Source organism: Gallinula chloropus (assembly GCF_964237585.1).
Source record: "Gallinula chloropus genome assembly, chromosome: 29".
Classification (NCBI taxonomy): Eukaryota; Metazoa; Chordata; class Aves; order Gruiformes; family Rallidae; genus Gallinula; species Gallinula chloropus.
In genome coordinates this window covers 4,273,929-4,344,702 of record NC_140114.1, presented here as the reverse complement: position 1 = coordinate 4,344,702, position 70,774 = coordinate 4,273,929, and the positions used below count along the sequence as shown (strand labels likewise).

At 51.7% G+C, this 70,774-nt stretch overlaps 2 protein-coding genes and 1 pseudogene across 3 annotated transcripts in view; 1 reads left to right on the top strand and 2 right to left on the bottom strand.

The window, feature by feature from the left end:
* LOC311202169 (ATPase family AAA domain-containing protein 2-like) overlaps window positions 1–3,819 on the bottom strand; it is a gene marked incomplete at both ends in the record, with an annotated part of 12,687 nt that extends 8,868 nt beyond the window's left edge. The window contains 5 exons of the mRNA XM_084276709.1: window positions 68–242; window positions 1,473–1,588; window positions 1,827–1,959; window positions 3,382–3,520; window positions 3,816–3,819. Of these exons, the coding sequence (XP_084132835.1) occupies window positions 68–242; window positions 1,473–1,588; window positions 1,827–1,959; window positions 3,382–3,520; window positions 3,816–3,819 (567 nt within the window). The remainder of the gene's footprint in view (window positions 1–67; window positions 243–1,472; window positions 1,589–1,826; window positions 1,960–3,381; window positions 3,521–3,815) is intronic.
* A 4,525-nt stretch (window positions 3,820–8,344) lies between these two features.
* On the top strand, window positions 8,345–9,022 carry LOC311202068 (dnaJ homolog subfamily C member 9-like; the record flags this gene model as incomplete). The annotated part of the gene is made up of 1 exon (XM_084276595.1): window positions 8,345–9,022. One exon carries the CDS (start codon window positions 8,345–8,347, stop codon window positions 9,020–9,022), a length of 678 nt encoding a protein of 225 aa, XP_084132721.1.
* A 47,249-nt stretch (window positions 9,023–56,271) lies between these two features.
* On the bottom strand, window positions 56,272–57,197 carry LOC311202066 (olfactory receptor 14A16-like; annotated as a pseudogene). Its single transcript has one exon. The product of its transcript is annotated as an olfactory receptor 14A16-like (transcript).
* Window positions 57,198–70,774: the final 13,577 nt, after the last annotated feature.

The following is a 70,774-nucleotide window of genomic DNA, read 5'->3' as shown; positions in this document are numbered from 1 at the left end:
AAAAATACTGACCACAGAAGTTTACAGTTACCACTCGGACAGAACACAGGGCACATTTCAGCCTTACCTGATCAAACAATTCACGAAGCTGTCGTTCAGTTTCCCCTGCCCATTTACTCAGGCAGTCGGCACCTTTTCTCATAAAAAAGGCTATTCTCCTGCCACCTCGGCTATATTCGTTAGCCAGCGCACGAGCAACCAGTGTCTTCCCAGTTCCTGGTGGACCGTAGAACAGACAGCCTCTGCAATGAAAACAAAACACAACCCCACAAAACCCCCATTAAATTCACATATGATAACCCCCCTAATGGAAAAATACCTATTACAACCCCCATCCCGAAACTACACGCCTCTTCTCTCCTAACCAGAACTAGCGGCAACAGCTGAAGAGGGAGAAGGCAAAAAGAGATGGAAGTTCTGGGTTCCAACGCAATTTAACAAGGCAGGAAGTGCAATTGATAGAGAGGAGAGTGGAGATGTACAAACCTTGAGAGCACATCATTGCATCCCAGAAGGACACTTCCAAAACTGCCCACAAATTAGCAGGGCAGGTTACAGCACAGCACAGCCAAGCAAGAATAAACCTTAGCACAAAATCCCAGACTGGCATAACTTGGGAATCACCAGTTCATTCTTCAGTGATACGCTGCATTGAAATGCTTGTCCTCGCAGAAGGCAAGATTTGACAGTGAAGCATTGCACTCTCCCCTCAAAAGCTCTAAGTTACTGGATTTGCTCTCCCAGACCATGCATTGCTGATGCTAAAAAAGGTGCAGGTCTAAGGCTGGGAGAGAAAACTGCATTTCCAGATAAATACAGTCATCAGTGAGAACAGCTGAAACGTTGCTGTTTCAAAAAGAATTTCAGTGCATAAAGAAGCCAAACCCTGCAAGACTTTCCTTCCGTTATTTGTAATACTTTCAAAGCGACTGAAATCAAAGAATTTCACTGTAGCACGACTGAACTTTGCTGATCAAACACATACAAAGCTAACAATTACATTTCTACTTGTTTCCTGACACAGAACTAATTTAGCAGCATAAAAAGTGGACAGACTCTTATATTACCCCAACCACAAACACCACTGCAACGCTGTGGCTGTAATTCTCAGTCTTACTTGATCACTTGCGACAAAAGACTCTTGAGAGAGAACACTGGACTTGCAAGCAATGAATTACAGTTGACTATAGCTATAGTATTCCTTCCTGCTTGTAAACTAATCAAGTTGGCTTGTACCTAGAACGCAAAACAAGAACACCCCAAGCCCTCCTTTTAAAGGCAAGGCAGTGACAAAGGACGCCCTTGCTGCACCTGGATTCTAGATTCTACCCATTTTAAATAAATTCTTTTTTACTACTGCTAAGAAAACCCACCAACACGGCTGAAGAGTTTGAAGCATGGAAACATATTGATAGCTCAGTTGAATACTCTCAGGAAAATGGGTTAATTAGAATGTACACAGTATCTGTTACCTTGGAGGCTGAATTTGGAATCTCTCAAAGACTTCAGGGTAAAGCAGCGGTAAAATGACCATCTCTTTTAAAGCTGAAATGTGGTCAGAAAGACCACCCACACCATCAAATCGTACCTAAAGAGAAAGTCAACAGAGCACATCTCATACATCACAGAAAGCTATGACCTTGACAAGGTTCCATCAGAAAGTCTGTGTCAGCACAAAGAAGAGCTCTGGGCAGTATTCAAATTGCTTGAGAGCAGAACTGTAAACCCCCTTTCCATTAGGGGGGGTATCCATAGGCAGCACGTGACTGGAAGCTTTCAGAAACACTGCAAACACTTCGCTGGCACGCTGATCTAGCTTTACTTACTGAATGGCCTGTTTGCATTGGATCAACATCAGCCTGACTTGCTCCCCTTTTCCTTCGATCCTTCTTGAGGTTTAGTGGAAGGCACCTGATTTGAACGAAGGAGAGGAAGAGGAAAGCATTTGTTAGCATGCAGCTAGAAGATTTTTACATTTATAATGACAGCAGGTGAACCCAGAAGACCACCTAAGTGAGATCAACCTCAAAAAGAGGTAAATATTTGTTCAAATTGGTTTACATTTAATGTCCAAGAGTAAACAAAGGAAAATGGTCACTCCAGACATGAAGCCAGGCTAACTGACAACTCTTAGCGCTTATGAATATCCATGGCAGACCACACAACAGACAGATGAATGCAAGCTGTGAACAAGGAGTTCCACAGATGCAGACTGTGAACTGACCATGACTTGGGTGATAGAAGAACCCCCCAAAGCACACTTCCAAGTACACACTAAGTAATATCAACATTTAAATGAATTCCATCTCAGAATTTCCTTTGAGATCTATTAGTTTCAGACGATTGTTCTCCTGATGAATCTCATTTCAAAGCCGTTACACGATTTCCCTTGTGACAGGGAAATTTCATGTTTCTTAGGAAGGTAAAATGTTTAACTGTTTTGCAAAGAAATGGCATAAACAAATGATTCATGGTGTCCTCTCTCTCTCACACACATAGAAATGGAGTTTCACCTCATGTCATATATCCACTCTGTGGAAAGTCAAACCTTCTACACCGGTTTAAAAAGACAGTTTCCTGAACCCGTCCTTCTCTGTCTGCTCTTGAGGATGCTGAGCAAAGTGCTCCTCATATCTAGCAAGAGACAGCGTGCTCCATGCTCTCGCTGCTTACAGGATCCAAACCCCCTCTGTCATGACTGTGGTCATTTAGAATTTCTAATTTCATTTAGCCTTTTTCTTGGTGAAGGACAGTTTCCTACTCAAACAGGAACTGATTCCAAAGAGAAGCCAAAATCAGTACTTGAGTGATTAAGTAAATCCACACAGGGTCTCCCTCTTCCTAAATTAGTTTTAAGAAAGTAACTGGTATCCTCCAAGCTTAAAAAGTCTGAGAGCAAAATGTTTTTTCAGAGGGACATTCTGGCTTCAAGTCAAGAAGGAGAGAATTTCAGTTACATCATCTCAGCCCCACCCTCCATAATCACCTCATTGAGGACAACAAATGCTGCATTTCAAATAATTAATGGCTAATAAAAAGTATGGCCTCCCCCCTCAATACTTGCTTTCCTTCTACCCTTGGACTACCACAGCAGTAATCCTAACGTTCATCTGTAATTCCCACCAATCCAAAACCTCTGGAAGCATTAGTCAGCAGTATCACTGACAGCACTACTGAGAAATAAGGACCATCACCAAACATTCACGAACCTGTCAGTTCTTTGGCTGCAGGAGTCTTCTAGTCTTTGAGGACTTCCAAATGGGGACCTCTGTCTGGCATCTGAAGAGCAGTCTGAAACTTTGCTCTTACTTTGCCTTGGTTCTGTTGAAAGCAAAGAGAAGTTGAGTGCCCATATGCATTTTCATTCCAAAACCATCTCACTGAAAGAAATCAGCTCTGAAGAAAAACCCTGCAGAGAGCCTACTTTTCAGTGGTGGTTGATAGTCCTCAACAGGTTTCCTCCTCTCTCGAAGGTGATAAAGCTTCTGAGTATCTTCTTCATCCTTCTCAACACTTTCTTCTGGCAGAACAACTGTACATTGAGATAAGACTGAACTTCTTAAGTACTCTTGTAAATTAAATTCAGAATGCACTACACAGAGGTTCTGTCCTTGCTGAGATGACTGGGTGGCTTCTCATCGGTCTTAGTAACAACAGTTCTGTCATCTTCTTTAGCTGAGGCTTGAGGCACAAAGGCTTCAGTTTCTCTGCTGTTCTGCTCCCTATGTCCTTCCCCTTGCTCTGCTGGGAGAGCCCTGGAGGGGCCCAGGTGGCTGTTCCTCCTCCATTTGATTTGGGTGCCTGCCATTGCGTACCCATGCGCTCGTCTGGGCCTGTGCAGGTAGGGCTTGGATGGGCTGACGGCCCTGGGAGCAGCCCGCTGGGGTCTTCTTTGGGCTCCCCCTCCTGCCACTGTGTCTCTGAGCTCCGCTGTGGGGGTGCAGGGTTGGTCCATCACAAAACCTAACACTGGTTGGCTCAACTACCACCACATCCTTTCCTGTCCTTAAGCATCCTCTTGCCTCATTCTGTCCCATCCAGAAATCTCCTACAAGGATCGCTGGGCCGACTGCCCTCATCACAACCATCATTCCCACTAAACCTTCACATTTCCCCCCTCGCTCCAAGCATAAAGTCAATATGGCCTTTTACATTTTTACCAAATAACCTCATTGCTCATTTAGTTGCCCACTGAGCTCTGGGGTGACAGCTCCTAATTACAGGCCTGGACAGCAGCTTCCTCCAATCACCAGCTAAACACAGAAAGGAACACCACTCTCTTCTCCCCTGCTGATCTTCACACTCTGCAGGAGCTTTCCATACACACCTGGCAACCTGCCTTACTTCCTGAGAAGTCTCTCCCTGCTGCTCACAAGCAGGAAAACTGGCACGTTCCTGTTGTAGTGGGATTGCTCTTCCTCCTTCTGAGGAATAACTTCTCTTTGTATTCCCACCTGTGCACAGCCATCTGCTGCCTTTTATCTTGTAAGCTTTCTGGAGAAGCCTGATGATTATTTTCCTCTCTGAATACCTGTTCTGAGCTCACTACAGTACAGCCCTGAAGTACAGCCCTGACTATAGCTTGTAATGCCAATAGCAAGACGGATCATTGTTTTAAAGAGACTAAAAATGCCCCACAGTTCAGCTTGTGTCAAGTGTTTAGGACAAGGCTTTTGGCTCGAGCATAGGAAAGAAAAACCAGAACTAAGTCACAATCCCACCTTGCTCATCAGTTATTTCTTTGCCAGCTCTTGGCACTTCTTTCTTTCCCTTGGAGGTCCCATTGAGGTTCTCCTAAATAAGAAAAAAAACAACCCCCAAACCAGAAAGATCAGTCACAGGCATGTAGAAAACCTGACATGCGTATTTTATCGGGTGCCCCTGTAGTAACATCATCACCGTGCTCCATATAGACAAACGAGTGAAGTAAGGTACAGGAGGAGAGAACAGGTACAGCACTGGCACCCAGGAGCAGTGACAAGAATTCCTGCTCTAAAATGGGACTTTGTACATGTGACACTTAAATACAAAGCCCAGTCTATCAATTAATCACAGATCAATAATCCAAGAACCCAGGCAAAACCTAGGAAAAACAATGTCTAGCAGATAAAACATGCATCTGGGCACTTGAGGGACCATGTACTCGCTGATCCTTAGGGGTCTCTCCCACCTCAGGATCTTGTATCATTCTATGAAACTACCTGCAATTCTGCTTTCATTAAAAACAAAAAGGTAACTCAGATCTAAAGAAAAACCTATGAAAGCACCCTATGAGGATGTTTCTAAAACAAAGTGCCCCTCATTCAAAAGGACAGGAGAACCTAAATTCATAGAGCAAAACTAAGATGTGAAGTGAAAACCCAAGCCCTGAAACAGCTGTATGCAAAGAGCATGCATTCAAAACTCACAAGGCAGTTCAGAAAGCGTAGTAGAAGACATGGATTTCAGCATAACACTGCTATTTCATATCTCTTGAAGAAGAGTCTTCCACCACCCACCCTTACGACTCTCTCTGTAGCCCAGCCGTAAGAGGAAGATGTTACATTCCAATTAGGGGGCAAAACCTCACATTCTTTTAGAGTAGAGTGGGTTTTGGAACCGCTAAATTAAAATCACAACTAATTCATTTCCCTATCTGGACTACACCAGTTATACAAAAAGAACAGAACAGATTAGCAGCGCCCACGCTGTGGAATACCCCAGGGTCTTCTCCCATTTGTCCTCTGCGCCTCTTCCCCATGTCGTCCACTTTCTGCTGAACTGCTTCTGCAGTACTAAGACAAAAAGTTGATGTAAGAGCAAGGACAGGCAAATACAAACCAAAACATTGAAAACAGTACACAAAATCAACATCTGAACATAGCATGCACAAGCCAAGAGTCACTGGCAGAATGAAAGACAGGCAGAAACACTAAGACCACTCTGGCTGCATCCAACTTTCCTCAGTATCTCAACTCAACTGAGCATTATAAAAATACTCTTAAGTATGGAAGAAAAGTTGAAATGAAGGCACTTCCAATGCTAAGAACACTGATTTGGAGGGCAACTTAAATCTACCAAAAGTCACAAGGTGAAGCGGTCCTTTTGATTCACAAGGCAACACAGAAACCCACCCAGCACATACACAGAAGACCCTCTCAGATGAGGATCTTTCCGCAACTGGCAATCCAAAAGGAAGATGCCAGGGGCCAGTGTGAAGACTGTCTGTACCCAAATTCTCTACACATGAAGCATCTTTCCAAATACGTCCTCCTTAAACAGCCACCAGAACCTATTCCCAAAAAACTCCTTTTAAACACAGAATCACAGAATTGTAGGGTTTGGAAAGGACCTCCAGAGATCATCGTGTCCAACCCCCCCCGCTAAAGCAGCCTACCTAGGACAGGTCGCACAGGTCGGTGTCCAGACAGGTCTGGAGTATCTCCAGAGAAGGAGAGATCCCCCTCACAGGGGATATGCTCCAGGCCCTTAGTCAGTGTAGCTGTGAAGAATAAAAGGCCAGCCCGCAACCAACTCAGGGTATATTAAGACTGAGTGATTACAGGACCTACTGGAGGACACCCTACCTGCTCAGCAGTTACAGAATGCTAATGAGACCTCCAGGTCCAATCCCAATCAGGCTCTATTATGACACGTACCTACATGTCACGCTGACCATTGTGACTTACCACAGAAGCAGAGAATGATGGGAGTTGGAAGGGCCCTCTTCACAGCATCTAGTCCAACCCCCCTGCCAGAGCCACATCTCCTACAGCAGGCTGCCCAGGACAGCATCCAGTGGGCTTTGAGTAGCGCCAGAGATGGAGACTCTGCAACTTCTGGGCAGCCTGTCCCAGTGCTCTACCACCCTCACAGGAAAGATGTTCCTCCTGATGTTTAGGTGGAACTTCCTATATACAAGTTTATGCTCATTGGCAAGATTATTCCAGCCCCTTCTGCTCCAGCTAAACTCCCAAATGCCAAAAAGCTCCATCGCTTGCTGCTTCAACAAAAGATCAGCCCAGTATTTACCACACAGCATCCTCTCTCACTGCTTCCCTCCTTGCACTGTGTATGGGATTTGCACGGCAAAGTTTTGGTAGGGGGGCAGGGGGGAGCTACACGGGGACTCACTCTTGAGCAGCCTGCTCCTCAAGGTCTGCACCCTTCAGAGACACATTACAGGATTTCCTTCAGGGGACAGCATTTCTCTACAAAACCAAAGGCAATTCCAGCTAAAACTTTTATATGACTGTTGAACTTTTGGCATTTCTGCAAGGAGAACCTATCACCCTGACTACACGAGGAAAGCTGTGATGACAACGAGGGGGCTCTTGTTCAGTTCACAAGCTAAAGTTTCTTTGGGAGTGCACCAAGCTAAGCTACGTTCTGAAAAGGGCAGAAAACTTGGTGACATATCTTCATGAGACAGGCCTTTTGACGAGGACGACTTCAACCACCTGTCTCTTTACTGGGACACCCCAGGAGCGCAGTGCCAGGGGAGCAGCCCGGCCCTGCTCCAAGCGAGCCCATTGCTCAGCCCAAGGCCTGGCTCCAGGGTGAGGGAACCCACAGGGCCACAAGTATCACCTAACAGTCCAAGCAAGTGCCTCTGCCTGGAATAGGACTCACTGGAGGAAGCTGATCACTAGTCTGTCCTGGCTTATTTATGTAACGGTGGTTCTGAGTCCTGCTCCAAGTGGCAGCAACAGGAGAAGGGGCTGCAGTTCCTCACAGCCAGCGCCATCGCTAAGACACCAGGCCAGCATAGATGACAAGTAGCTTCACTTGTGGGAACCAGGAAAGGCCCCGAGTCTGGGCCACGTACAGGAGAGTCTGGGGAGGTCTGAGCCAAGGGCTGGGCTGGTGGGCAGAAGGCACAGCTACTGGAGAGGCCATAGGCCTGGGGCCCATCTGTGTCTGCACATGATGTAACTGAGAGGACAGGTCATTCAGGGCCAGTTAGTGGCTTGACTGAGCATCTAAGGAGAGGGAGAGGGCTATACAGAACACACGCACGCACACGTGCACACACATGGGATCAAAATGCCAACAAGCAGAGCAGGGCTGTTGTGGACCTCTGGGGAAAGCAGAGCAAACTACAGGCAAACCGGTGCCCAAGAACAAAAAATACAGACATGCATGTTGCACATACGCACCTCTGTGTGCATTTTCCCTCTAATGGTTTTTCACCCCCCTAGCCAGAGAGGCAACAAACATCAGGCCCTTTGTACTGTCCACAAGGTTCAGCCAGACCGAACATGCAGCACTTGGAAATGAGGACATTTTAACTAAGAGACTTTCTAACAGCAGCGGCTGTTGGTGCGCTCTTAGCGGGCGGGGGCGGTGCCGGCACCGCAGTGGGATGGGGCTGCTGGAGCAGAGCGAGGCTGCCTTCGGCTCCTCGGACCTTTACCGCGTCCTCGGCGTCCGCCGGGAGGCCTCAGCCCAGGAGATCCACCGCGGTTCCCACCGCGCCTCGCTCCGCGTCCACCCTGATCGCGCTGAGCCCGATGCGAAGGAGGAGGTGACGCGGCGGTTCCAGATCCTGGGTGAGGCGTACGCCGTCCTGAGCGACGCGGAGCAGCGCGCGGTGTACGATGAGCAGGGCACGGGGGATGAGGAGGGCGAGGCCCTTCGCGGTGAGCGGGACTGGCAGGAGGACTGGCAGCTGCTCTTGAAGAAGGTCTCTCTGAAAGACACTGAAGACTTTGAAAAGAGCTATAAAAATTCTCAAGAAGAGCTGGCCGGTACTGAAGCAGCGTACGTGGATTTTGAGGGGGACATGGACAGGGTAATGGAGTCTGGGCTGTGCCTGGAAAATACAGACGAACCCAGAATATGGAAAATCATAGAAAACGCCATCGATTCCGGAGAAGTCCCATCCCACCGAGGCTTTGTAGAAGAGTCGAAGCAGAAAAGGGTCTCAAGAAAACGCTGGGCAGAAAAAGAAGCTGGAGAGGCAAGAAAGATGAAGAACAAAGCGGGCCTCAGTGGAGAAGATGATGTGAAAGCGCTGATTCAAAGCAGAAATCAACATTGAAAAATGGAAACGGAGGACTTGTTGGCACAACTGGAAGCAAAATACAGCAACAATGCTAAAAAAGGAGGAAAGAAGAAAAATTAATTAATTTTTTTGGGAGCTGGCTGTGTTGTGTGCTGTCTCCTCCACTTGTCAGTAACAGAGTTCCCTTAAGTATCTCCTTCCCTTGTTATTCCTCAAATTCTTCCCTGAAATTCTGTTTTCACTGCCGTGCCTGGGAAACCAGTGCTTATCCTGATTTCCTTAGACAACTAATGCCTTGTGCTCTCTATCCGCAGTACCTCATGTGATCCCATGATGCGAAAAGCCCCGTGACACTTGCAGTGCTTCCTGATGTTCATTATCAGTTATTTAACATTATTTGAATTGCTTGTTGTATGCTATATAACAAAATATTATCGATTCCCCATTATTTTTCAGTCTTTATTCTTGCTTGTAGTGTTTTTGTTGGTTGCTGATGTTCTCTTTTTGTATTCGTGTTGGGGAAAAAATGTCTCTTGAAAAAAGGGATGTTTATGCTGTGACCTTCTGTCTCTGGAATTCGGAATGGCATTAAAAGGATGCTGTTAATACAGCAAATGTTTCATTGCCACCTCTGTTACATTCATTCTGATGCAGCAGAGTTTCATTGAATGGTGAATTTGACTTTTGGAGTTGCAGCAGGTACTTTGCATCTGCTAACTAACAGTCCTTTTATTTTGATGCAATGTTGCTTTATCCACTGTTGCCTGTTTTTTCACTCTTACTCCAAAGGATACAGTTTTAGCAGATAAATGCTAAATTCAGGAATGGGTTATCATTTAAGCCCACTCCCACATTTTGAGGATTTGAACATATTATTGCTGTTAAACATGGGGGGGGGGAAAGTGTTGCAGCAAGGAGGGATGCAAGCGAGCTGGGGTTTTGCTGTGATCTTATTTGAGATCTGCAGGCACTCTTTGTTTCCAATGAATCGTGCTTCCACTTCCATGTCCTTCCCCCTCTTTGCAAAAATAAGGTGTTACATTCTTCTGCTAAAAGCATGAAGAAGACTTCCATCTTCTTTCTTTTCACACCTTCAAGTACCTGAGAGGAACATACAAACAGAAGGGGAATCAACTTTTTAAAAGGGTAGACAATGGTAAGACAAGGGGGAATAGATTAAAACTAAAGGAAGGAAGGTTTAGATTAGATATTAGAGGGAAGTTTTTTTACAGAGAGAGTAGTGAGGTGCTGGAACAGGCTGACGAGAGGTGGTGGATTGATCAGCTCCCGTGGCAGTAAGGACAGCTACGGCTGACCATTGCCACACACTACACCTACGCACTGCTCTATCCCTGCCGTGTTCAGTTCTGACTTGCAGCTGCCACTGCTCAGCCAAACCAACCCCCTTTCAGACCTGTCAAGTGCTTTGATGTCAGACAGCATATCCTTGGGAACCAAATACCTCAGCCCTTCTGCAGAGAGAAGGATATTTGCATCATTCACCGCCACACCAACCACCTGGTCTGGTTTCACAGTCCCCAGCTTAAAGCCCTCTCTGTCCCCATCAAATTGCCCAACACGACTGCACAGCTCCGACCAGAAAGACACTGGAAAGATGTCCCTGACAGACACAGAGAACAGTCACTCTGCTCAACGTAAGCAAAGACACAGCATGGAAAAGCAAACTGTTAGTTCTCATCCAGGCTTTTCCCTCATCTGATATTTTAACAGCAGTCCAAGCCCAGACACATTCTGCAGCACAGCTGAGTCACTTGGGGCCACACCAGTATGACCACACGAGACCCAGCAGTCGCAGCAGAGCAGAGATGCTGGAGGAAAAACACCAGGTACTGACACACTTGTAAGAAAATTGAAAAAAACCTCAAGACGGACCCCCTGAAATAGAGTGTGTGTGTGTGTGTGTCTGTGTGTGTGTGTGTGTGTGTGTCTGTGTCTGTGTGTGTCTGTGTGTGTGTGTGTCTGTGCCTGTGTGTGTGTGTATGCGCAAAGACTCAGTGACAGAAAGGGGTCAGCCCTTCCTAGAGTCCTTTCAGCTAGAAATGGCCTTATCCCCACTCAGCTCCATGGGGGCGTCAAGACAACTTGCCAGGCAGCGGTTACATCCTGCTGCATCAGCTGTCAAGTATTCCTGCTGAACGAGACAGCCAGCAGACTGGGGTACAAAAGACAACGCTCCCAGGGAAAGACAGCTTCACAGACAGATGCACAAGACAGCTGGATGGACCACGACCTTGCCCAGACACGTGGCTCTCTTGGAGGAAGAACCCCGCCGAGAGGCACCTTCATGGCTGGCAACAGAAAGGGGGTCAGCTCATGTGTACCTCGGCTTTGTTCTTTCCTTCCAAGCAAGAACCAAAAAGCCACAGAGCAGGAGAAATGACCCTGGCTCTGGAAGCGCACGGACATTCCCAGCTACACTGAGTCCTCTGGAATTGCCACCCATGGGCCAGAAGCCCTCTCACCCCTCCCGGACCCGGCTCTGGCTCACCTGGCACTCAGTCTCCATGGACCACAAGTGCACCAGACCTACTGACTGCCCAGAAAGGAGTCACACTGTGCCACAAGGGACACTGCCCAGCCTGCAGCAGACATATTACATTCTGGGGGGGGGAGGGGGCTTTGTTCATGCAGCTCCTCAAGTGTCACGGTACCTTTGTGTCAATGTTTTCTGCCTCCAGGCTGTGAACAACTTCAGCAACAAAACCAGCTACACCAAAAGGCTACAGAAAAATGCAGAAGCATCTGCAGCAGCTTGTTTTAGTCACCCTAAAAGAATTCTAGTTTTTTTCTTGTAGCTTAGAAGATGATTTTGATGTTAAAGGAGTTACAGCAGCTCTGAGAGTATAAAGCACCTTCAGGCCATTAGCAATAGGTAACTAGGACGGTGTGTGCCTTGATCTCTGGGGGAAGCTTTATGGGCTATGTATTAAAACAGTGGGTACTGGCTATGGACCTGGACTCAAAAAAACATGATAATCACTTTCAGGAAAGAACATAAATATGCTGAGCATTACCCTCCCTTCTTTATATTCAAAGGAATCAATAAAGTTAACCAATGATTTCTGTAGAATAAGGATATAGGTGAGACAACTCAAAGCCAATCTGTACTTCAAGAAACAAAGCCTGAGCCACAGAGTAAATCCCTACACTGCTGTCAATTTGGTCCCATTATCTCCCCCCACAAATGACCTTCATCACCTGAGGAGGAAGTTGTGGTCCCATAAATACAGCCAGCTCACTAGTAGCCACCCGCTGACCAAGGAAGGAACAGGGATCAGACAGTGCTGGGAACTAAGGAGCACGTTCTCCAGGCCTCCAATCACAGCACCTTGGGAAAAGGGCTGTGATCTTGGTTTGGAGTTTTCCCTTCAGCCAACTCTTGGATTAAAACCTATCCTACAATTCTCTGGGAACAGGTGACATGGCACAAAGACACAGGTGGAGACTTCACCAAGACTACTGACCGGACACCAGGTAAGGGTCTTCCTACAGCGACTGTCCTCTTCACAGCAGGAACTCATCCTCCCACCATCGATGGCTCCTCTCAGGTTCTCAGACAGCCAGAGGCAGAGAGCAAACAACCAGCAGCAGCTGAAGGCCAAGCACTGAAAGGGAATAAATGACACCGAGACTGTCAGGTTTCACAGCACTGAATCACCCCAACAGCAACCTGCTCCTAGGACAAAAGGAAAACACTTGGCAAGAAGGGAGATGTGAAGACTGGAAAGGAAATATATTCTAAACACATCTGGTATTTGTTCTTCCCTGATCGAATACAGTACCTGAGCTCGCTGACTGGGAGCTGTTTGGGTATCAGAGATGTGAACTGAGGCATCGTTCATTTTATAGCAAAGTTCATTAGTGCCTGTTGTAGTTTTGTGTGGCTGGGTTCAGGTGGAGCAGGGGGGCTGCAGGAGGGGCTGCTGCAGGAAGCAGCCAGAAGCTCTCTGCAGGCTCCACAGAGTAAACACCACCCAGCTCAAGGCTGGAGTCAATGCTGACGGAGGCTGAGCCCATCAGTGATGGTCAGGGTTCCTCTGGGAATCACACTTAGGAGGGAAAAACCCACAAGCAGCTGCTTTGTGCCCCCAGAAAAAGGGAGTGAGAAGATGTAAGAAAATGTGCAGGCACCAAAGCCAGTGAGGGGGGTGGAAGGAGGCACCCCAGGTGCTGGAGAGAATGATGCCCCTGCAGCCCCTGCAGAAACCCATGGTGGAGTGGGTGTCCCCCCACAGCCCAGGGAAAAGGCCCAGACCCCACCTGCAGCCCGTGGAGAGGCCCCACGCTGGAGCAGGGGCAGACAGACAGGAGCTGCTGTGACCCACATTGGAGAAAACCCCTGGCAGCACTTGCAGCCTACAGAGAGAGACTATGGCACAGAGATGAGCGAGGGACAGAGAGATCCATGCTGGAGCAGGTTTGCTGAGCGGGGGGGCTTCTGACCCTGTGGAGAAGAGGATGGAATAGTCAAGCCTGATAAATATTCTGGGATTTTATGACTGCACCCATAGCAGTGACCCACGCTGGGGAAGCTGGGGAAGAGATAAATCCCCGTGGGAAAAGACTGATGTTGGAAAAGTTGGGGATCTCCAAAGAAAAATAGAGAAAAGAGATAAAGGAAGGGACAGGGAAAGGGGAAAAGGGGGAAAAAAATCCCAAACAGCAAAAAAAAAAAACCCCACCCCAAGGAAAGACAAGGAGAAAGGGGCGGGTAGGGAGAAGAAAAAGAGAAGGAAGAGCCAGAGGAAAGGGCTGGAGGCAGGTGAGTAAAAAGAACCCAACCAAAGAGAAAAAGAAAAAGCAAGAGGAAGAGGTGGGTGGGTGGAGGGTGTAAAGAGAAAAAGACAAAAGGAACGATCAGGAAACAAGGCGGATGTGGGGGGGGTCGGTTGCTTGTGGAAGGGTCGGTTGCTTATGGGAGGGTCAAAGGGCTTTGTGGGGGCCACTCGAGCAGCTCTGGGTGGCCAGGCCTCTTTGGTTGCGCAGCGAGGAGAAGCTCTGTGTCGGGGAGCCTTGGGAGCCCCTCAAGCAGTCTGCCTGAGACTCCTGGAGAGACCCCAGAGCTCCCAGAACATGCCAGCCATCTGCTCGAGTGGCTCCAGAAAAGCTGCATGGCTGCTGGGAGCCCCACAGGGCTTTTTGGAGCCTCCCGAGAAGCTCCTCACTGCTGGGGATATTCTGATGCCCCTCGAGCAGTCTGCCCCAGGACCTGGAAAGACCCCAGAGTTCCCCAACAGCTCCGGTGATCTGCTCAAGGGGCTCCCAAAAAGCCACAGGGATGGGATTTTTGGGATCCTGGTGAGGGACACTGGTACGTCATGGAATTTCTGGGCCATCTGAGCAGTCCCTGCACTTTTTAAAGGCTGGAGTGACAAGGGCTTTGGTCTGATCTTCAGGCACCTCGCCTGTTTGCCAGGACCCTTCTTTCCCCTCACAGCCCCCAAGAGCTGCTGGGGGGGGCTGAGGGCACCCCCAAGCCCCTGCCCTGCCCGGGAGGGGCTGGGAGGCAGATGGGGTGGGGCAGAGTACAGGCAGCCCCTACGTCACTTCCTGGAGACTCCAGAGAGTCCTTAGCAACCAACCATCCCCAGGGACCATGGTGCTGCCACAGCCCGGCCCAGGGGCCCCCCGGCCCCTGCAGACTTCTGTCCTTCCCCACAGCGTCTACCCCCAGGGAAGGACCCAGCCCGAGCCTTCAGCCCAGGGACACTGCGCTCCTGGGGGCTGAAGCAGAGCTGCCCACCGCCCAGCGCTCCTGTCTCTCTCTCAGGCTCAGCCAACCTGTGCCCACCGCCTGCCCAGCAGCAGCAGCCCTTCCCTGCAGCCCAGGCACCCTTAGTGGGGGGCACCCCAGGGCCCCCAGGCACCACCGGCAGCTACAGCAGCCACCGTTTGATCCATAGGGACCCATAAGGACCCACAGAAACAGATAGAGAACCACAGAGACACATAGAGACCCATAGGGACCCACACAGACTAACAGCAACCCATAGAGACCCATAGAGAGCCAGAGGGACCCTTAGGGACCTTTAGAGACCCATAGAAACACAGAAGGACACATAGAGACACATAAAGATTCATAGGGACCTTTAGAGACCCATAGAGACCCAGAGGGAGAGATAGAAACACATAGAGACCCACAGGGACCCATAGAGACCCCTAGAAATACACAGGGACACTGATTGACTCATAGAGATGCATAGGGACACACAGAGCCTCATAGGGACCCCTAAAGACACATAGAGACACATATGGACCCATAGAGACCCATAGAGACCCACAGGGACCCACAGGGACCCACAGGGACACACAGAAACCCATAGATACCCATAGGCACCCATAGAGACCCAGAGAGACACACAGAAACACATAGGGACGCAAAGGGACACATAAAGACCCACAGAGACCCATAGAGACCCACAGGGACCCACAGAGACCGTTAGGGACCCATAGACACCCATAAAAAACCACAGGGACCCATAGAGACCCAGAGAGACCCACAGAGACACACAGAGACCAATAGAAACATTAGGGACACATAGGGACCTATAGGCATTCATAGATACTTGTAGAGACTCATAGGAACCCACAGGGAACCATAGAGACCAACAGGGATATATGGAGACCCATAGAAACCCATAGATTCCCATAGGGAGCCACAGAGAGCCATAAAGACACATAGGGACCCACAGAGACCCATATGGACACATAGAGGAAACAGGAAACCGCAGACACCCATAGACACCCATAGAGACCCACAGAGATTCATTGAAACCCATGGAGATCCACAGAGACCCATAACGACCCACACGGACACACAGAGACCTATAGAGAACCATAGAGACCCAGACAGACTCACAGACACCCACAGGAAACCATAGAGACACACATAGACCCATAGAGACCCATAGGGACCCATAGAGACACAACAGGGACCCACAGGGATCCATAGAGACTCATAGTGACACATAGAGACCCATAGGGACCCACAGAGACACACAGAGACCCACAAGGAGCCATAGATATCCACAGAGACCCATAGACAGCCATAGGAACCCAAACAGACATATAGAAACTCATAGAGACCTATGGAGAATCACAGGGACCCCTTAGAGACCCACAGAGACCCATAGGGACCCACAGAGACCCATAGGGTCCTATAGAGACACATAGTAAGCCACAGAGACCCAGAGGGAACCATAGAGAAACACAGAGACCCACAGGGATCCACAGAGTCCCAGAGGGACCCACAGAGAGCCACAGGGACTCACAGAGACCCATAGAGTCCTATAGGGACCATAGAGACCGAAAGAGACCCATATGGACCCACAGAGAACCATAGAGACTCATAGAGCACCATAGAGCCCCATAGGGACACATACAGACCCACAGAAAACAACAGGGACACACAGGGACCCACAGAGACCAATAGAGACCCACAGGGAATCATAAAGACCCTTAAAAACCCAGAGAGATCCAAGGGGGACTCATAGAGACCCACAGCAACTCAGAGGGACCCATAGGGACCCATAGAGACCTATAGGGACAAATAGAGACCCGTACGGACACACAGAGAACAACAGCTACTTAAAGGGACCCATCGAGACCCATAGAGACCCATAAGGACAATTTGAGACCCATAAAGACCCATAGAGACCCACGGGGACCCATAGAAACCAAAAGAGACCCATAGAGACCCATAAAGACACAGAGGGACCCATAGAGAAGCATAAATACAGAGACCCATAGGGACCCATAGAGACCCACTGGGACACACAGAAATGCATAGACACCCAAAGTGACACATAGAGACCCACAGGAACCCATAGCGACATATAGGAAAACATAGAGATGCATAAAGACCCACAGGGAACCATAGAGACACATAGAGACTCATAGAGACCCACAGAGACCCCTAGGACCCCACAGGGACTCACAGAGAACCTTAGAGATCCATAGAGACCCAGGGGGACTCATAGAGACGTACAGGGACCCATAGAGAACCGTAGGGACACACAGGGATCCATAGAGACCCATAGAGACCAACAGGGACATAAAGACACCCATAGAGACTCATAGAGACCTACAGAAGCCCATAGGAACACCGAGGGCCCCACAGAGACCCACAGGGACACATAGGGACAAATTCGGGGAAAAGGGCTGGGCGAGGGGTCGGGAAGCACAAACAAAGGGAAGGGCAAAAGGCACGGGGGGAATCGAATAAAAAGCAGAACAAAAGAAAGGAAACAGCAAGTGGAAGGGGCAGGAAAGAGGGAAGAAAAAACCCCAAAACCAAGAAAACAAGAAAAGGAGAGGACAGGAGGTGGGGACAGGGACGGGAAGAGAAAAAGAACCACCAACAACAGAAGAAAAAGCAGGAAGCAGCTGGGGGGGGGGGGGGGGGGGGACACACGACATGGAAACACCCCCAACAACCACCACCACCAAAGAAGGAAAGAGCGTGAAGAAGGGTGTGGAGGAGGGGGTGAAGAAAGGAACATAAAAGAGGAGAAAGGAGGAAGGAAGCAAAGGAACCCCCTGCCAAAAGAGTAACAAAAGAGCACGATGAAGTTTCGTGCAGGGGCAGGGAGGTTATGGGGGGGGAGAAGTAGGGAAAAAAACACCAAAGAGAAATGAAAAGGAGTGAGTGGAAGGGAGGGATTCTGGGCTGGGGGGGAGAATCTGGAAGCAGTTGGAACACCACAGTGCTGGGGGCATTTGGTTGCCCATCGAGCAGTCAGCGTGAGGACGCTGAGAGACCCCAGAGTTCCCCAACAGCTCCGGTGATCTGCTCAAGGGGCTCCCAAAAAGCCACAGGGATGGGATTTTTGGGATCCTGGTGAGGGACACCGGTACATCGTGACATTTCTGGCCATCTGAGCAGTCCCTGCACTTCTAAAAGGCTGGAGTGACAAGGGCTTTGCTCTGATCTTCAGGCACCTCGCCTGTTTGCCAGGACCTTTCTTTCCCCTCACAGCCCCCAAGAGCTGCTGGGGGGGGGGCTGAGGGCACCCCCAAGCCCCTTCCCTGCCCGGGAGGGGTTGGGAGGCGGTTGGGGTGGGGCAGAGCACAGGCAGCCCCTACGTCACTTCCTGGAGACTCCAGAGAGTCCTTAGCAACCAACGGATGCCATGGACCATGGCACTGCCACAAGGGCAGCCCAAGTGCCCGGCCCACGGGCCCCCAGACCCCTGCAGACTTCTGTCCTTCCCCACAGCGTCTACCCCCAGGGAAGGACCCAGCCCGAGCCTTCAGCCCAGGGACACTGCGCTCCTGGGGGCTGAAGCAGAGCTGCCCACCGCCCAGCGCTCCTGTCTCTCTCTCAGGCTCAGACAACCTGTGCCCACCGCCTGCCCAGCAGCAGCAGCCCTTCCCTGCAGCCCAGGCACCCTTAGTGGGGGGCACCCCAGGGCCCCCAGCCACCACCAGCAGCTATGGCACCCCGCTCTGCTCTGGCCCCCAGGCACCTTCCGCATCGCCCACCCCGGGCGCTGCCAGAATCCCCCTCACCCCTGTCCCCAGGGCGCTTTTGGCACAGGGCTTCAGCAAGCCCGGGCAGCGTGCCGGCTCTCGCCTGGCTGACGCCTGCCCAGGGAATCCACAGCATTTCCCAGCTCCTTGTGCCCAGCTCTCCCGGGTCACCTCACACAAACAAGGCTCCTCCCTGCTTTTCAAGCCCGTCCTGCTGTCGCAGCAGCTCAGTGGGTACCCAGAGCCAAGTCACAAATTCCCAGCGTGCTCAGGAAAGAGCTGGGGGCCTTTGGCCATTGGGACCCACTTGCTGGTGGGGGCCTTGCGAGTCTCCCCAGCCAGTCACCGCTCCCTCTCCCTCACACAGGTCTGGAGAAGGTTCCAGGCAGCTGCTTCTTCCATCACACGAGGGAGTGGACAACCAAAAACCTGCCTCCACTGGGCAGCTCCACCTTTGGCCACGGCACCACCCAAGTTCTGTCATCACCGGAAAGGTACCAGGGGAAACCAAAGAGAGAACAGAAACAGCAGGAAACAGGGGGGGGTTGGCAGGGGAAAAAATGAACATGAAACCGCAATTCAAAAGAAAAAGAAAAGAGCAGGAAGAATCAGGCAAAGAAATATGAAAGCAAATCCAAAACCAAACAAGGCACGAAAAGTAGGAGGGAGCGGGCAGGGGAGGAAGTGAAAAATGAACCACACAAAACCAGAAATGAGAAGGAAACTCCTGGAAAGGGGGTTGGATGGGGAAGTGAAACAATAGGAATAAACAGAAGGAAGGAACTAAAAAGTAAAAGGCAAAAGTAAGCAGGTGGGTGGAAAGCAAAAGTAAGAAGTGCAGGTGTGGGCAGGGAGCTGCCAGCAGAAAATAAAGGAGATGAAGAGGAGGTAAAAAGGAAAAATCATTGGAGGTGGAAGCGGTGGGAGGGAAACCCAAAGAAACAGCAGATGGCAACAGCAGGCTGGAAGAGAAATAGAAGGGTTTAAAGAAGCACAGGGCAGGAAGCAATAGAAGAGGCAGGTGGAAGGGGCAAGCTGGAATCTAAAAACCAGCAGAATAAAAGAAACAACTGAAAACTGGAAAAACAAAACCTGAGGAGACAGCAGAAGGCATCGATGACATGCGGGTGGCGTGTACCACTGAGGCCGAATATGTGGTGCTGTCTAATTGCCTGATACTTCATAGTTTTATATATATATTTATATTATTATTAAATGCATATATAGACATCTTTTTATATTTATGTTATTGTCAGGTAGGCACGGTATAGGCAGCAGGGCCTGTATTGCCCTGGACAGTGTGCACTGTCCTGTCTGCACTGTGCTGTGTCACACGGTGTTCATTTCTCCATCCTATTGCTCAGTGTATTTTGTGTTGCTCCCCAGGAGACTTTCTGTTGTAGTTTCCATCACTCTGTTGCCTGTATTTTTTAGTGCTCTGTACAGTCTCTTGTGGGCACTGTGTGGTGTGATGTGTCTGACACGTGTGGTCCCGCAGTGGGGGTGTTTTGTTGTTTCCTTTCACTGTCAGGGATAAAAAAATCCCAAACCAAACCAGTCCTAAAAGCCCAAGGAAAGACAAGGAGAAAGGGGCAGGTAGGGAGGGAAAAAGAAATAACCCAAGAAAAAGAGAAGAAGGAAGAGCCAGAGGAAAGAGGCTGGAAGGGGGTTGGCAGAAGGAAGAAAAAATCAGAAGAAAGAGAAACAGAAAGAGCAAGAGGAAGAGGTGGGTGGGTGGAGGGTGTAAAGAGAAAAAGACAAAAGGAACGATCAGGAGAGAAGGTGGATGTGGGGGGGTCGATTGCTTATGGGTGGGTCAACGGGCTTTGTGGGGGCCCCTCGAGCAGCTCTGGGTGGCCAGGCCTCTTTGGTTGCACAGCGAGGAGAAGCTCTGTGTCGGGGAGCCTTGGGAGCCCCTCAAGCAGTCTGCCTGAGACTCCTGGAGAGACCCCAGAGTTCCCCAACAGCTCCGGCCATCTGCTCAAGGGGCTCCCAAAAAGCCACAGGGATGGGATTTTTGGGATCCTGGTGAGGGACACTGGTACATCATGACATTATTGACCATCTGAGCAGTCCCTGCACTTTTTAAAGGCTGGAGTGACAAGGGCTTTGGTCTGATCTTCAGGCAGCTCGCCTGTTTGCCAGGACCTTTCCTTCCCCTCACAGCCCCCAAGAGCTGCTGGGGGGGGCTGAGGGCACCCCCAAGCCCCTGCCCTGCCCGGGAGGGGCTGGGAGGCAGATGGGATGGGGCAGAACACAGGCATCACTTCCTGGAGACTCCAGAGAGTCCTTAGCAACCAACGGATGCCAGGGACCATGGTGCTGCCACAAGGGCAGCCCCAGTGCTCAGTCCACGGGTGCCCCGGCCCCTGCAGAGTTCTGTCCTTCCCCACAGCGTCTACCCCCAGGGAAGGACCCAGCCTGAGCCTTCAGCCCAGGGACACTGCGCTCCTGGGGGCTGAAGCAGAGCTGCCCACCGCCCAGCGCTCCTGTCTCTCTCTCAGGCTCAGACAACCTGTGCCCACCGCCTGCCCAGCAGCAGCAGCCCTTCCCTGCAGCCCAGGCACCCTTAGTGGGGGGCACCCCAGGGCCCCCAGCCACCACTGGCAGCTATGGCACCCCATTCTGCTCTGGCCCCCAGGCACCTTCCGCATCGCCCACCCCGGGCGCTGCCAGAATCCCCCTCACCCCTGTCCCCAGGGCGCTTTTGGCACAGGGCTTCAGCAAGCCCGGGCAGCGTGCCGGCTCTCGCCTGGCTGACGCCTGACCAGGGAATCCACAGCATTTCCCAGCTCCTTGTGCCCAGCTCTCCCGGGTCACCTCACACAAACAAGGCTCCTCCCTGCTTTTCAAGCCCGTCCTGCTGTGGCAGCAGCTCAGTGGGTACCCAGAGCCAAGACACAAACTCCCAGCGTGCTCAGGAAAGAGCTGGGGGCCTTTGGCCATCGGGACCCGCTTGCTGGTGGTCCTTGCGAGTCTCCCCAGTCAGTCACCGCTCCCTCTCCCTCACACAGGTCTGGAGAAGGCTCCAGGCAGCTGCTTCTTCCATCACAGGAGGGAGTGGACAAGCAAAAACCTGCCTCCATAGGCAGCTCCACCTTTGGCCACGGCACCACCCAAGTTCTGTCATCACCGGAAAGGTACCAGGGGAAACCAAAGAGAGAACAGAAACAGCAGGAAACAGGGGGGGGTTGGCAGGGAAAAAATGAACATGAAACCGCAATTCCAAAGAAAAAGAAAAGAGCAGGAAGAATCAGGCAAAGAAATATGAAAACAAATCCAAAACCAAACAAGACACGAAAAGTAGGAGGGGGCGGGCAGTGCAGGAAGTGAAAAATGAACCACACAAAACCAGAAATGAGAAGGAAACTCCTGGAAAGGGGGTTGGATGGGCAAGTAAAACAAGAGGAATAAACAGAAGGAAGGAACTAAAAATTAAAAGGCAAAAGAAAGCGGGTGGGTGGAAAGCAAAAGTAAGAAGTGCAGGTGTGAGCAGGGAGCTGCCAGCAGAAAATAAAGGAGATGAAGAGGCGGCAAAAAGGAAAAAACATTGCAGGTGGAAGCGGTGGGAGGGAAACCCAAAGAAACAGCAGATGGCAACAGCAGGCTGGAAGACAAATAAAAGGGTTTAAAGAAGCACAGGGCAGGAAGCAATAAAAGAGGCAGGTGGAAGGGGCAAGCTGGAATCTAAAAACCAGCAGATTAAAAGAAACAACTGAAAACTGGAAAAACAAAACCTGAGGAGACAGCAGAAGGCATCGATGACATGCGGGTGGCGTGTACCACTGAGCCCAAATATGTGTTGCTGTCTACTTGCCTGATGCTTTATGGTTTTATATACATATTTATATCACTCTTTAAATGCATATATAGACATCTTTTTATATTTATGTTATTGTCAGGTAGGCACGGTATAGGCAGCAGGGCCTGTATTGCCCTGGACAGTGTGCACTGTCCTGTCTGCACTGTGCTGTGTCACACGGTGTTCATTTCTCCACCCTATTGCTCAGTGTATTTTCTGTTGCTCCCCAGGGGACTTTCTGTTGTAGTTTCCATCATTCTGTTGCCTGTATTTTTTAGTGCTCTGTACAGTCTCTTGTGGGCACTGTCTGGTGTGATGTGTCTGACACGTGTGGTCCCGCAGTGGGGGTGTTTTGTTGTTTCCTTTCACTGTCAGGGAGAAAAAATTCCCAAACCAAACCAGTCCTAAAAGCCCAAGAAAAGACAAGGAGAAAGGGGCAGGTAGGGAGGGAAAAAGAAATAACCCAAGAAAAAAAGATGAAGGAAGAGCCAGAGGAAAGGGGCTGGAAGGGGGGTGGCGGAAGGAAGAAAAAATCAGAAATAAGAGAAACAGAAAGAGCAAGAGGAAGAGGTGGGTGGGTGGAGGGTGTGAAGAGAAAAAGACAAAAGGAACGATCAGGAGAGAAGGTGGATGTGGGGGGTCGATTGCTTATGGGTGTGTCAAAGGGCTTTGTGGGGGCCACTCGAGCAGCTCTGGGTGGCCAGGCCTCTTTGGTTGCACAGCGAGGAGAAGCTCTGTGTCGGGGAGCTTTGGGAGCCCCTCAAGCAGTCTGCCTGAGACTCCTGGAGAGACCCCAGATTTCCCCAACAGCTCCGGTGATCTGCTCCAGGCCGTCCCAAAAAGCCACAGGGATTGGATTTTTGGGATCCTCGTGAGGGACAGTAATGTGTCCAGACATTTCTCGGCCATCTGAGCAGCCCCTGCATTTTTTAAAGGCCCCTCGCCTGTTTGCCAGGACATTTCTTTCCCCTCACAGCCCCCAAGAACTGCTGGGGGGGGCTGAGGGTAACCTGTGCCCACCGCCTGCCCAGCAGCAGCCCTTCCCTGCAGCCCAGGCACCCTTAGTGGGGGGCACCCCAGGGCCCCCAGGCACCACTGGCAGCTACGGCAGCCCGCTCTGCTCTGGCATATATACACATATACACACACAGTGTGAGAGTATTGGAAGGTTGATGCCCAGCACTATGTGCACTGCACACATCACCTTGTCTGTGTTGTGGGGCTTTAGTGTATTTCCCATTGGGTGTAGCCTTGCCCTGTCTGTATGTTACGGGCTGGGACTGCACTGTAAGTCCCGTGCTGTCCTCTTGCTCTCTGCAGTGCACTTTGTGTTGAATTCCAGGCGCTGCACTGCACTGGATGGTGTTGCACTGTACAATGTACAGCGCGGGCACGTCCGGAAGCGCACTGTGCACTGCACGCTGGGTGCTCTCCTGCACGCTGCAGGGCTGCCTGTCACACAGCTTGTGCCTATTTGATCCGAATGTTGGAAAGAGCAGTTGGAATCCAAATAGAAAGACTAAAAAAAGCACAGGGCTGGAAGAAATAAGAGAGGCAGGTGGAAGGGACAGACAAAGAAGAGGTTGAGGAGGAGGAAGAGGACAGGGAGAAACAAGATTCCAGAAATGAAAACAGAGAATTACATGTGGAGGAGTAGGAGGAGGAGGTGGAGGCAGATGCAGAGGAGAAAGATAACAGATACTGCACACTATGAGAAAGAAAAATTTAGGAAGAATAAAGAAAAATGGAGTATAAATAGGAGGAGGAAGATGAGAATCAAAGAAGCAGCTGAGAAAGAGGAAGAACATGATGAGGTATAAGAAGATTCCAAAAAGGAATACAGGCAAGACTATGAAGAGGAGATGGAGGAAGAGGTAAGTGGAGGAGCAGAAGGACGAGAAGGAGACACAGGAAAAACACAGGGAGAAAGAAGAATCCAAGAATGATCACAGGGAGGAATATGAGGAAGAGCAGCATTAGGAGACAGATTTGGAAGGAGAAGGAGAAGCAGGTGGAGATGCAGGAGGATGAAGACAGAAAATGACCACTGTGAAGAGGAATACTAAGGAAGAATACACCTAAGTGGAGGAGGAGAATGAGGAGGAGATGAAGGAAGAAGAGGAAGAGGAGGAAGAAGAATCCAAGGAGGAATACAAGGAGGAGGAGGAGGTGGAGGTGGAGGACAAGGAAGACAGTCTATGAAGAATAAGAGGTGAAATACTAAGGAGGAAGCCAGGTAAGAGAAAGAAGAAATATGAGGAGGAGGAGGAGTATGAAGCAGAGGAAGAAGTGGAGCAGCAGGAAGAAAAGGACGAGGAGGAAGAAGATTCCAAAAAGGAATACAGTGAAGAATATGAGGATGAGGAGGACGAGGAAGTGGAGGAGACAGACAATGAACAGTATGAGGAGCAATACTAAGGAAGAACACAGGTAAGTGGAGGAGAATGAAGAGGAAGATGAGAGAGAGGAAGAAGAGGACGAGGAGAAAGAAGAATCCAAGAATGATCACAGGGAGGAATATGAGGAAGAGCAGCATCAGGAAGCAGATTTGGAGGAGGACTGACAAAGAACAGTATGAAAAGGAGGAGGTGGATGGAAAGTGAACACTATGAGGAGGAATACGAAGGAAGAATACAGGTAAGTGGAGGAGGAGGAAGAGGAGGAGGATGAGATGGAGGAAAATGAGGAAAAGGAGGAAGAAGAATCCAAGAAGGAATACGAAAAGGAGGAGGTGGAGCTGGAGGAGAAGGAGGAAGCGAGGAGGATGGAAGCAAACCATGAACAGTATGAGGAGGAATTGTAAGGACGAAAACAGGTAAAGTGGAGGAAGAAAACGTGGCTGAGGATGAGACAGACAAAGAAGAGGCTGAGAATGAGGAAGAAGAGGACGAAAAGAAAGAAGATTCCAGAAAGGAATACAGAGAAGAGTAAGAGGCGGAGGAGGGGGAGTAGGAGGAGGACGATGAGAGAAAGAAGAGGACGAGGAGAAAGAAGAATCCAAAAATGAACACAGGGAGGAATATGAGGAAGAGCAGGATTAGGAGGTGGATTTGGAGGAGGACCGACAATGAACAGTATGTGGAGGAGGAAGAAGACAGACAGTGAACAGTGTGAGGAGGAATAGTAAGGAAGAATACAGGTAAGTGGAGGAAAAATCCAAAGAGCGGAATGAGACAGAGGAAGAAGAGGTTGAGAAAGACAAAGAAGACGACGAGGAGAAAGAAGAATCCAAGAATGAAGACAGGGAGGAACGTGAAGAAGAGGAGGAGGATGAGGAGGAAGTTGTGGACGACGGAGAATGAAGAGTATGAGGAAGAATACTAAGGAAGAAAACAGGTAAGTAGAGGACGACGAGGAAGAGGATGAGATGGAGGAAGATGAGATCAAGGAGGAAGAAGAATCCAAGAAGGAATACGAAAAGGAGGAGGAGGTGCAACTGGAGGTGAAGGAGAAGGTGGAGAAGGAGAAAGACGGACAATGAACAGTAGGAGGTGGAATATTAAGGAAGAAAACAGGTAAGTGGAGGAAGAATTCGAGAATGAGACTAACGAAGAAGAGGTTGGGAAAGAGGAAGAAGAGGACGAGGAGAAAGAAGATTCCAGAAAGGAATACGAAAAAATATTATGAGGAGGAAGAGGAGGTGGAGGAGCACAGACAATGAACAGTATTAGTAGGAATAATAAGGACGAATAGAGGTAAGTGGAGGAGGATGAAGTGGAGGATGAGGAAGAAGATGAGATGGAGGAAGAAGAGAAAGAAGAGGAAGAAGAATCCAAGAAGGAATATGAAAAGGAGGAGGAGGTGCAACTGGAGGTGAAGGAGAACGTGGAGAAGGAGAAAGACGGATAATGAACAGTAGGAGGTGGAATATTAAGGAAGAATACAGGTAAGTGGAGGAAGAATTCGAGAATGAGACTAACGAAGAAGAGGTTGAGAAAGAGGAAGAAGAGGACGAGGAGAAAGAAGATTCCTAAAGGAATACATAAAATATTATGAGGAGGAAGAGGAGGTGGAGGAGCAGAGACAATGAACAGTATTAGGAGGAATACTAAGGACGAATAGAGGTAAGTGGAGGAGGCCGAAGAGCAGGAGGAAGATGAGATGGAGGAAGAAGAGGAAGAAAAATCCAAGACGGAATACAAGGAGGAGGAGGAGGAAGTGTAGAAGGAAGACAGACTATGAAGAATAAGAGGATGAATACGAATAAGGAACTAAATCCAAGAGGAGTAATGATATGATGATGAAAATAGTACAGAGGAAGAAGTGTTTGGGAATGAGGAAGAAGAGGACAAGGAGCAGGAATTATCCAGTTATACAGGGAGGAATACGAGGAAGAGTAGGAGGAGGAATACAAGGAGTTACATAGGAAGGAATACAGGAAGTAATACGAGGAGAAGGAGGAATGCAAGGAGGAGGAAGAAGAAGAATCCAAGAAGCAATACAGAGTAAGAGGAGTTGGAGGAATATGAGGAGGAACAGAAGCGGCAACAGAAGATGGAATAGGAGGAGGAATAGGAGGAGGAGTATGAGGAGGATGAGGCGCTGGAGGAGGAGGAGGAGAAATTCAAGGAGAAATAGTAGAAGAAATACAAAAAGGAAGATGAGGAAGAAGAGGAGAAGGAATACAAGATGGAATTAGAGAAGGAATACAGGAAGGAATACGAGGGGGAGCAATATCCGGTGGAGGAATATGGGGAATAGGAACAGGAGGAAGAAGTGAGAACACTCAAGTAGCCACAGAAACTGTACTTGGAGAAAGAAATCTCCAAGCTGTACCTTGTCTTGGTTCCCAAAGTTGAGCTGGCTCTGGCAGGTGTCTGTAGGCATCAGCACGTCCTTGGCCTCAGGCAGAACAGTCTGGGTCATGTTCAGCAGCTTTTAAGGCTCTGTCAGAGTTCAGCTCAGAGCTGCAGGGGAGGGAAACAAACTGCACATCGGGTGGGAGCAGGGAAATACTCTGCTCACACCCTCCAGACAGGTGGCACACTGCCAAATCTGCACAAGAATTTGCCAGCACAAAGAAAAGGGGGTGGAAAAGAGGGGTGAACTTACCGGGGACTGAGGGGCTGAAGCTCTGGGGCTGCCGACCCCACACGAGGCCAGATGGCTCCGGCAGGGACTTGCTGCCCAGGCTGTGGCAGATACCAAAAGCCCCGGCTGGGCGGGGGAGCGGAGCTGCAGGGAGAGGGGGTGCCGGGGGTGGGGAGAGGCTGGAGGGGGAGAAACACCCCCCTCCTGTGGGGAATGGAACAGCCGCCCGGGAAAGGAGACACCTTGTGCTGGGGGGAGGGGAGCTGTGAGAGCCCGAGGAGCAGCAGCACAGCCCGAGACAGGGAGTGTGGCAGCCATGTCAGTGTGGGTGCTGTCTGGCAGCCGTGTCAGTGTGGGTGCTGCCTGGCAGCCATGTTAGTGGGGGTGCTGTCTGGCAGCCGTGTCAGTGTGGGTGCTGTCTGGCAGCCGTGTCAGTGTGGGTGCTGTCAGGCAGCCCTGTCAGTGTGGGTGCTGCCTGGCAGCCGTGTCAGTGTGGGTGCTGTCTGGCAGCAATATCAGTGTGGGTGCTGTCTGGCAGCCGTGTCAGTGTGGGTGCTGTCTGGCAGCCCTGTCAGTGGGGGTGCTGTCTGGCAGCAATATCAGTGTGGGTGCTGTCTGGCAGCCATGTCAGTGGGGGTGCTGTCTGGCAGCCGTGTCAGTGTGGGTGCTGTCTGGCAGCCGTGTCAGTGTGGGTGCTGCCTGGCAGCCATGTCAGTGGGGGTGCTGTCTGGCAGCCGTGTCAGTGTGGGTGCTGTCTGGCAGCCGTGTCAGTGGGGGTGCTGCCTGGCAGCCATGTCAGTGGGGGTGCTGTCTGGCAGCCATGTCAGTGGGGGTGCTGTCTGGCAGCACGGTTTCAGCCACGCAGGCACTGTTACAAGCTCTGCATCTCTTCAAGGCTGCCAATTGCCAGTGATTACTATTTCCAGCCTTGAAGAGGTGCACAGCTCTCCCCATGTCCTGGTTTAGATCACACTGTACTTCAGGTCACTGGAAACACAGACTGTGGTGGCAAAGTTCAAGCATCACTTTTCTGACAGGGAGAGAAGCAGGAAGCAGGATCACTGTGAACAGTCTGGGCTCATGTAAAGCCATCCAACACTTGGCTGCAGTTTCTATCTTATTTTGTTTGGGTATTACAGGAAATACAGAAAGCCACAGAATGATCAAATTGCAGCAAATCTGTATTTACACTACCCACTTAATACATGCCATTCTTAGGAGTCCTGTTTTATAACAGAGAATAAATGTGCACTAGATGTTCAAAGTTCCTTCTCCTTCTCTTCTACAGAAAATCCCCATGAAGATTAAAAATGTCTAGAGTCCCTTTTTCTGAAGGACATCGTAATTGCAGAAGCCCGGGCACTGTCCCTGCCAATACAGGCTCTGCTCCTGTCCTGCGCTGTGACACACACCTTCCCTCTTGGCTCCTCTGGCCAGAAAAGCCCAGCACCTACACACAGCAGCACACGCAGCTGGGGAGTTTTGATCCAAAAGCCCTGAGGAACTAAGAGGACAGGATTGCTCACCCCTACCCACATTAAAGACCATCTCAGCTGGGAGTTTTGCAGCTCAGGGGACCCAGCACAGCCCCAGCAAGGCAGCATCACCTCTGCCACACCGAGAGCCTCAAAAGCTGCTGAAGGGGAAACCACCACAGTGTCAGCACCCCAAATATAGAACCCCGCAGGCCTGTCTGACTGGGCAAAAGGGTTTTGGCCCACTGGTTTCTACCCAATACACAGTGAACAAAGCATCACCCACAGATGCTGCTGGCTCCTGTGCTCCAGTACGCCCAGGCACAGACAAGGCCAGTTGTCCCCAGGTGCCACGCACAGCTGGGGGTGCTGGGGAAACCCCGGTACCTTCTCCAGCACTGCTGAGAAACCCATTTTGTCATCAACTGAGTCAAACTTGCACATAGAGTCAAGGCTGGGTCACCCATCACTGGGAGAAGGTAGGAGGATTAATTAGGTCATAAAACCCCCACTTTTGTCAGGAGGAGAACATGTTGCAGAGCAGCCACAAATTCCATCCCCGCAAGGACTCCCCTCATCCCTTGCAGGGGGGGCACAGATCCATGAGAGCAGCAGAACCACATACCTGGGTCTCGCTCAGGGCACGGCAGGTCCGGGGCTCTCACCGTGCCCGTTTGGCTCTTTCACTGCCTGTGGGCAGGAGCAGAAGAGACAGTGCAGGGAAGGAATATGCCCTGGTGAGATGTCAGCGCTGCTGCTGAACAAAGTTTGGTTTGTGTGACATGAAAATACTCCAAAGTAACCTACAGGAGTTTGGCTATGAAAGCCCTGAGCCGCAGCGCCAGAGGGGCTGCTTGTGGGCTCCCTGGGGAGGTTTCAGGCCAGGTATGTCTCTGTGTCCTCGCTCTTTTGTTTTGGGAGCTGCTGCTGGACGTTTGGCATGTTTGAATGTGAAGGAAGGTAGAGCTGAGAAATGACATAGGGCACTGTTAGGACTGTTCCCTGAGGTATTAAAGCCTGGTAGGTGATTTGCCCCTCAGGTTCTTACCGAAAGGATGAGAAGAAGGGACTCGGGCAAAGCTATGGCTGAGAGGGGGTGACAGGAAAGGAAGTGGTTGGTAAAAATGCCAGGGGGTTTTTGGTGAACTGTTGGCTGCCCGTGCGATTGGAGAGGGATCCTCCAGCTGTTACGTGGTCATTGAACAAGAACTGGGGCTGGGGAGTGATTGGGTCAAGAACTGGCAGCGATGGGGATTTTGGCTTCCCAACGGAAACAGCGTCACAGCGCAGACCTCGGCCTGGCCGGAGGGGCGTCCCTCAGCGCCCCAGCAGCCTCCTCGTATCCCCCCTCTTCCCTGGCACGGCACAGGCAGCTCCCAGGGGTGCCAGAGACACCAGCAGCAGCAGCAGCACCAGCAGCAGCAGCACCACCAGCAGCAGCACCAGCACCAGAACCAGCAGCACCAGCAACACCAGCACCAGCAGCAGATGCAACAGCACCAGCAGCACCAGCACCAGCAGCAGAACAGCAGCACCAGCACCAGCAGCACCAGCACCAGCACCAGCACCAGCAGAACCAGCAGCAGCACCAGCACCAGCAGCAGAACAGCAGCACCAGCACCAGCAGCACCAGCACCAGCAGAACCAGCAGCAGCACCAGCACCAGCAGCACCAGCACCAGCAGCACCAGCACCACCAGCAGCACCAGCACCAGCAGCAGCAGCACCAAAATCCTGCTTGAGAGCGCGACTTGGGGATGAGGCTGCACTCGGTATCGAGTCTCGCTGTGCCTGAACTGGGGGAAGGATAAAAGACAACCCCGAAAGCTTCCCGCTCCCTGCCTCAGTTTCCCTTTGATCAGCAGCTCTTCCACCAGTTCAGCTGCTGCTCTTCAGCATCGTGGAGAAAAGATGTTACGCGGAGGCGACGGCACATCGAGGCATCCAGAGCTCCAGAAACAGGAGGGATATACGGAAGGGAAGGGAGGGAGGGAGGGAGGGAGGGAGGGAGGGAGGGAGGGAGGGAGGGAGGGAGGGAGGGAGGGAAGGAAAAAGCCTCTGAAAGGAATAACTGGCGCGTTGTATTTAAATACCAAGGAGGAATTTGGGGTCTCATCCTCACCAACGCCAGCCAGTTTCTGCTGCTCCAGTGCTGCTTCACCTGACTGTGCTTTTGGAAATGCGCATGTGCAGTTTTCCCTCCCCACCTCCCCACAGAAAGTACTAAAAAAGGAATCCAGTGAACCCAGTATTTCTGCCATGATGATGGCGCATGACAAAAAAGAAGACTCCAGCCAGTTTTGACAAGGGCCTGGGGACCCACCTAAAGCTTAATTTGCTGAGCAATGTGTGATGGGGTGGGAAAGCTGTGGACTGCCTGCATTGCATATTCCAAAGCTGATTGGTTTTTCATTTCCAAAATCACAACAAACAAGGGAATGTATTAATTTGATGGTACCAATTTATGATGCATTTTTAATTTTGTTAACTTTTGCTTCATGTGTCCTTGTGATCCTCACCCATATTCATCTTGTAAATGTTCATGTAAAGTATCATTGTTTTATTTTGCTCCAGCCCCTGAACTACAAGGGACAGAATCATAGAATCATAGAATCATAGAATTGTAGGGGTTGGAAGGGACCTCGAGAGATGATCGGTTCCAACCCCCCTGCCAAAGCAGCTCCCTAGGACATATCACTCAGATAGGCGTCCAGGCGGTTCTTGAATATCTCCAGAGATGGAGACTCCACCACCTCCCTGGGCAGCCTGTCCCAGGGATCCCTCACCCTCACTGGGAAAAAGTTTTTCCGCATGTTGGTGCTGAACTTCCTGTGCTCCAACTTGCAGCCATTGCCCCTTGTCCTATCCCCACAGAGCACTGAAAAGGGGCAGGCTGATTCCCCCTGCATCCCCTGCTTCAGATACTTATAAACTTTAATTAGATTCCCCCTTACTATTCTCAAGGCTGAACAATCCCAACTTACTCAGCCTTTCCTCAAAGCGGAGATGCTCCAGGCCCTTCATCATCTTCGTAGCCCTTCTCTGGACTCTCCCATGGGATAGCCCCTATTAAGTAGCGGAGGAGATCAAAGTTAGCTCTTCCAAAATTCAGGGTAGCTATCCTACTTTTTGGCTTGCTTCCTCCACCCAGGATCTTGAACTCAACCATTTCATGGTGGCTTTGTCCTAAGCTGCCCCCGACCTTCACTTCCCGAACGAGCCCGTCCTTGTTAATGAAAACAAGGTCCAGCACCCGCCCTCCCCTTGTAGGCACCTGCACCATCTGTAGCAGGAAATTGTCTTCAACACTCCGCAGAAATTGTCTGGACTGCATACGACTGGCCGTGTTGCTTGCCCAGCAAATATCTGGATAGTTGAAGTTCCCCATGAGGATCAGTGCCCGGGATCTTGAGGCTACTTCTAACTGCTTATAGAATGCGCTATCAACCTGCTCCTCTTGATCAGGTGGCCTGTAGACACTCTCACAACAATGTCACCCGTGCCAGTTTTCCCCTTGATTTTAACTCACAAGCACTCGACGGATGGTTCATCCTTCCCCAGGTGTTGGTAGTCAGGGCCTGGCGGTCGGGAGATGTCGGGCTGTACGGAAAGGTAGGACCCCCCCCCTCTCCTCAGGTAACCAGTAGTAGGCAGCCGGTGATGTAAGCGGGCGGAAATGACATCATAAACCTCGGCTATAGAACACTGTGCCACTCACTAATAAACGCCATGTGCCGTCCCCCACGTTGGTGTCTGTGAGCTGATGGCCCGAGCGGCCAGAGTGTGGCCGCCGTGCCGTTCCTGAACCAGGTCGCCACGCCTAGAGAGGCAACAGCCAGGTGAAGCTCAATACATTCCAGCTGCTCTCTCACATAAAGAGCAACTCCTCCACCTCGCCTCCCTAGCCTGTCTTTCCTAAGAAGCACATAGTCATCCATGACAGTGTGCCAGTCGTCCAGGTTGTCCTGGGGGATTCCATCCACTTTCTGTCCCCATCTTTTCACTCAGGGGTCTGGGTATCAGTAGACAAATGGTATTACTACTAAAGACTGAGGAAAAAAGGCCTCAGTCTTTTCTTCATCCTCTGTCACAATTAAGTAATTGTAGATTTAATTAATTTGCTATGTGTTATTATAGAGTTAATAACATAAGTAGGGCCAGGGAGAATATCCCTCCTTTATTGTAGGTCGCAAACAAAAGGTTCGAGGGCTGAGCAAGTTTCCTGGTCAGAAACCTCCCCAGGTAGTCCACAAGCAACCCTGGTATCCTTGGGGCTAAGGTCATTCCTAGTCAAGGGAATGGTCCTAATAATGCTAGATGTCATTTTCAGGCTCTACAGGCATCCACATTCCAAAATGCAACACGTCCAGCAATAGCTCCCAAAGAAAAGGTGTGAGGGCTGAAAGATGTTTCTGGTCCGAAACCTCCCCAAGTAGTTGTCAGGATCCAAAACCAGACTAATCTGGCAGAGGTTACACACCATTGTGTTCCAAAAGACCTCAGGTTGCTCTGGGTGGCTGGGGGCACCTGGGCTTAACTCCTGAGTAATTCCCAACTAGGAGTTTTGTCATGACCAGGTCTTCACAATTTTCAGGACCAGAATTAAGACTCAAAACCGAGTCAAGGGTCAAGTCACTTTATTTGGCCAACAACAAGTGTGCAAGAGAAGGGGGGGGAAAGAAATGCGATATCTACCACCATGGAGCTGCAGTGTCCTGTCAGGCCAATGTCTTCAGGTCTGGTGGGGCAACGTTCCCTCCATGTCAGTCACCTCTGTTCTTTTATTGTGTTGTATTCACTCCTTCCAGGAATCAATTAGCATATTTCAAGAGCTACTTTGTTTAGCTGCACCCTCCACTCAGTGGTGGTGTGTCTGCCCAATACCATCACTGGGAGGTTTTAGGTGGTCTTCAGGGGTCTCTGGCCCCTGTCTCTCCCAGACCCCGGGTCTGGGCACATGCACAGTGGTTGGGTTAAATTTAATCAGCTCTGCATTCAGGTCCATAGGAAGGCAGGATGCATCTGGTCTTGCAGTCTGACCGTTGCTCTACTGCTGACAGTGGTGAGAGCTGGTGGTGTAATGTTCCAGCAGTGTTGAGACAAACACCTGACACAGTCTCTTCATTGTTTGACACAGTCCCCTAGACCACCCTATGGCTCCACATGGCTGTTTGGTTCATGTTACGCCACGGTGGCATGAATGACAGGAGGTAAAGTGAGGAAGAAGGAAAAGAGACAGCATGGTCACAATAGCTAACAACATCCAATTAACTATTGCATTTTTACTTCTTAAAATGTAAATCTCTTCCTGCTGGAACAGGCTGCACAGAGAGGTGGTGGATGCCTGATCCCTGGAGGTGTTCAAGGCCAGGCTGGATGGGGCCCTGGGCAGCCTTGTGTAGCTCCAGGCCTGGAGGTTGGTGGCCCTGCCTGTGGCAGGGGGGTTTGAACTGTATGATCCTTGGGGTCCCTTCCAACCCAGACCAGTCTGTGATTCTATTATTATCAATTCAGAACATCTATGCATTCTGGTACCTGTGTGGTTATGGTGATACAAAGCAGAGTGATTGTGGCCTTTGTGGTTCATGTGGTCTGCTGCCCTGGTCTGTTCTGGTTGGGGTCGGCATACACAGTAGGAAAATGGATTTCCACACCCCCTTAGTCTAAGGTACATGTTTTGTCGGGGTCTCAAAACTTCTGTTCTAGAGTTAAGCAAAGGCAAGTAAAAACACCCTCTTTAATATGATCCATACTGCTGACAGTGTCGTTGGGCATTTCTTTAACGCCCTCAGGTGAAGCAGGAGTTACAAATTGCCTATTGGCTACGACATGTTGAATCAATTGTATAAAACATGGAATAATACGTGGTAAAAACAACAATGTGGTGAATCCACATGTCAAATAAAATAAGATTCACTTAACCCATGGCCCAACGGGGAGCCAGGACAACATATCAATGCCCCAGCCTTCCCATGTTTGAACGGGGACATGGGCTAACTTCTGTATTCTGGCTGTGGTTTGTTTAACAACCTTGCTGTTGTCATCTATTTTCAAACCACAATTAGAATCATTTGTGACCACCAATGCCTCCTCCTTTGGCTGGCAGGTAATTGAGAACCATGTGATGTGTTAATATTGCTCTTCACATTTGTGCCCCCTGATTGGCCAATAGATGGAGGGCATGAGCTGTGTCATCAGTAATAATTCCTACGATGGCTTGTAGACGAATACTGCGATTTAGATTATAGACTGGGTCTCGAGCAGCCCTAATCCATTCGTTAGGATTCTAGGTTGCAGGTCCAAAATGTTGTACGACACATTGGAGGGTCCACCTGTCTTTTCCCCAAGACTGGCTACTCACACCTGCTATAGAAACATCAATGGACACTCGATATCGACTGAGGTCGTTATAGACCTTAATTCCCAAACTGTTTCCACTCTGGTCTGGACACAAAAAAACAACCCAAAACCAGAAAGGGTGTATATAACCCACGTAACATGTTCTGCTCCAATTGTTTGGTCATTTTCGATAAGCATGTTGGCCACCAATCCAGTAATGACATTTAAAGCCCAATGGGCCTTACACTTTGAGTCTTAAATCGGAACTACAGGGACTTTCAAAATAAATCATGTTTTTTTAAACCCAAAGGATGCTTAATTCGATTATTTGATATTAATTATTGTTCCAAAAATTGCATCTCCGTGCTCCTACCCAATTGCTGTAGTTACACTGAATGGTAACTTCCTGGTTGGTTATTGCAACCAGGTTCTGCCACAACACAAAGGGTTGGATTCCCTCAATATCTCAACTCCCATAGGATTTGTATTAGACCAACAGATATCAAATTCTTTTTGATGACCAGTTTCATTGCAAAGCAAGGATGAGGTGCCTCTAGTCACTTGTCATACTCCTTACTCTCCCCAAGGGGAAAGAGTCCCCTTCCTGTCCCTGTCTGGGGGTCCTGCCTCATGTGGAGACAAGAAAAAGTGATTCTTCTAAACAGCCCGTGTTTGATCAGGAGAAAGGACTCTGCTGGACAGAAGGATTTCTCCCCAGCCTAGAGAGCAGATGGCAGGGAGGAATTCAGTGTCTTTCCAAGTTGGTTCCCTGGAGCTTCGGGAATACCTCAGAGGAGCCGAGGAGTACGTGACGCCTTCACCTCCTCCTCTGCCTGTAGCTGGGCTGGACTCCTGGGACAGTGGGAGCTGATGAAACATTACAGCAATGATGAGGGACAGCTCTGCCACAGAGCAGCTCCTCTGCCAAGCACACAGGGCTGTGGACACTGCCTGTAGGCATCAAGGGGAGACCTGAGAGGGTGAGAGAGCTGCCAGATGCTGACAGCTCACTGGAGGAGAAATATCCTCAGCACCATACCTGTGAGTATGTCCGTGGTATGTCTGTGGGTGCAGAGCAATGCAGGTTCTGTTCCTGGAGGGATCTCCTAAAGCTGGGACATAGGACAGTGTGTGGGGTCTGTCAGGAAGATAGATTCTCTATAGGACAAGAAAGTGCTGCCTGGAAGGGATGCCCTTGTGCCCCATCAGAGGGACAGGGCAGGACAGCTGTCTTCTCCTGGGCATGGCTGAGGGGTGCCCAGGGCTCTCCTTGCAAGCAGGGTCCCTGCACACCGAGGTCTCTGTGCTGGGGCTGGAACTCTGCTGCTGCCAGGGTCAGCACTCAGCCTGCCTGCTGGGCTTTCCACAGGGATATAGACAGCACCTCTGGGTTGAAGCACTGACCCAGGGAAGGGCAACGTAAGGTCCTTCTGCTGTAAGAAAGTGCTGCCTGGGTCAGCTTTGCTCCCAGCCAGAGCTGATCCTTGAGAAACGCCAAAGAGAATATTTCTCCAAAGGCAGAGTCTTTGCTTTGACTTTTCCTCTCCTGTGGGCTGTGCTGAGTGTGGTAGATGAGAACTTATTTCTCCCCTTGAGAATATGCAGTGAAAACTTGATTCTCATGAAGATGTTGGAGCCTGGGCTGAGCCCTGCACACACAGAGGTTCCCTGGGGCAGCGCCCTGATGCCAGGAGGGGTCTGCAGAGCAGAGCTGAGCGCATGGCAGGTGGGATGAAGTCTGTGAGCACAGAGCAGGAGGTGAGATGGGCAAAAAGAAGGATCTGCAGGGACAGCTCCAGGCAGCAGAGACACTGTCAGGGAGGGAGTAGGAGCTGCTCCCAGAAATTCCCTGGCAGTGGGGATTTGGGACCTCCCTGACACTTTCTCACACCCACTCCCTGGTTTCTGCCACCCAGCACAGACTTTGCACCCAGAGTTCCAGGGTTTCAGGCTGAGTCTTCTCCTTGGCAGCCAAACCAGCAGTTAGGAGAAACCCCTGAGTGCCTGTCTGTCTGTTCCTGACCCTAAAGCTTTTGCTGCAGCATTTCCTGCTGTATCCCCTCCTGTCCTTGCTGCCTTTGTCCCACCATTACCCGGGGCTTTGAGCACGTCCATTGGTGGGGCTGGTCTGAGCTGACCCTCACTTCAGGACCCCCATCTGTAGGACTGAGGTTGTCCAGGCAGCTCCTGCTGGGCTGCAGCTGCCTCCCACAATGGCACCGCTCTCCCAGGGACTCTTGTGCCCCAGAGAGGAGCCCCATGCAGGAGACATCTCGGCACAGAGGCCGTGGCAATGCCACTCGTCACCTGTGTGTGGGCAGCTGCACTGAGCCCTGTGTGTCCCTGGCTGGGAGCGGGGAGCTGAGATCCTCCTTGGGCAGGATGAGACCGCAGGAGGGCTTTGGAGCTCTGCCCTGCGAGACTGGATTCCTCAGCTCTCTGTGGTTTCCAGTTTCTTCTACGGGGAACAGCAGGGTGTGATCACAGAGCATCCAGCACAGAGCAGCTGAGAGCAGGGCTGATGGACAGAGCAGCTCTCCCCACTCTGCACTCAGGGGAAGGTTTCACTGGCACTGCAGCAGCAATGTCAGGGAGTTCTGACAGGAGAAACACTCCTCATCTCCTTCCTATCCACAGGGGATTTAGTCTGAGATCACACCATCCTTCTATTTACTGACTGCTGCCAGGCAGGACTGAGTTCTCATGAGCCCACAGCCAACCCTCCTCCCAGCAGTGGCACACTCAAGCCAGCACAAATCAGACCTCCAAAAAGGGAACTGACAAAAGTCTTCCTAAATACAGGGAGTTAATGGGAATTGGAAACTGTTTCCCTCAAAGAATTGTTCCCTAACTTCTCACTACCTTTTTATCATTTGACAGGTCTCCACACTTGATGGCCGCAGATGTCCAACAGCAGCAGCTCCATCAGCCAGTTCCTCCTCCGGCCCTTTGCAGACACACGGGAGCTGCAGCTCCTGCACTTCTGGCTCATCCTGGGCATCTACCTGGCTGCTCTCCTGGGCAATGGCCTCATCATCATCACCATAGCCTGTGACCACCACCTCCACACCCCCATGTACTTCCTCCTCCTCAACCTCTCTGTTACTGACCTTGCCTACATCTGTACCACTGTTCCCAAATCCATGGTGAATTCCTTGTGGGACACCAGGGCCATTTCCTACACAGGATGTGTGGCTCAACTCTTTTTCTTTTTATTTTTGCTCTCCACAGAGTACTTTCTTCTCACTGTCATGGCCTATGACCGCTACATTGCCATCTGCCACCCCCTGCACTACGGGACCCTCCTGGGCAGCAGAGCTTGTGTCCACATGGCAGCAGCTGCCTGGGGCAGTGGGTTTCTCAGTGCTGTGCTGCACACAGCCAATACATTTTCACTGCCCCTCTGCCATGGCAATGCCCTTGACCAGTTCTTCTGTAAAATCCCCCCGATCCTCAAGCTGTCCTGCTCAGATGCCTACATCAGGGAAACTGGACTCATTGTGCTTGGTATCTGTTTAGGTTTTGGGTGTTTTGTGTTGTCCTATGTGCAGATCTTCAGGGCTGTGCTGAGGATCCCCTCGCAGCAGGGACGGCACAAAGCCTTTTCCACCTGCCTCCCTCACCTGGCCGTGGTCTCCCTGTTTGTCAGCACTGCCATATTTTCCTACCTGAAGCCCCCCTCCATCTCTTCCCTAATTCTTGACCTGGTAGCGTCATTTCTGTACTCAGTGTTTCCACCAGCAGTGAACCCCCTCATCTACAGCATGAGGAACCAGCAGCTCAAGGATGCCATGTGGAAACTGAGGACTGGATCTTTCTAAGCAGCAAGAGACTTTTCATCGTCTTCTGCATATCACTGGCCATGTAACTCACATTAGGACCAGTCTCTATTTAGTAGGTTTTAGTTGTCAGAGGTTTTTTTCAGTTTCTGTTTTGTCTCAGCTGTAATAAGGTTTCACGTTCATCCCATTCCTAATGATGTATCTCCAGGTCTTGTGTGGCCCTTTACATATCACTGACCATGGAACTCACCGTATGACTAGTCTTTATTTTGTACCTTCTGTAGTTGTGGTTGCTTTTGTTCCAGTCTGGCTGTTCTATAATAACAGTGTCCACGTTCATCCCATTCCTGCTGTATTCTTGTGTGACTCTGACACTGCATATTGACTACAATTTACTAGCACATGACTGGAATGGCCATGCTTTCCATCCAGGGCAGAATGTGAATTTCTAGGATTGGTACAGATGATAGCAGAATAAATACCTTCCCCTGTACCTGCATTACTGCCAATCTGTCCCTTTCATCTTCCCCATCACTCAGGTGTTTCCACCTCTCCTGATACGACCATGCGTAAGGACACCCTGTAAGCAAACTGGCTGGATGTGTGCACTTCACTTTTCTCAACAGGTTTCCACCTCCGCTCAGCTCTCTGGTTTATACTTCAGAGATTTGGAAAACATCCCATCTATCACAGAATCACAGAATCACAAGGTTGGAAGAGACCTTTGAAGATCATCAGGTCCAACCTTTCCCATCCTATGCTAAACCAGATCCCTAAGTACCTCATGAACCCTTTTTTTGAACACATCCAGGGATGGTGACTCAAGCCCCTCCCTGGGCAGCCTGTTCCAATATCCAATCTGACCCTGCCCTGGCACAGCCTCATGCCATTGCCTCTTGTTCTATCTTCTGTCCCCTGGCTGAAGAGACCATCACCCACGTCTTTACAACCTCCCTTCAGGAAGTTGTAGGTGGTGATAAGGTCTCCCCTCAGCCTCCTCTTCTCCAGGCTAAACATCCCCAGCTCCCTCAGCCATTCCTCATATGATTTGACTTTCATCCCCTTCACCAGCCTGGCTGCCCTTCTCTGTACTTGCTCAAGGACCTCAATGTGCTGGCCCGGCCATCCAGCCAGTTTTTAACCCAGCTGAGGGTCCACCTGTCCAGGCCAGTGGCAGCCAGTTTCTCAGTCAGAATGCTGTGAGAAACCCTGTCAAAGGCTTTACTGAAGTCCAGGTAGACACATCCACAGCCTTCCCCTTGTCCATTCAGCGGGTCACCTTGTCATAGAAGGTGATCAGGTTAGTTTGGCAGGATCTGCCTTTCCTAAACACATGTTGACTGGGCCTGATCCCCTGGCCATCACACACATGCTGCATGACAGCTCCCAAGATGACCTTCTCCATGACCTTCCCCGGGACTCAGGTCAGACTGACAGGCCTGAGGTTCTCCGGATCCTCCTTTCAACCCTTCTTGTCTATGGGTGTCACATCTGCAGCCTCCAGTCGAGTGCAACTTCCCCAGTCTGCCAGGATTTCTGGTAGATGATTGAAAGGGGTTTGGCAAGCACATCTGACAGCTCTCTCAGCACCCTGGGGTGAATCCCATCAGGTCCCATTGACTTGTTAGTGTCTAACTGGCCAAGTAGGTCGCTAATCATTTCCTCCTGAACCATGGGAATTTTGCTATCCTTCCCCTCTCTGTCTGTCATGCAAAACTGATGTGCTGTCACAGTTTTGCATAACTAGGTACTGGTAGAGAATGGGGGGCTGCAGAAATGGCTGCTGCAAGAAGCAGCCAGAAGCTCTCCGCAGGCCCCAGAGAGTCAATATTGGCTGACTCAAGGCCAGAGTTGCTACTGACCAAGGCTGAGCCAGTCGGCGATGGCCACAATGCTTCTGGGAGTCACAGTTAGGAGAAAGAAACCCACAAGCAGCTGCATTTTGCCCCCAGAGAAGGGAGTGAGAAGATGTAACGAGCTTTGCAAACACCAAGACTGGGGAGGGGGGGAAGGAGGCACCCCAGGTGCCGGAAAGAGAAGCAGCCCCTGCAGAAACCCATGATGGAGAGGGTGTCCCCCCACAGCCCAGGGAAAAGGCCCAGACCCCACCTGCAGCCCGTGGAGAGGCCCCACGCTGGAGCAGGGGCAGACAGACAGGAGCTGCTGTGACCCACGCTGCAGCCAGCCCCTGCCAGCACTTGCAGCACGTGGAGAGAGACAGAGACACAGAGATGAGCAAGAGAGAGATTTGTGCCGGAACAGGTTTGCTGGGGGGAGGCTGGTGACCCCACAGAGGACTGGGACTGAGAGACACTGTGATTGATGGCTGCACCCATAGCAGTGACCCACACCGGGGCAGCTGGGGAAGAGCTGAAGTCCTGTGGGAAAGGACTCCTGTTGGAGAAACCAACTTGCAAGGAACTGGCCGATGACCCCGTTTCCCCAGTCCCTGCACCTCCCTGTGCCACAATGGGGGGGAAAAAGGGAGTGAAATCATGACTAGAGTGGAGTCTGCTAAAAAGGGAGGGGTTGGGGAAGTGCTTTAAATCTGGTTGCTCTTCTCATTACCCGACTCTGGTGTCACTGTGTGTGTAGTGCAGTGTAATAAATTAGAGAGTTTTCTGTCCTTTGCTCTGTGCTGAGTCTGTTTTGCCCATGACGCTGATTATGGAACGATCTCTCCCTGTCCTAATGTCAACACCTGAGCCTCCCAATATCTACTTTCTCCCCTGTCCAACTGAAAAGGGCACTAACACTAACAAGTCAATGAGACCTGAGTGATGGAGCAGCTTTGGTGGGTGTCTGGCCTCCAGCCAGACCGAAACCATCACACCAACATCCTCAACATCCCTGAGGTAAAAGGTGGAGGGCCCAGACCTATACCCCTTCCCTCCAAACGTGCTGAGTCCCTTCACCCTTTGTCATGGGCATCAGACATGTCACCACAGCATCAGACATGTCACCACAGCATCAGAACTGTCACCATGCCATTAAGACACGTCGCCGTGGCTTCAGACCTGCTGCGGTGCCAGGCACAGCCGGGCTTCGGCGTGTCACAAAGGAGCTGCGCGCCATTGGCTCTGCTGGCCCTGGGTGACCAATCACCAGCGCTGCCCTTTGTGACACCCCCAGTGATGCGGCCGTGGCACCGCAGTGCCTGGTAGGGCAGCGACAAGACAGGACAGGAGTGTGGAGCTGGCGAGGAGCCCCCGAGCTCAGCCCATATCTTTCCCTGCCTTCTCCCCCCCGTGCTGCCAAGGCGTTGTGTTTGCTGAGGCATCCCCTTCCCAGCCCCTACCCCTTTTCTTTGTCTGGAAGGATGGCGGAGAGACCACCCAGGCTCCCCAGGGAGGGCTGGGAAGAGAGCGGGGCTCTCCAGGAGAGCAGCTCTCCAGAAGAGATCTCCAAGCTGTACGTGTCCCAGCTGCTGCAGGCCAGTAAGTGACAGAGGGCAGGGCTCCTTCGTCTCTCGTGTTTGCCTCCAGCCCCTCTCTACCATCCCTCCTGCTCTCCTCCTTTCCCAGGTCACGTATCCAGCTGGCCCATGCTCTACAGAAAGGAAGAGAAATCCCTGTGCCTCGTCCAGGAAATTCTAAAGAGCCCAGTCAAGGTAACCACGGCTGTTTCCATGGTACCTGTGCCTTCATCTCCTGAACGGGGCACTGGCTCTGCTGCCTGCTGCAGACTGGGTGGAGCTGCTCCTCCTGGGATCTCTGGCACAGCACTGAACCCCAGTGCTCCAGTGCTGCTGGCCATCCCTCCTCATGGTCCCCCATTTTCTCTCTGTCCCCTGCCAGGACGTGGCCCTGAAGGTCCAGTTCCTACAGACCCTCTGCAACCTGTGCAAATCCGCCAGGCGCAAAGGCTTGGAGAGGGACCTGAGCACATTCTGCCACACATTTGAGCTGGCAGAGACCATCAAGGTGAGGGGACTCCCGTGGGGTCAGGGAAGGGGGTGGGGGCAAGGTCCCCAGGCTGTTGTCACAATCCACAACCAGATACATAGACTAATTTGGGCAGAGGTTAAACCCCCTTGCATTCCAACCAACCTCAGATCGCTCTGGGTGGCTGGGCTTAACCCCTGAGTGATGTCCAGCGAGGTGGTTTATCCTGACCAGGTCTTTGCAGTTCTCAGGAACAGAATTAAGACTCAAAACGGAGTAAAGGTTCAAGTCACTTTATTTGGCCCACAACAAATGTGCAAGAGAAGGGGGGAAGAAAGAGAAAAGAGTGGAAAAGAGAGAGAGAGAGGGAGGGGGAGAGGGAGATTGCAGTATCTACCACCAGGGAGCTATGCCATCCTGTCAGTCCAGTGACCCCAGGTCCGAGGGCACAGCATTCTTCTGTGCCTTCGGGTTGATGGGGGGACGTTCCCTTGTTGACCCTTTGTCTCCTGATGTCTTCCCATTTGTTTTTCTGATGGGGGAATGCTCTTCAGGGTGGCTTTGTTGGTCTTGCCTTTTTACAGCATTATCTCGTTGCATAGTCATGAAGTCCTTAGCATAAGCCACTTCAAGCCTGACCAGTGGAATTCCCTTTGGTGTTGTAGGGATGAGGTTTTATGGTGATTGAGAGAGTGGAAGGAGGGGAGTGGAGAAGAAAGAGAGGGGGGTACGGTTCTGCCAGCGATTGATAAGGCATATCTCTAATACCTTACAGCTGTGCATGGCCAAGGGGAGGGCAGGACCAGCATGCATGGACACTGAGATGCCCTGAGGCTACTCGGGTGCTGCTGAGAACCCCGGCCAGGAGAGACCCCGGCACGGGGGGCTGGCAGTGGGTTGGTGCTGGGGCAGGGTCTCCACCTCCTGCCACTGGGTCTGCTGGCACTGAGCACTGGCAGCTGACAGGTTCCATCCCGGTGCTGCTCCACAGGTGCTGCTGGAAGAGGAGCCCGACAACCACCTGTACACAGCGGTGCGAGAGCAAGCCATGCTTGCCATCGCTGGCATGAGGTACCTGCCCAGTTCCTGGTTTGGCTGGCACCTCTCCACAGCCCTGGCATCCCCACGCAGGGGATCCCCATCCAGGCAGAGTCCAATGGTGCCGTCAGAGGGACGCTGCTCTGCCCCGCTCGTGGGCGGTTGGGAGGGCGTAGGGGAGGGCGTAGGGGTCCTGCAGCTCCTGGCCACATCTCGGCTCACGCACAAACTGCCAGGACTGCCCTTTGGCCAAGGCCACATTGTGCTACCCGCACACCCTCTATCCTTCCTGGGGACCCTAGCTCCAGAGGGAGGGCCATGTCCACCTGCCCAAGGCATCAAGGCCACCAGTGTCCAACAGGCCCCTCTCTCTGTCTCCTTGCAGCAAAATGGGCACATTGCTGGACGGCAGAAAGGAAAGACTCTTAGAAGCCTGCTTCAGGAGCGTCTTCCTGCTTCCTCCTAAAACATCCATGCAGCACCTGGACACCACTCTCTACTTTCGGGTGAGTGTGGGCTGAGCTACAGGAGCCCACAGTCCCCCTGGGCTGCTCCCTGGTCACCAGCGTGTGCTGAGACACAGCCGGAGATCCGATCCCAGGGCAGGGTCTCGGCTTTGCTTTCCCACCCTCACCCTTTCATCCGCTTCCCATGGGCCTGGCTGTCTCCAGTGCCACAGGCTGCTCTCCCCACAGCAGCTGGTCTGCCCTGAGGCCTCCTGTGGGCTCTGTGAGGCAGCGTGGGTGTCCTCTCTTGGCATGGGGAGCTCAGGCCAACTCTGGGGGGTGTGAGGAGCTGCACAAAGGTCACTGAAACTCTTTGTCCTCCTTGCAGACCCTGGATGCCATGGACATCATGCTGAAGAACCTGGTGCTCAGCTCTTTCACCACTGGCTTCGAAGACCTGTGGACAATCTTAAAGGTCTGGCATTGGCAAAGTGTGGGGTTCACAGGGGCTGTTCCTCACCCTGGAGGGAAGGGGGTGCCCACTCCTGAGTGGGTGGCCCACCACCCCTATGCCACGCACAGAACGCACTGCAGGGAGGGGGTAGACAAGAGTGGACAACCATGCTCTCACAGGAGCCTGGTGTCCCCTCTCTGCAGTCAATGGGCCTTCTCCTCTGAAGCCTCCTCCCAGGTCACAGCAAAACCTTGTCCATCGCCCTCCTGGGCCAGATCTATCCCCAGAGCTTTCCTTGCACCGAAGCAGTGGGAGGCACTTGAGTCCAGCCTTCCTGGAGAAGGGGACACAGGGCCGTGTCCTGGGGGAGGGCACAGAAAGGAGCAGGCGCTGCCCTGAGGGTGACATCTGCCCCTCTCCCTGGCTACAAGGACTCCACAAGTCCAGCCAGGACTTCGTCAGAGCTGCTTGTGCTGGCACAGGCACCAGCTGCCAGGGCCCATCCGCAGTTTCTCTCCTCCAGATGCTGATGACCTTTGCCACCTGCCCAAACACAGCCGCGTGCGAGCGGGCTCTGGGGCGGATTGTCCAGCTGGTCGATTTGCTGGACAGATGCTCCTCGGCAGAGGTAAGAAGCCAGGCACCCTCCAGCCTGGCTGCCTTCCCCTTTTCCTGCATGCTGAGCAGCCTGCAGCTCGGCCATGCCTGCGTGGCAAGCCTGGACCCCAGCTGAGGCATTGAGTAAGGCTCTGCCCTGGAGCAAGGGTCTTGGCATCTCTCTTTTCCCTGTGGTCTCCTCTCTCCAGCTCTCCCTGACCTGCTGTCCAGCTGGGTGCTTTGGGGGGGGGGGGGGGGGGGCGGGGCTCCAAAGGTGGCTCTGGCTCACCTTCCCTTGGTGGACTCATGGGTTCAGGGCTTTGGTTGTAGATGCTGCCCCTCAGCCCTTTTGCCTGTTCCCTCACCTAGGTCAGGAGCAGTTTTGTAGGAGATGACAACATCCCTGCCTTCCACACAGAGATCCATGTCCCCTTCCTGGGAAAGCTGCTTGGATGTCTCGTCCTTTGCTGGGCTTGCAAGGACTGGGAGATCAGCAGGGCAGCTTTGGATGCTCTCCATCACCTCTTCAGATTCATCCAGCACCAAAAACGTAAGAGACACTGTGGTGGGCTTACACCCCTCCCCACACAGACGTCTCCTCAGATTCTGCTTGTTTCATATCGTGGCAGACCATTCATGTGTTTGCTGGAGGCTCACAGGGAATTCTGCCACCTTCCCTGACCTCCCTGTCCTCTTCTGTGACACTGTCCTGTTTAGGTGGGGCGATGCCAGAGAATGATCCAGAGCATCAAGAGCGCCAAAGGGAATGGGAAGCAGAGAACAGTTCCTGGCTGGCTTTGCCCAGCACCAGCAGCATTCTAATGGTAAGGAGCTCCTCCCTCAATGGGCCCTCTGCCCTGGGCATCAGCAGGAGCCCTGTGTGAGCAGAAAGATACAGAATCACCTGCCTCTGGCTCTCCTGCGGGCACTGCTGCCAGCGCTGCCAGGCATCTCTTGCCAGAGCTGCTCTCACCAGCAGCTCGGTAGCACCATCGGGCACTTGTCTTGGCGACGTGTCTTCCCTGCCTGCCTCCCTCCCGTAGGCATTTGGAAAACACCTCCAGCCTTCTGAGAAGAAGGACGTCGTCCTCATGGCCGTTGAGGCCTTTAGAGACTCGAACAGCTGTGACAAGGAGGTGGTGAGTGGCATCCTGGATGTGGTGAGCAGCATCCTGGATGTGGAGAAGAGAGAACCTGGCTCCTGGCTGGCAGATGTAAGTGGGCTGTGGCTGTGCTGCGCTACCCCTGAGCCCTTTCAGGCACTGCTCCTCCCCCCACCATTCCCTCCTCATCCCAGGTGCTTCCAGCACCTCAAAGCCTTTTTAATCCAGCAGAGTGGGGTGGGAAGGGCAGCAGCTTCAGAGGCAGCTGAGGACTATTGCCTTTTCATACAGGTGAGGAAAATGCTGGTCCTGCTGCTGGACATCATGGGGAGTCAGCAGGATGCCAGCGCTGACAACAAGGCGCAGGCCCTGCTTCTCTTGAGACATGTGATGGGCCACATGAGCGGGAAGGAGGCCGTCCCCATCGCTCCGCAGCTGCTGCAGACGCTCCTGCCACTCTTTGATGACGTAAGGCTGCTGTGGGAGCCTCAGCCCCACCGATAGCCCCCTTGGAAGGACAACTGCCCCTCAGCCCAGCCCTGCGGCGACCGCCGTTCCCCTCCCCTCACACCCCTGGGTTCCCCTGGGGGCGGCTCCTGGGCTCTGCGGCCCAGCTCTGCTTCTCCCTGGCAGGTGGATTCCCCAGAGAGCTCTGCACTGGGGGTGCTGATGTGGCTGCTGGTGAATGCTGGGGGGGCTGGCACAGGCACAGGCCTTTTGCGTGGCTTCTCATGGGCCCAGGGCCATCCCGCTGTGGCTGCTGATCTGTCCCACAGCTCGTGCGTGCAGAACCTGACTCACGTCAGTCACGCCAACGCCCAGGGGGTGCCTGTTGCTCAAGTCCTCCTGTCCTCCTCTCTGCCAGGAGTCCAGCCAGCTGCGAGAGTTCTCCATCTGCCTCTTCAAAGATGTGATGGAGATGGTGATGGGGAACAACAAGAACATAAAGCAGCAGGTGAAGAGGAGCCTCGTCCCGCTGCTGTTCCACTTAAATGACCAGACCCAGAGCGTGGCCAAGGTACGGAGCAGTGATGTGGGGAAGGGCATGGTGACACTGTGGGGGTGGCCTGGGCTTCCGGGAGGGGCAAGGGCTGCTGGCACTTGGGTCTGTGCAACTCAGGGACCAACTGCCTGGGTCCCTGAGGACAGGGCAGAGCTCCCCTCCTTCCCTGCACCACGGCCTTCCTCCTTGCTCCGTGCCTCCTGCTGCAAAGCAGGATGGGGAGGCAGGGTCCCCTGCCATCCCTGCTCCCCCCATTCCACCCTCCTCCAGCACACCCCAGGGGAATTTCCCAGCACACACGGTGCGATGAGGGGTGGAGAGGCTGGCACCCACGTTTCCCACCCCTGCTCTACATGGTCCATCAGGTCCCAGCAGGCCACCATGGCCACATAGGCCATGGCACAGGAGTCTCCAGGGTCTTCCCAGGTGTCTCTCTAGGTGTTAGAGGCTGGGGCTGCAAGCCCCAAACCCTGTCCCCAATCTCTGTCCCCCTCTGCAGGTCTCTCAGGAAACCCTCCTTGTTGCTGCAAAGATGCTCAAGTGGGACCAGCTCGAGCACCTGATGCAGACCCAGAAGACACAGAGAGCTGGGAAGTGCTTGGTGAGGAGGAATTTCCCCCCCCCGCCCAGGTCCCAGGCCCCAGGCAGCACAAGGGATGCCCCCTATGCAGCCGTGCCCCACCTCCAGCCCAGAGCCCACAGCCTGGAGCTGCATCCTTCTCTCCTGCCCTCACACACAAAGCCCCTGAGCACTCTGCTCTGGGCCTCTCTCCCCTTGCACCTTCAGGATGTTGAAGGAGACCCTAGCCCACCTGGGCCCTGTGGTGGGACAATGGGGTCTCGGGACCTCCAGATCCCCCTCTGCCATCCAGCTGCCTCTGAACCTCAGCCCCACAGGGCTCCTGGCTGGGAGGTGGGAATGGCCTGGAGTGGAAGGGGGATGGTGTGCTGATTGGGAGGAGGGACTGGTCTGACCGTGAAGGGTCTGTGCCAGCCCCATGACCTTGTGCTCTCTCCAGCTGGCGCAGGACCGTAGCCGAGTTGAGGACTACGTGAGACAGAGCCTGCCATACTTGAAGAGTGCTCAGGCCAGTTTGCAACAGGAGGCTGTGAGGTTCCTTGGTGAGTCACAGTCCCCACAATCCAGCACCCCCACCCACCCCCTCCTCCAGACCTCCCAGTACTGTCCTTCCCTGGGGTCACCCTGTTGAGGGGTGCAGCCAAACCGGCAGAGCCGGGAGCTGTGCTGCTGGGAGCGTGCTGGGGAGCGGGTGGTCTGACGGAGCTCTGTGCCCAGGGCTGGCGGCACCGCGCCTGAGTGACAGAAGCGAGCTGCTGTCTGATATCTGCGATGGTGAGTAGGGGCAGTGCTGGTGGGACAGAGGATGGAGCTCAGGCAGGGGGCTGCTGCGCCTTGCCCTGCTCCAGGGAAATGCTTCAGGGACAGAGGAACATCTCAGGGCTGTGAGGGGACATTCCTGAGCAGTGGCTTCCAGCTGATCCAGCTTCCAGCTGATCCTTTTGTCCCACCTGCTCCCCCCCACCTCCCCTCCCATTCCCCTTTGATCAGGAAAAGGGGCTGGCATGGCCCAGAGGGGATGCCTGGGGGGAGCGGGGGGTCTCTGCAGATAGGCAGGCTTCAGCTCTGTTCTCTTTCCTTCTGTCACAGACCTCCAGCTTTTGCACCGAGAGTCCGGAGAGCCGGTCGCTTCCCTGGCACTTCAGACCGAGCAGATCCTGAGATCAACCCCAAGGCCACGGTCCAGATTATGGGGGTTCCTGCAGGCACTGTGCTGCTGGCTCAGCAACACCTAGCACAAGCAAAGCTCTCTGCAAGAAAACGTCTCCTTTTTTAATTAAACCTTGAACTAGAATCCCGAGGCCACAGTGTCCTTCACATGGGAACCACCCTGAGTGTGCTGAGCAGACAGCATTGTCTCAGGCCTCCACTGCTGTGTTTTGGGGATATCTCACCCCTCAGCCCACGCTGGCCCCATTATTGTTTAAGAAGTTCATCCCTCTGTTGGGCTTTTCCCCAAAACAAGTCATGTTTGTTCACCTCTCACGGAAGCCTCTGCTTCTTTCTGGGAGGGGCAAAAGGTCAGACCCTCCCATCCCCACCCCAAAGGAACCAGGACTGCCTTGAGAAGCTGCCTGAGGCTTTCCAGCAGCCCACAGCAGCACACAACTCGTTTGCCTGAGGTGTCCTCAAAACAAAGCCCCAGCCACCCTGCTCAGCTGCAAAACCTGGCATTGAGAGGTGGTCACCTCTTGGCATGCTCTGGGCTTGCACATCCCTGCCTGGGAGCCAAGGGAGAAGCTTGGAAGAGCTGTGCCTCCAGAACACCTCCTCTGGGCTGCTGGGGCTGGATGCCCAGCCCATTTTCCTCGCTAGTGCAACAGCACTGGCCACAGTCCAGCTCCAGCTCTTACCCCAGCCATCCAGGCTGGGACGTGGGATGGGATCCCAACAACCCCGGGGGTGTCACCAGGGTGGGGAACATCTCGGGGCTTTGGGGTGGTGAGTTATGGGGACGGACAAGGAGCTGTGGACGAGCCAGGAATCTGGGTTGAGCTGGGTTGAGGACCCTGAGGGATGTGGAATGGGGTCCCAGCAGCCCAGAGGAACATCTCAGAGCGCTTTGGGGCTATTGCACACCCTCCAGTCTGCAGGCAGGGACACACCAATCGCTTCTGAACCTAGGGTATCGACCTCTCTATCTGGACACAGATGCCTTGGTGCTCCAAGCCCCTGCTTGGGGAGCATGCAGGATGCTGGTCCTGCTGAACAGCAGCCCCATGCTGAGCAGTGAGGACGCACATGGTGTTTTTCCACGTGTCCCACTCAGTGCCCCATCCTTGTCCATCGTGGAAAGTCCCTCCTTGAAACAACAGAGCCAACCGGCAGCGTCCTTACTGTCCAGGGGGGAGAAGGTCAAGAAAGTTCTCCTCCTGGAAGACCACCAGAGACCCTATAGAAGCCCCTGCACTTCTAACTTAGGGTATAACTTAAAAATAATAATTAAAAAAAGATTTCACAGCAGTGCAAACCTCTGGGACACGACAGCACGATGGAGTGACTTCATTGTAGGAAATGGCGGGGGGGCCTCTGGGATGTGAGGTGTCTGACTGCAAACAAGGCCCAACACCTCTCTCCCACTGCCTCCCCAGGGAAAGCTATTCCAGGAGTTTGGTAAATCTTCAGAGGCTCAGCTGGAGGTAACGCCACCTGCAAAAGCCTGGGAAGTTGGCATTGATATACCCCACAAGGCTTCTGGATGGGTGGGGTCCTGCTATATCTCCCCTTAGGCAGAGCCCAAGGTGGTTCTTTCCAAGACCAGGAGGAGCAGGGGGTGAGAACATGAGGCTCAGCATAAACAGACATGCACTACAAGGTAGCCCGTGTTGGCCTGCTTGGCTGATCCTGACCCACAAGCTCACAGGCTCAACAGAAAACCTAAGGCAGAGATCCAGGCTCCAGCATTTCATTAAATTAGTGTCTGCTCTTGTTATTATCTATCACATCCTTGAACCCCTGTTGCTGTGATCTTGATAGAGGAACCACAAGTCAGCTGAGCCATCTGCACGAACCCCTGACACATCAGAGTTTCACTGCAAAGAGACTCTGAGAAAACCTGGAGTGTGACAAACACAAACCTCAAGATGTTTTGCAATGAGAAGGAATCTTCTCCTTCTGATCTTGTGATGTTCTGTACCAGGGGCAGAACCACCCCATTGTCCTGGTTTGGGCTGGGGTGGAATTAATTTCCACCATAACATCCTGTATGGGTCTGTGGTTTGGATTTGTGACCAAACCAGGGCTGGTAACACACTGTTTGGGTATTGCTTAGCAGTGCTTGCACAGCATGAGGGCCTGATTGCTAATTCTGCCTCACCAGCAAGTAGCCTGGGAGAGCAGGAGCTGTTCTGAGGGGACTCTACCACGAGAGCTCACCCACACTGCAACTGCTCAAAGGCATCTTCCATACTCTGTGACTTCGTGAGGGAGTGAGCACTGTGTGGCACTGAGCTGTCTGGCAGATAAAATCACAATAGGCACAAATCAAGGCAGGCTCAGGCATGGCTGGTTGAGGAGCAGCCTCAAGGAAAAGGCACTGGGTGTTAGGAGGGATCCCAAAGCAGCCCATGGTGCTGAACAGGAATCTGGCCATGAGCACACTGGGCTGCATGGGGAAGAGCATGGCCACTCAGACAAGGACACTTCTTGTCCATCTTGACTCAGCACTGGTGTGGACATCTCTGGAGCAGTGAGTCCCAGTGTGGGGCTCCCCAGCCTGGAGGAATGTGGAGGACTTCTCACATGGGAAGAGAACCTCTGCTGGGGAAGTCTTAGGGGGAAAAATCCACCTGGACGGTGTCCTGTACAGTCTGCTCTGGATGATCCTGCTCTGGTAGGGGACTTGGACAAGATGATCTCCAGTGGTCCCTTCCAATCCTGATCACTCTGTGATTCCAGGATTCCATGATTGGATGTGGAGAGGCTGAGACCTGAATTTCTTTAGCCTGGAGCAGTGGAGGCTGAGGAATTCACAGGAGTAGCTCCAAGGAGTTTAAATATTGATTTTGTTGATGAAGGCATTCTTTGAGGTATGAAAAAAGAGCATGAGAAAAGAAATCCATCATAAACTACAGATTTGGAGGACACAGTGGATGTGAGGATGAAGAAATGTGACTTTGCCCTCAATGCTGTGGGTCAAAAAGTCAGTTGGAGCAAGTGTGGATGAGCTGGTGGGTTTGTGTTTGTGGGAACAGCTGGCGAGGATGGAGAGACAGCAGTACAGGCAGGGACATCGTGGGGTGGGAACTATGTGGGGAGTAGTGTTGGGTGCCTGCAGCCTACAAGGAAACTGGCACAGGCATGAGGCAGTGTGGGATGGGCTGTGGTGCAGATGGCCAAGGGTGTCAGCCAGGATGAAAGGGCCTGATAGTAACAAGGTCTTTGCCCCCTTGGCTATTGCAGATGGCTCTGCCACAGAGGCCTCAGGGAAGACACATTGTCCTCATGGCCATGGAGCATGGTTGCCGCCTTGCACCCATCCCAAAGGAGGCCACCATGTGTCATACCCCTGTCCTTCCCCTTGTGTTTTCTCCTCACATCCCAAGGAAGAGCCCTGAGACATAGGTGAGGGTCAGAATCTCCCTGCCCAGTTGGCTGGGGGTCAGCACTTGGCATTTCTGCTTCATCAGACCAAGCCAGGGTGTCCTCAGCATCAGAGCTGCCTGTGCTTTGCTTGGGTTTGTCCTCATGGCCTCCAGTTGTCTGCTCTAACGAGCCCCTGGGGAGGCTTTGTCAGGAATGGCTCCCAGTGGGGCCTGTTAGTGCTTCAAGGTACTTTGGGCATTACTCCTGACTTGAATTTCTTGAGAGGTTTCTTCACTCTCCTCTTGGTATCTGAAGTCTGTGGACTCAGAAGAAAAGACACCATGGGGCTCATTAACACCCAGAAAGCCCTTACAAGCATGGCTCTTCAAGTCACTTTCATTAAAAAATCTCAAAAGTTCTACAACTAATTGGATTTCAGTTAGGTCCTTAGTGATGAAATTTCAAAGGAATTTCCCATGGAGGACCTGTTTTCAGTCTCAGGTATTTTCTGCCATGGCTCAGTTGATAGAAGAAGTGACAGCAGCATTCTGGGATGGATATGGGTCTGCTAAGGAGATCTGGACAGGCAGGAAAAGCAGTCCCTTGAGATCCAGCCCTGCATGCAGAACCTTGCTCTTCCCCAAGACCAGCAGTTCTCTTGCTGACCTCCTGGGACTCCCAACACTTTTCCTGGCATCATCTGTGCTCACAGGCACAGACAGATTTCTCTGACAACAAACAGCAGTTCAACATGATCCAGTTTCATAACCATGAAATGTCTCTCCTCAGCCGCTGCTACGGCCAAGCAGCGTGTGAAGGGGGTCAGCTTTACTGGTGCTCCCAGTGCACAACCTGGGCAGGTTTAGGTGTCTTGCTGGATATTTTGCATTTTTGAAACTTGACGCTGCTGGAGCAAGAAGATGATGTCAGGCACTTGTAAGGACTGTTCCCTTTGACCAGGACAGTCCTGAGCTCCAAGATTACTGGGGCTGCTAATGGGATGTCTGAGTAGGTTTCAGGCCAGGAACAGCTTTAATCACTCGCTCCTTTTGCTTTGGTGCTGTTGGTGGACATTCAGCACATTTGGAGTTGGATGCTGGTAGAGACTGAAAATGACATCAGGCACTATTTAGATCGTTCCCTCAGCTACAAAAGCTCTGAGCCTCAAGGTTACTGGGGCTGCTTTTGGGCATCCTGGGGAGTTTTCAGACTCCCAAGATATTTCAGCCCTCAAACTTTTTGTTGTGGAGCTATTGCTGGACATTTAGCATCTTTGAATGTGGATGCTGGTAAAGCTGGAAAATGATGTCTGGTGTTATAGGACAATTCCCATAGCCAGGAATGCCCTTTGCCCAAAGTTTACAAGAGCTGCTTGTTGGCTAACTGGTAAGGTTTCAGCCCAGGAACATCTTTCAGCCTTCACAGATGTATTTGGGAGCTATTGATGTTTAGAATTTTCAAAGGCGGAACCTAGTAGAGCCACAAAAATCATGTGGGGCAATCGTAGGACTGTTCCCCTGGCTAGGAAAGCCCTGACTCCCAAAGATACTGGGGCTACTAGTGGGCTACCCAGGGAGGTTTCTAGAAAAGAAATTTTTTCAGCCCTTGCAACTTTTCTTTGCGACCTACAATAACGGTGGGAGATTCTCCCTGGCCCTCCTTTTGTTATTAATGAATTTATAGAATTAATAACAAAAGGATTACCAGGGAGAATCTCCCACCTTCACTGGATCGGGGGGAACCACTGTGATGGAGGATAAAGAAAAGGCTGATGTACTTTGCCTAAGTCCTTAGTAGTAACGCCATTGGTCCCCTGATACCCAAACCCCTGAGTGGAAAGATGGGGATGGGAAGTGGACTGAAGTCCCCATCATCCACGGGGAACTGGTTACTGACCTGTTCAGCCGCTTAGATCCATACGAGTTGATGGGTCTGGATGGGAAACACCCCAAGGTACTGAGGGAGCTGGTGGATTTCCTCCCCAAGCCACTTTCCCTTAGTTACCAGCAGTCTTGGCTGAGCAGGGTGGTTCTACCTGACTGGAAGCTGGCACATGTGACACCCATCTACAGGAAGGGACAGAGGGAGTCCTGAGAAATTACAAGCCTGTCAGCCTGACCTTGGTGTTGGGGAAGTTGATGGAACAAATCATCTTGAGTACCATCATGCAACACATGCACCACACTCAGGCCATCAGGCCCAGTCAGCATGGGTTTAGGAAAGGCAGATTGTGCTTCAAGCTGCTGATCTCCTTCTATGACAAGGTGACCTGCTTAGTGGACGAGGGGAAGGCTGTGGATGTGATCTACATGGACTTCAGTGAAGCCTTCATCAGTTTCCCCCAGGGCACCCTGCTGAAGCCTCTGTTCATGGATTAGATGGGTATACTCTTTGCTGGGTCAGAAACTGGCTGAAGGCTGGGCCCAAACAGCTGTGGTGAATGGAGTTAAATCCAGCTGGCAGCACATCACATGTGGTGTTCTCCAGGGCTCAGTGCTGGGGTCCATCCTCTTGAACATCTTTATTAATGATCTGGATGAGGGGATTGAGTGCTGCCTCAATAAGTTGGTACATGACACCAAATTGTGGAAGGCAGGAAGGCTCTGCAGAGCAACCTGGACAGGCTGGATCAATTGGCAGAGGCTTTATGGGGCTTGGTCATGAGCTTTGCTCACAGTAACAACAGGCAGGGTTACAGTCCTGGAGCAGAGTGGCTGGAGAGCTCCCTAGAAGTATAGGATATGGGGGTGTTAGCTGAACATGAGCCAGCGCTGTGCCCTGGTGGCCAAGAAGGCCAGCAGCATCCACGCCTGGATCAGGAATAGTGTGACTGCCAGGAGTAGGGAAGAGATTGTTCCATTATACTCAGCTCTGGTGAGGCCACACCTTGAGTGCTGTGTCCAGTTTTGAGCCCCTTGCTAAAAGAAGGACGTTGAGATGATGGATTGTGTCCAGAGACTGGCAGAGTAGACAGTGAAAGGTTTGCAGCACAAGTCCTGTGAGGATCAACTGAGGGAACTGGGGCGTTTTAGTCTTCAGGATGCTGAGGGAGACCTTATCACTCTCTACAAGTACCTGCAAGAAGGATATAGAGAGGTGCAGGTTGGCCTCTTATCTCAGATAAGAAGCGATAGGATGACAGGGAATGGCTTGAAATTATACCAGGGGAGATTTAGGTTCGACATCAGGAAGAATTTCTGTATGGAAAGGGTATTCAGCTATTGGAACAGGCTGCCCAGGGATGTGGTGGAGTAACCATCCCTGGAAGTATTACAAAGGTGTGCAGATGTTGTGCTTGATGACATGGTCTGGAGGTGGACTAGGCAGGATTAGACTGTGGTTGGACTTTGTGAAAGATTCTGTGACTTTTTGTTACACTTCAAGGAAATTCCTGTTCTGTCATGGTGGGAAAGCATTGCCATTTCAGACAAGTAGTCAAATGATTCAGGCAATGAAAATGTTCTTATAAATATTTAATAAATGTCAGGAGAAATTTTAGGAAAGAAAAATTTGTGCACCTTTTCAGGCAGACGTGATGCAAAGAGAGCACAGCCCATCCTTACCCAGCGTGTGGGTCACACTGTATCAGCAATGGGATGACTGTGGACCATCATATTCCAGTTTAAATAAACTAGAGGCAAACAAAGAAACAGGAACTAAACCCCATACTAAATAAAGACTGGTCCTAATGTGAGTTACACGGTCAGTGATAAGAAGATGAGCAGTTCGTTGTTGCTTAGAAACATCCAGTCATCAGTTTCCACATGGCATCCTTGAGCTCCTGGTTCCTCATGCTGTAGATGAGGGGGTTCACTGCTGGTGGAACCACTGAGTACAGAAATGACAATACCAGGTCCAGAAATAGAGAGGAGATGGAGGGTGGCTTCAGGTGGGCAAAGAAGGAAGTGCTGACAAACAGGGAGACCACGGCCAGGTGAGGGAGGCAGGTGGAAAAGGCTTTGTGCCGTCCCTGCTGCGAGGGGATCCTCAGCACAGCCCTGAAGATCTGCACATAGGACACCACAATGAACACAAAACACCCAAAAGCTATACAGGCACTGACCACAGTGACTGCAATCTCCCTGATGTAGGCATCTGAGCAGGAGAGCTTGAGGATCTGGGGGATTTCACAGAAGAACTGGTCAAGGGCATTGCCATGGCACAGGGGGAGTGAAAATGTGTTGGCTGTGTGCAGCACAGCACTGAGAAACCCACTGCCCCAGGCAGCTGCTGCCATGTGGACACAAACTCTGCTACCCAGGAGGGTCCCGTAGTGCAGGGGGTGGCAGATGGCAACGTAGCGGTCATAGGCCATGACAGTGAGAATATAGTACTCTGTGGAGATTAAAAATAGGAAGAAAAAGAGTTGAGCCACACATCCTGTGTAGGAAATGCCCTGGTGTCCCACAAGGAATTGGCCATGGATTTGGGAACAGTGGTAGAGATGCAGACAAGGTCAAGAACAGCGAGGTTGAGGAGGAAGAAGTACATGGGGGTGTGGAGGTGGTGGTCACAGGCTATGGTGATGATGATGAGGCCATTGCCCAGGAGAGCAGCCAGGTAGATGCCCAGGATGAGCCAGAAGTGCAGGAGCTGCAGCTCCCGTGTGTCTGCAAAGGGCAGGAGGAGAAACTGGTTGATGGAGCTGCTGCTGTTCAACATCTGCTGCTGTCAAGTGTGGAGACCTGACAAAGGATAAAAAGGTAGTGAGAAGTTAGGGAACTCTTCTTTGAGGGAAACAGTTTCCTATTCACATTGAGTCCCTGTATTCAGGAAGCCTTTTGTCAGGTCCCATTTGGGAGGTCTGCTTTGTGCTGGCTTAAGTATGCCACTGCTGGCAGGAGGGTTGGCTGTGGGCTCATGAGAACTCAGTCCTGCCTGGCAGCAGTCAGTAAATAGAAGGATGGCCTGATCTCAGACTAAATCCCCTGTGGATAGCAATGAGCTTTTCAGCACTGTCACTCCAATTTCACCGGAGGGCAGAGCACAGATTTGGAGCTTTGATCTTCTCGTGATTGAGAGCCGAGGAATCCAGTCTCGCAGGGCAGAGCTCCAAAGCCCTCCTGCAGTCTCATCCTGCCCAAGGAGGATCTCAGCTCCCCGCTCCCAGCCAGGGACACACAGGGCTCAGTGCAGCTGCCCACACACAGGTGACGAGTGGCATTGCCACGGCCTCTGTGCCGAGATGTCTCCTGCATGGGGCTCCTCTCTGGGGCACAAGAGTCCCTGGGAGAGCGGTGCCATTGTGGGAGGCAGCTGCAGCCCAGCAGGAGCTGCCTGGACAACCTCAGTCCTACAGATGGGGGTCCTGAAGTGAGGGTCAGCACAGTGCCAGCCCCACCAATGGACGTGCTCAGAGCCCCAGGTAATGGTGGGACAAAGGCAGCAAGGACAGGAGGGGATACAGCAGGAAATGCTGCAGCAAAAGCTTTAGGGTCAGGAACAGACAGACAGGCACTCAGGGGTTTCTCCTAACTGCTGGTTTGGCTGCCAAGGAGAAGACTCAGCCTGAAACCCTGGAACTCTGGGTGCAGAGTCTGTGCTGGGTGGCAGAAACCAGGGGGTGGGTGTCAGGAAGTGTCAGGGAGGTCCCAAATCCCCACTGCCAGGGCATTTCTGGGAGCAGCTGCTCCCTCCCTGACAGTGTCTCTGCTGCCTGGAGCTGTCCCTGCAGATCCTTCTTTTTGCCCATCTCACCTCCTGCTCTGTGCTCACAGACTTCATCCCACCTGCCCTGCGCTCAGCTCTGCTCTGCAGACCCCTCCTGGCATCAGGGCGCTGCCCCAGGGAACCTCTGTGTGTGCAGGGCTCAGCCCAGGCTCCAACATCTTCATGAGAATCAAGTTTTCACTGCATATTCTCAAGGGGAGAAATAAGTTCTCATCTACCACACTCAGCACAGCTCACAGGAGAGGAAAAGTCAAAGCAAAGACTCTGCCTTTGGAGAAATAGTCTCTTTGCAAGTTCTCAAGGATCATCTCTGGCTGGGAGCAAAGCTGACCCATGCAGCACTTTCTTACAGCAGAAGGACCCTACATTGTCCTTCCCTGGGTCACTGCTTCAACCCAGAGGTGTTGTCTATATCCCTGTGGAAAGCCCAGCAGGCAGGCTGAGTGCTGACCCTGGCAGCAGCAGAGTCCCTGCCCCAGCACACAGACCCTGGGTCACAAGGACCCTGCTCACAAGGATAGCTCTGGGCACACCTCAACCATGCCCAGGAGAAGAGAGCTGTCCTGCCCTGTCCCTCTGATGGGGCACAAGGGCATCCCTTCCAGGCAGCACCTTCTGGTCCTATAGAGAACCTGTCCTCCTGACAGACCCCACACACTGTCCCATGTCCCAGCTTTAGGAGATCCCTCCAGGAACAGAACCTGCATTGCTCTGGACCCACAGATATACCCCGGACATACTCACAGGTAGAGTGCTGAGGATATTTCTCCTCCAGTGAGCTCTCAGCATCTGGCAGCTCTCTCACCCTCTCAGGTCTCCCCTTGATGCCTACAGGCAGTGTCCACAGCCCTGTGCGCTTGGCAGAGGAGCTGCTCTGTGGCAGAGCTGTCCCTCATCAGTGCTGTAATGTTTCATCAGCTCCCACTGTCCCAGGAGTCCAGCCCAGCTACAGCAGAGGAGCAGGTGAAGGTGTCACGTACTCCTCAGCTCCTCTGAGGTATTCCTGAAGCTCCAGGGAACCAACTTGGAAAGACACTGAAGTCCTCCCTGCCAACTGTTCTCTAGTCTGGGGAGAAATCCTTCTGTCCAGCAGAGTCCTTTCTCCTGATCAAACACGGGCTGGGCAGAAGAATCACTTTTTCTTGTCTCCACACGAGGCAGGACCCCCAGACAGGGACAGGAAGGGGACTCTTTCCCCTTGGGGAGGGTAAAAAGTATGTCAAGTGACTAGAGGCACATCATCCTTGCTTTGCAGCCCTGGGGCTGAAAGGGGATGCAGCTTGGGCACAGGGCTGCCTCAAACCAAGGGAACCTGGGATTCCTCTAGCCACAGTTCCAGTGGGCACAAAAGAGGTACCTGCTTCCTGGGAGCTGCTGGTCCCAGCTCTCATGGGAATTAATGGGGGAGGGAAGCCAAGAAGGAAGTGTTCAAACACCAACACCCGGTGAAACCTGAGGGGCCAGAGGTGCTCCAAGAGACGTGCAGGGAGATCCAAGGTCAAGGAATCACAGAACGTCAGGAGTTGGAAGGGACCTCAAAAGGTCATCTAGTCCAACCCCCCTGCCAGAGCAGGATCACCTGGACTAAACCACACAGGAACACATCCAGGTGGGTGTGAATGTCACCAGAGGTGGAGACTCCACAACCTCTCTGGGCAGCCTGTCCCAGGGTTCTGGCACCCTCACAGTGAAAGAGTTTCTCCTGACATTCACATGGAACTTCCTCTGCTCCAGCTTTTACCCATTGACCCGAATAAGGCCACCCCTCAGTCTCCTCTTCTCCAAGCTAACGAGGCCCAGCTCCCTCAGCTCAGAGGAACTGGCCAGCATTGCCCCTCTGCAGAAAGAGGCCCAGCTCAGAGGAAACAGGGACAGGCTCCTGGAATGGCTGCATGTGAAACGTGGCCAGGCAGGATCCAAGGATTCCCACAGGGAGGCACATGCCAGGGGGTGGCCTGTCACTGGGAAGCTTGCCCCACCTGGCTCTGGGCCTGTGAACAATGCTGCCTGCGGCTAGAGCGGCACCCCATGGAAGAGACCCCCCTGCAGCTGAGAGAGAAAAAGACCCTTTGGGAGGCCTGGTAAAGCGACTCCATTGGAGCCCTTGGGAAGGCGGAGGGGAAACAATAGTATTAGTGGGAGTGGAAATCATTCCTGGCCTAGTCCCAGCCGAGGCATTTCCAGGAGCAGCAGGAGAACATCCAGGCCGGGCCCTGAGCAATTGGTTTCGCTTTCTGCCAACCCCCAGTCTGCTCAGTCAGACCAGGGCAGTCATTTCACTGCTGCCAAGGGGCAGGAGTGTGCCAAGGAAGGAGGAGTGAGGAGGGGATTTCACAGCCCGTGTTACCCCCAAGCTAATGGGATAGTGGGGGGAACTGATGGGCTTTTGAAAGGGTTTCTAAAAGCTCACAAGGCACACTGGGCAGAACGACTCTGGGATGCAGTTCCCCAAGTCAATGATTGCTGGGGAATAATTGGATATCCCAACTAAATGCCTTTTGACCCAAACCCCAAATTTAATCCCCAAACCTCACACTCCCAGCACCCCAGAAAAGCCAGTTTTCTCTCCTGGTCTGCCAGTCTTGGTAGAAATACCGACCATTGGGACCGTTCCCCTCGTACTGGCTGAGCCCCTCAACAAATATGCATGGAAAGCAAAAGATGCCCATGGGAAGGAACACAAAGTCAATACAAGGTGGATTATTCCATCCTTCTAATAACAATCTATGACCAGTTACTTAATGCAAACTGAGTCTGGGTTTTTTCTCTTTTCCAGATGGAATCTCTGACACCTGCTTGAAGGAATAGATGAAGCTGTTAATTGTCTGTATAGTTTAGTTAATAACTGCTTTGTTAATATTTATAGGACGTTTAGCAGACTATCACAAACATTGTTTTGATTGACCATTCTCACCAACTTCAATATCTGGGGAAACTTTTGTGCCCCCCTCTTCAGCCTGGGGTGGCCAAATGGATTTATAACTTTAGGCCAGCAGGTGCCCAACACTTTTAACCTGACAAATTGTTGGGGATGTGGGAGCCCTTCAGGATTTAAAGTCTGGCCATGGACATTGAAACAATATCCCCAAAATGGCTCCTGAGTGATCTAAGTGACATAACCATCGGTAATGATTCATTCTATTGGAATGAGGAAGCAAAACCATGCAAAATCCCAGTTCCAGAAAAGTCTGAATTGAAATGACAACAATGGAGGTTTTGTGGGTCACAGTGTGTGTGATTGGACTTTCAGGTGTGGAAATCCTTGTATCTTCCCTGGGTGTCGACCCATTAATTGTGCAATGTATAATCACTCTTCCTGTCAGTGGTGACATGTTATGGTATATGTTGAGCAACACCACTGATGAGCAAAACTCATCCCTCAATGGCTAAATTGGGCATGGGTCAATGAAATTGGTCACCAAAAAATTTTGATATCTTTTGGTCTAATAGGAATTGTATGGAGTTGAGATATTGAGGGAATCCAACCCTTCGTCTTGTGGCAGAACCTGGTTGGCATAATCAACCAGGAAGTTACCATTCAGTTTAGGAATTAAGGTCTATGACGACCTCAGTTGATATCGAGGGTCCATTGATATTTCTATAGCAGGTGGGAGTAGCCAGTCCTGGGGAAAAGACAGGTGGACCCTCCAATGTGTTGTACAACATTTTGGACCTGCAGCGTAGAATCCTAACGAATGGATTAGGGCTGCTCGAGACCCAATCTATAATCTAAATCCCATTATTCGTCTACAAGCCATCGTACGGATTATTACTAATGACACAGCTCCTGCCCTCCATCTATTGGCCAATCAGGGGGCACAAACGTGAAGAGCAATATTAACACATCACATGGTTCTCAATTACCTGCCAGCCAAAGGAGGAGGCATTTGTGGTCACAAATGATTCTAATTGTGGTTTGAAAATAGATGACAATGGCAAGGTTGTTAAACAAACCACAGCCAGAATACAGAAGTTAGCCCATGTCCCCGTTCAAACATGGGAAGGCTGGGGCATTGATATGTTGTCCTGGCTCCCCATTGGGCCATGGGTTAAGCGAATCCAATTTTATTTGACATGTGGATTCACCACATTGTTGTTTTTACCACGTATTATTCCATGTTTTATACAATTGATTCAACATGTTGTAGCCAATAGGCAATTTGTAACTCCTGCTTCACCTGAGGGCGTTAAAGAAATGCCCAACGACACTGTCAGCAGTATGGATCTTATTAAAGAGGGTGTTTTTACTTGCCTTTGCTTAACTCTAGAACAGAAGTTTTGAGACCCCGACAAAACATGTGCCTTAGACTAAGGGGGTGTGGAAATCCATTTTCCTACTGTGTATGCCGACCCCAACCAGAATAGATCAGGGCAGCAGACCACATGAACCACAAAGGCCACAATCACTCTGCTTTGCAACAACAAAACCACGCAGGTACCAGAATGCATAGATGTTCTGAATTGATAATAATAGAATCACAGACTGGTCTGGCTTGGAAGGGACCCCAAGGATCATATAGTTCAAACCCCTCTGCCACTGGCAGGGCCACCAACCTCCAGGCCTGGAGCTACACAAGGCTGCCCAGGGCCCCATCCAGCCTGGCCTTGAACACCTCCAGGGATCAGGCATCCACCACCTCTCCGTGCAGCCTGTTCCAGCAGGAAGAGATTTACATTTTAAGAAGTAAAAATGCAATAGTTAATTGGATGTTGTTAGCTATTGTGACCATGCTGTCTCTTTTCCTTCTTCCTCTCTTTACCTCCTGTCATTCATGCCACCGTGGCATAACATGAACCAAACAGCCATGTGGAGCCATAGGGTGGTCTAGGGGACTGTGTCAAACAATGAAGAGACTGTGTCAGGTGTTTGTCTCAACACTGCTGGAACATTACACCACCAGCTATCACCACTGTCAGCAGTAGAGCAACGGTCAGACTGCAAGACCAGATGCATCCTGCCTTCCTATGGACCTGAATGCAGAGCTGATTAAATTTAACCCAACCACTGTGCATGTGCCCGGACCCGGGGTCTGGAAGAGACAGGGACCAGAGACCCCTGAAGACCACCTAAAACCTCCCAGTGATGGTATTGGGCAGACACACCACCACTGAGTGGGGGGTGCATCTAAACAAAGTAGCTCTTGGAATATGCTAATTGATTCCTGGAAGGAGTGAATACAACACAATAAAAGAACAGAGGTGACTGACATGGAGGGAACGTTGCCCCACCAGACCTGAAGACATTGGCCTGACAGGACACTGCAGCTCCATGGTGGTAGATATCGCATTTCTTTCCCCCCGCTTCTCTTGCACACTTGTTGTTGGCCAAATAAAGTGACTTGACCCTTGACTCGGTTTTGAGTCTTAATTCTGGTCCTGAAAATTGTGAAGACCTGGTCATGACAAAACTCCTAGTTGGGAATTACTCAGGAGTTAAGCCCAGGTGCCCCCAGCCACCCAGAGCAACCTGAGGTCTTTTGGAACACAATGGTGTGTAACCTCTGCCAAATTAGTCTGGTTTTGGATCCTGACAACTACTTGGGGAGGTTTCGGACCAGAAACATCTTTCAGCCCTCACACCTTTTCTTTGGGAGCTATTGCTGGACGTGTTGCATTTTGGAATGTGGATGCCTGTAGAGCCTGAAAATGACATCTAGCATTATTAGGACCATTCCCTTGACTAGGAATGACCTTAGCCCCAAGGATACCAGGGTTGCTTGTGGACTACCTGGGGAGGTTTCTGACCAGGAAACTTGCTCAGCCCTCGAACCTTTTGTTTGCGACCTACAATAAAGGAGGGATATTCTCCCTGGCCCTACTTATGTTATTAACTCTATAATAACACATAGCAAATTAATTAAATCTACAATTACTTAATTGTGACAGAGGATAAAGAAAAGACTGAGGCCTTTTTTCCTCAGTCTTTAGTAGTAATACCATTTGTCTACTGATACCCAGACCCCTAAGTGAAAAGATGGGGAGAGAAAGTGGATGGAATCCCCCAGGACAACCTGGACGACTGGCACACTGTCATGGATGGCTATGTGCTTCTTAGGAAAGACAGGCTAGGGAGGCGAGGTGGAGGAGTTGCTCTTTATGTGACTGAGCAGCTGGAATGTATTGAGCTCCACCTGGCTGTTGCCTCTCTAGGCGCGGCGACCTGGTTCAGGAACGGCACGGCGGCCACACTCTGGCCGCTCGGGCCATCAGCTCACAGACACCACCGTGGGGGACGGCAAATGGCGTTTATTAGTGAGTGGCACAGTGTTCTATAGCCGAGGTTTACGATGTCATTTCCGCCCGCTTACATCACCGGCTGCCTACTACTGGTTACCTGAGGAGAGGGGGGGGGTCCTTCCTTTCCGTACAGCCCGACATCTTCCGACCGCCAGGCCCTAACTACCAACACTTGGGGAAGGATGAACCATCCGTCGAGTGCTTGTGAGTTAAAATCAAGGGGCAAACTGGCATGGGTGACATTGTTGTGAGAGTGTCTATAGGCAACCTGATCAAGAGGAGCAGGTTGATAGCGCATTCTATAAGCAGTTAGAAGTAGCCTCAAGATCCCGGGCACTGATCCTTATGGGGGAATCCAACTATCAACTATCCTATCAACAATTTATGCACTATGTTGAAGACAATTTCCTGCTACAGATGGTGCAGGTGCCTTCAAGGGGAGGGTGGGTGCTTGACCTTGTTTTCACTAACAAGGACGGGCTCATTAGGGAAGTGAAGGTTGGGGGCAGCTTAGGACAAAGCAACCATGAAATGCTTGAGTTCAAGATCCTGGGTGGAAGAAGCAAGCCAGAAAGTAGGATAGCTACCCTGAATTTTGGAAGAGCTAACTTTGATCTCCTCTGCTACTTAATAGGGGCTATCCCGTGGGAGAGTCCAGAGAAGGGCTACGAAGATGATGAAGGGCCTGGAGCATCTCCGCTATGTAGAAAGGCTGAGTAAGTTGGGATTGTTCAGCCTTGAGAATAGTAAGGGGGAATCTAATTAAAGTTTATAATTATCTTAAGCAGGGGATGCAGGGGGAATCAGCCAGCCCCTTTTCAGTGCTCTGTGGGGATAGGACAAGGGGCAATGGCTGCAAGTTGGAGCACAGGGAGTTCTGCACCAACATGCAGAAAAACTTTTTCCCAGTGAGGGTGAGGGAGCCCTGGGACAGGCTGCCCAGGGAGGTGGTGGAGTCTCCTTCAATGGAGATATTCAAGACACACCTGGACGCCTCTCTGAGTGATATGTCCTAGAAAGCTGCTTTGGCAGGGGGGTTGGACCTGATGATCTCTCAAGGTCCCTTCCAACCCCTACGATTCTATGATTCTATGATTCTGTCCCTTGTAGTTCAGGGGCTGGAGCAAAACAAAACAATGATACTTTACATGAACATTTACAAGATGAATATGTGTGAGGATCACAAGGACACATGAAGCAAAAGTTAACAAAATTAAAAATGCATCATAAATTGGTACCATCAAATGAATACATTCCCTTGTTTGTTGTGATTTTGGAAATGCAAAACCGATCAGCTTTGGAATATGCAATGCAGGCAGTCCACAGCTTTAGCACCCCGTCACCCATTGCTCAGCAAATTAAGCTTTAGGTCCCAGGCCTGGTCAAAACTGGCTGGAGTCTTCTTTTTTGTCGTGCACCGTCATCATGGCAGAACTACTGGGGTCACTGGATTCCTTTTCTATTACTTTCTGTGGGGAGGTGGGGAGGGAAAACTGCACATGCGCATTTCCAAAAGCACAGTCAGGTGAAGCAGCACTGGAGCAGCAGAAACTGGCTGGCGTTGGTGAGGATGAGACCCCAAATCCCTTCTTGGTATTTAAATACAACGTGCCAGTTATTGCTTTCAGAGGCTTTTTCCTTCCTTCCCTCCCTCCCTTCCCTTCCGTATATCCCTCCCATTTCTGGAGCTCTGGATGCCTCGATGTGCCGTCGCCTCTGCGTAACATCTTTTCTCCATGATTCTGAAGAGCAGCAGCTGAACCGGTGGAAGAGCTGCTGACCAAAGGGAAACTGAGGCAGGGAGTGGGAAGATTTTGGGGTTGTCTTTTATCATCCCCCCAGTTCAGGCACAGCGGGACTCGATACCGAGTGCTGCCTCATCCCCAAGTCGCGCTCTCAAGCAGGATTTTGGTGCTGCTGCTGGTGCTGCTGGTCCTGCTGCTGTTGCTGGTGCTGCTGGTGGTGCTGCTGGTGGTGCTGGTGCTGGTGGTGCTGGTGCTACTGGTGCTGGTGCTGTTGCTGCTGCTGCTGATGGTGCTGGTGCTGCTTGTGCTGCTGCTGGTGCTGCTGCTGCTGGTGCTGGTGCTGCTGCTGGTGTCTCTGGCACCCCTGGGAGCTGCCTGTGCCGTGCCAGGGAAGAGGGGGGATACGAGGAGGCTGCTGGGGCGCAGAGGGATGCCCCTCAGGCCGGGTCAAGGTCTGTGCTGTGACACTGTTTCCGTTGGGAAGCCAAAATCCCCATCGCTGCCAGTTCGTGACCCAACAGTGCTGCTCCTTCAGCTGCTGTTTATCATTTCTAGAGAGAGGGGACGGGGGCAGCTTTACCCCCATCGCTCCCCAGCCCCAGTTCTTGTTCAATGACCGTGTAACAGCTGGAGGATCCCTCTCCAATCATACGGGCGGCGAGAGTTCACCAAAAACCCCTGGCATTTTTACCAACCACTTCCTTTCCTGTCATCCCCTCTCAGCCAGAGCTTTGCCCGAGTCCCTTCTTCTCATCCTGTCAGTAAGAACCTGAGGGGGAAATCACCTACCAGGCTTTAATACCTCAGGGAACAGTCCTAACAGTGCCCTATGTCATTTCTCAGCTCTACCTTCCTTCACATTCAAACATGCCAAACGTCCAGCAGCAGCTCCCAAAACAAAAGAGCGAGGACACAGAGACATACCTGGCCTGAAACCTCCCCAGGGAGCCCACAAGCAGCCCCTCTGGCGCTGCGGCTCAGGGCTTTCATAGCCAAGAGAAATGCTTTATAAATGCATTTGGGAACTATAAAATGTATTTGGTTTCCTGATCATCTCCAGCCAAGGGAACATAAATTTTGGGAACTGCAAGAAGTCTCCCAACAAGAAGTTCTGCTGGGGAAACTCCTGTAGGTTACTTTGGAGTATTTTCATGTCACACAAACCAAACTTTGCTTAGCAGCAGCGCTGACATCTCATCAGGGCAGATTCCCTCCCTGCACTGTCTCTTCTGCTCCTGCCCACAGGCAGGGAAAGAGCCAAAGGGGCACGGTGAGAGCCCCGGACCTGCCGTGCCCTGAGCGAGACCCAGGTATGTGGTTCTGCTGCTCTCATGGATCTGTGCCCCCTCTGCAAGGGATGAGGGGAGTCCTTGTGGGGAGGGAATTTGTGGCTGCTCTGCAACATGCTCTCCTCCTGTCAAAAGTGGGTTTTTATGACCTAATTATTCCTCCTACTTTCTCCCAGTGATGGGTGACCCAGCCTTGACTCTATGTGCAAGTTGGACTCAGTTGATGACAAAATGGGTTTCTCAGCAGTGCTGGAGAAGGTACCAGGGCTTCCCCAGCACCCCCAGCTGTGCGTGGCACCTGGGGACAGCTGGCCCTGTCTGTTCCTGGGCGTACTGGAGCACAGGAGCCAGCAGCATCTGTGGGTGATGCTTTGTTCACTGTGTATTGGGTAGAAACCAGTGGGCCAAAACCCTTTTGCCCAGTCAGACAGGCCTGCGGGGTTCTATATTTGGGGTGCTGACACTGTGGTGGTTTCCCTTTCAGCGGCTTTTGAGGCTCTCGGTGAGGCAGAGGTGATGCTGCCTTGCTGGGGCTGTGCTGGGTCCCCTGAGCTGCAAAACTCCCAGCTGAGATGGTCTTTAATGTGGGTAGGGGTGAGCAATCCTGTCCTCTTAGTTCCTCAGGGCTTTTGGATCAAAACTCCCTCGCTGTGTGTGCTCCTGTGTGTAGGTGCTGGGCTTTTCTGGCCAGAGGAGCCAAGAGGGAAGGTGTGTGTCACAGCGCAGGACAGGAGCAGAGCCTGTATTGGCAGGGACAGTGCCCGGGCTTCTGCAATTACGATGTCCCTCAGAAAAAGGGACTCGAGACATTTTAAATCTTCATGGGGATTTTCTGTAGAAGAGAAGGAGCAGGAACTTTGAACATCCAGTGCACATTTATTCTCTGTTATAAAACAGGACTCCAATGAATGGCAGGTATTAAGTGGGTAGTGTAAATACAGATTTGCTGCAATTTGATCATTCTGTGGCTTTCTGTATTTTCTGTCATATCCACCGAATTAAGATAGAAATTGCAGCCAAGTGTTGGATGGCTTTACATGAGCCCAGACTGTTCACAGTGATCCTGCTTCTTGCTTCTCTCCCTGTCAGAAAAGTGATGCTTGAACCTTGCCACCACAGTCTGTGTTTCCAGTGACCTGAAGTACAGTGTGATCTAAACCAGGACATGGGGAGAGCTGTGCACGTCTTCAAGGCTGGAAATAGTAATCACTGGTAATTGGCAGCCTTGAAGACATGCAGAGCTTGTAACAGTGCCTGCGTGGCTGAAACCCTGCTGCCAGACAGCACCCCCACTGACATGGCTGCCAGACAGCACCCCCACTGACATGGCTGCCAGGCAGCACCCCCACTGACATGGCTGCCAGACAGCACCCCCACTGACATGGCTGCCAGGCAGCACCCATACTGACATGGCTGCCAGACAGCACCCCCACTGACAGGGCTGCCAGGCAGCACCCTCACTGACACGGCTGCCAGACAGCACCCACACTGACAGGGCTGCCAGGCAGCACCCCCACTGACACGGCTGCCAGACAGCACCCACACTGACAGGGCTGCCAGACAGCACCCACACTGACACGGCTGCCAGACAGCACCCATACTGACAGGGCTGCCAGACAGCACCCACACTGACACGGCTGCCAGACAGCACCCACACTGACAGGGCTGCCAGACAGCACCCACACTGATAGGGCTGCCAGACAGCACCCCCACTGACACGGCTGCCAGACAGCACCCACACTGACACGGCTGCCAGACAGCACCCCCACTAACATGGCTGCCACACTCCCTGTCTCGGGCTGTGCTGCTGCTCCTCGGGCTCTCACAGCTCCCCTCCCCCCAGCACAAGGTGTCTCCTTTCCCGGGCGGCTGTTCCATTCCCCACAGGAGGGGGGTGTTTCTCCCCCTCCAGCCTCTCCCCACCCCCGGCACCCCCTCTCCCTGCAGCTCCGCTCCCCCGCCCAGCCGGGGCTTTTGGTATCTGCCACAGCCTGGGCAGCAAGTCCCTGCCGGAGCCATCTGGGCCTCCTGTGGAGTCGGCAGCCCCAGAGCTTCAGCCCCTCAGTCCCCGGTAAGTTCACCCCTCTTTTCCACCCCCTTTTCTTTGTGCTGGCAAATTCTTGTGCAGATTTGGCAGTGTGCCACCTGTCTGGAGGGTGTGAGCAGAGTATTTCCCTGCTCCCTCCCGATGTGCAGTTTGTTTCCCTCCCCTGCAGCTCTGAGCTGAGCTCTGACAGAGCCTTAAAAGCTGCTGAACATGACCCAGACTGTTCTGCCTGAGGCCAGGGACGTTCTGATGCCTACAGACACCTGCCAGAGCCAGCTCAACTTTGGGAACCAAGACAAGGTACAGCTCGGAGATTTCTTTCTCCAAGTACAGTTTCTGTGGCTACTTGAGTGTTCTCACTTCTTCTTCCTGTTCCTATTCCTCATATTCCTCCACCGGATATTGCTCCCCCTCGTATTCCTTCCTGTATTCCTTCTCTAATTCCATCTTGTATTCCTTCTCCTCTTCTTCCTCATCTTCCTTTTTGTATTTCTTCTACTATTTCTCCTTCAATTTCTCCTCCTCCTCCTCCAGCGCCTCATCCTCCTCATACTCCTCCTCCTATTCCTCCTCCTATTCCATCTTCTGTTGCCGCTTCTGTTCCTCCTCATATTCCTCCAACTCCTCTTACTCTGTATTGCTTCTTGGATTCTTCTAATTTCTCCTCATCATCTTCTTCCTCAGCCTATACCTCCTCATACTGTTCGTTCTCCATCCTGCACCTCCTCTTCCACCTCCAAGTATTCCTCCTCATATTCCTTCTCAGTTCCTCCTTGCATTCCTCCTTCTCCTCGTATTACTTCCTGTATTCCTTCCTATGTAACTCCTTGTATTCCTCCTCCTAGTCTTCCTCATATTCCTCCCTGTATAACTGGATAATTCCTGCTCCTTGTCCTCTTCTTCCTCATTCCCAAACTCTTCTTCCTCTGTACTATTTTCATCATCATATCATTACTCCTCTTGGAATTAGTTCCTTATTCGTATTCATCCTCTTACTCTTCATAGTCTGTCTTCCTTCTACACGTCCTCCTCCTCCTCCTTGTATTCCGTCTTGGATTTTTCTTCCTCTTCTTCCTCCATCTCATCTTCCTCCTGCTCTTCGGCCTCCTCCACTTACCTTTATTCGTCCTTAGTATTCCTCCTAATACTGTTCATTTTCTGTGCTCCTCAACCTCCTCTTCCTCCTCATAATATTTTTTCGTATTCCTTTCTGGAATCTTCTTTCTCCTCATCATTTTCTTCCTCTTTCTC